At 35.6% G+C, this 72,089-nt stretch overlaps 1 long non-coding RNA gene across 1 annotated transcript; it reads right to left on the bottom strand.

The window, feature by feature from the left end:
- Window positions 1–8,732: 8,732 nt before the first annotated feature.
- LOC141580056 (uncharacterized) lies at window positions 8,733–40,859 on the bottom strand. Its single transcript, XR_012512050.1, has 5 exons — window positions 40,599–40,859; window positions 36,137–36,324; window positions 21,609–21,696; window positions 19,796–19,869; window positions 8,733–8,887 (listed from the first exon to the last, which is right to left on the bottom strand). It is a non-coding gene; the product is annotated as an uncharacterized LOC141580056 (long non-coding RNA).
- Window positions 40,860–72,089: the final 31,230 nt, after the last annotated feature.

The raw sequence follows: 72,089 nt of genomic DNA on the forward strand, positions 1-72,089 counted from the left end.
AGATCAATTCATCTTTGTTGTACACTCATATGGGTGATAACTGCTTTCTCATCTTGTCTTCAGTCAAGTACTACAGTCTTGTCCCAATCAAATTTATCCCCAAAGTGAAAATCAGAATGTTCCACCATGTTTTTTGGTTGTTTTTTGTTTGTTTGTTTGAGATGGAGTTTCCCTCTTGTTGCCCAGGCCGGAGTGCAGTGGCGCAATCTCTGCTCACTGCAACCTCCACCTTGCAGGTTGAAATGATCCTCCCACCTCAGCTTTCCAAGTAGCCTGGAATAGAGGTGTGTGCCACCATGCCCAGCTAATTTTTGAAGTTTTAGTAGAGACAGGGTTTCACCACGTTGGCCAAGCGGGTCTCGAACTCCTGACCTCAGGTGATCCACCTGCCTTGGTCTCCCAAAGTTCTAGGATGACAGACTTGAACCACTGTATCCGGCCAGAGTTCCCCTTTTAACTGTGACTCTGATTCCCCTTCCTAATATTATATAATGGCTCAACATTTCCTCCAGGGTAAATCTGATCCTTCCCTTTAGGGCATCACGAAGCCACCCGCAGCCTGTCTTCTGCTGACACCCCAAATTCATTTCTTACTATTCCACACTCACACCATACCCTCCAATTACTTGGTGGTTTCCAGGACACAGACCCTTTTAAAATACCCTCACAATTCTTTTTGGAGAGCTACATTTTATCAGACATATTAGGGCAAACTCACATCCCACATTAATAATAATTTATAAATAAGATTTGGTTGGCGTACCACAACTTTAAATAGAATAAAATTAAATTGATTCATTCAGTAAATACTTAAAAGGTGGCTACTACAGCAAAGGCCCTATTTTAGGTACAAAAATACCTAAAATATTTCTGTTTTTGTGGAGCCTACATTCAATTTTTAACTAGATTTTAATATCATTGGTTACTCATTTATTTCATTGTAAAATTCTCCCTTTTATATTTATATCCCATCATGCTCACAATAAAACCCAGAGACATTGCCATGGTTTTAATAAGATTTTGTATAATTTGGCCATTGGCTAACTTTCCTTATTCATTTTTTCCAAGTCTTCTTGTGCCCCTCTCTGCTGTAGTCACACTGGTTTCTTGCTATTTTGACAGGTGCCAAACTAGGTTTTTTTGTTTGTTTGTTTAGGTCAGCCAGCCTTTGTGGACCCTTGGCATTCTGCCTCCAGCACTCTTCTTTGGGTAAAACAGTCCTGCCATGGCACTGTAATCACTTCTGTCTCCGAACTTTTCACATATAGCTTTATCTACCTGCCACATTTTCCTACCCTAGTCCTTACTCCTTGAAGCCCAGATGAACCTGATGAACCTATTCACCTAATTACTATGTCTCTTTCCAGATAAAGGTCAGGCTCCTCTCTCTCCAGAAATCAATCTTTACCTAGCTAGCTCACCAGCTTAATTCTAGACTTAAATTCATTAAAAGCGTATCATATTGCTTCCTTGCTCAAAACTCCCCACTGTCATCCCATCATGCTCACAATAAAACCCAGAGACATTGCCATGGTTTTAATAAGATTTTTGTATAATTTGGCCATTGGCTAACTTTCCTTATTCATTTTTTCCCAGTCTTCTTGTGCCCCTCTCTGCTGTAGTCACACTGGTTTCTTGCTATTTTGACAGGTGCCAAATTTATGCTCCTGCCCCAGGACCTTTGCACTTGCTACTGCCTCTGCTTGGAATGCTTTTTTTTATATACTGGAATGGCTTACTTCCTTACTTCATTCTGATACCCGCTGAAAACTTGCCTCATTAAAAATCCTTCCCTAACCACCATCTCCAAAATAAGACTTTACTGCTACTCTCCTTTTTCCAGGCTTTAATTTTTTCATTGCACTTACCATTTTCTAACAGTATTATTAGATATTTAGTTGTTGGTTTTCTGTTTCACTCACAATAATATAAACTCTGTGAAATCTTGCCTGTTTTATTCACTGCCTGATCCCCAGAACTGAGAGTTTCTGACACATAGAAGGTGCTCAATGAATATATTTTTGATGAATGAGTGAATGACTAATACCACAATAAACTACAGTCTATGCAGGTATTACAATTAGGGAGATATGTGTTCCTCTATGCCCTTTCATGATGCATTAATGGCAATCTCTATTTATTTTCCTTTATTTTGTACTATCCTGTCAATTGCTAATACAAACTATGTCTTATTCTTCTCAATATTAGGATTCAGTGAGACTAGAGAAGGTTCAGTTAGTATTTTCTCCATGGGAAAATGCATTAAATAGTATTTACTGTGCAAGGTAATGGGCTAGGTTTTCAGAATTTAAATCATGGTTAGTTTCAGAATTTTTCATGGGATCTTTAAAATGTTTTGTAACTTGAGAAACATTTTTGTAAACATTTTGTAGCTAATTACCATAAAGGGTTGCATTGTATATGCATGGGTTATATTGATGGGGTTATGTTGATGGGAAATATATGTTTCCCAACTCAGTCATTACTCATACTTGAGACAATCTCAAAACAAGATTTATAGAAATTCAATGAACTAAAGAGAATAACAAATATAATGCTAGGTATTTTAAAACATCTAAAACACAAATATTGTCTCATTTTACTCAGAGTTAATTGAAAGGAAAGAGAAAGGCAAAGAACTATTCTGAATAAATCTTCATAAACAGTGCCATATACTTTTAGGGAATGTTTAATTAATTAATACATTTCTTCACTCATTCAAACATGTTTTTAAATGCTTTAGAAATGATAGATCAGGCAGAGTGTGGTGGTTCACACCTATAATCCTAGCACTTTGGGAGGCTGAGGCAGGCAAATCACTTGAAGTCAGGAGTTTGAGATAAGCCTGGTCCACGTGGTAAAACCCCATCTCTATTAACAATACAAAAATTAGCTGGGCGTGGTGGCAGGTGCTTGTAATCACAGCTACTCAGGAGGCTGAGGCAGGAGAATTGTTTTAACCTGGGAGTCAGAGGTTGCAGTGAGCCGAGATTGTGCCACTGCACTCCGGCCTGGGCAACAGAGCCAGAACCTTCTGCCACGATGCTAAGTCTTCTGAAGCCTCCTCAGCCATGGGGAACCGTGAGTCAACTAAACCTCTTTTCTTTATAAATTACCCAGTATCAAGTAGTTCTTTATAGAGGGGTGAAAATCGACTAATACATCCCCACCTCCCTTTTCTTAGAGTTTTTACTTGCAATTGTTAATACTTTGTCTCTTTGGATGTAAGTCTCCCAGCTCTGGCCAGTTTTACAACCCGGAATGTCTTTCTCAAGGACTTGGGAACCATCTCTTTGAAATGTAATGTTCAAGAAAAATAGCACCCTTCTCTCCCAGTCTTTCTTCGAGAAGCCTAACTTAGACAATAGCTAATTAGCAAATAGGAATGGCCTGATTGCATCAACCAGTGTCTTCTCTAATATCCTCCAGTACTTTTTCACTAGTTTAACCCAGTGTTTAAGTCTCCAGCCTTTGTTTCACCTGAGTTGAGTTCCGTCTCTCTCTTTTCTTGCAGCCCTGACCTCTACTCAATATTTTTACATAAAGTTTCTCTTGCCTGTTTAACTGTACTTGGTGCAATTTTTCTTTGAGAGTTCCTACCATGTGTCTTTGTTCTGCTGCTCTGTGAGGCAGTAGAAGAAACCGTTTTGTTTACTTCTTTGACTAAAGCATGTGCCAAACTTGAGTCATGTATAGACATCTTTTTAAAGAGAGGGAGGGAATAAGCTTCTTACAGACCTCCAAATCTACGGAAACATTTTTATTTAAATTGTATAGTGTGAAAGGGAACTTTTAGAACTGGTAATATTTTTAAAGATTATTATCAAAATAAAAATACAAATCTGAAACACTGCTGTGGAGAATTTTACCTTGAAAACGTGGTAACCATTAACATTGAATTTTGTTTTACCTTTCAATTTTAAAAGAACACTGATTCTAAGCACCAAGTAAATGGACAGAGAGAATCATTGATCCACAAGGAACCCTTTCCAGTAAAGAACTCTGACCTTTAATGTATAAAGCTATAATTTAGGATTTTATTTATTTTATTTACCTACTCCCTCGTGTTCATAATAAAAACCGTATGATTTTGCCCTCTAAGAGTGTGACTTCACTACTGATGCAAATTGCCAGTCAACCTCTGCTCCTCTTTTAAGCCTTGCCATGTACGAACTGACAGATGACAGTCTAGGATTACATGCTGCTTAAACAAATGATTGGCCCATATAACATTGGCTAAGGAGCTCATGGTTTTAAAGTGGGAACATTTACTGAAGTAACAGAAAAAAAAGAAAACCCTACTAATAAGTTGATTCTGCTTATGGTGAGTTTAAAAAAAAAGCCTGCATTTTAAAATAAAAGTGCCATACTTTGTCTTAGTAGCATTAACTTTTATCAATACTAGGCATTGTTTTTTGCTTATCTATGCACAATATATACATACTCTATTTGAAAGTTTACTAGGAAAAACTCTATGTCATAGGAATACTTAGAACAAATAAACAAAAGGAAATGTTTTATGGATGTTTACTTAGAGAGATGTCACTCATTTACAAAATAAATTATTCTGATAAGGTCCTGAATAAATCAATAGAGGCAGCCATTCAATATTTGTAAACCAATGCTTAGTAATTTATAAGTTTTAAAAATTCAAGTATAATCTACACTGTTTACAGAAATCTGGACATATGAAGGAAAAAAGAAAACTATGCAGAAGTATATACAGCAGCTAGGACTTTTTGTCAAAGAAGTTGTAGCAGCTGTGAGGGGGATGCAGGTAGGGCAGGAAGAGAATCTGACTGCTGGGAAGTAAACACACTAAAATATATACTTTGTTCAGGATTGTAAATGCCAAGAATGCACAGCTGGAGGAATTCTTGAGATGCAAACACTTGAAAGATTTGTGGTTTTAGACTGTTGATATTAAAAACAAATATGATAGACTGAAATAGTTAGTGGATATCTGCCCACCTACCCCCCTACCCCTGCCACTCCTATGCACTTTGGTCACACTTCCCTGACCCATGCATATAGTATGTGATCCGTAATTCTAGATTAACTAAAATATAAGAAGCTTCTGTCCTTAACTCCACTGGGAAATACACGTGCTAGCTTTTCTCCTCTAAAGAGAAAGGTAAAATCGGTGTCCTTTAAGACAGCAGTGGCTTTAATGAGGATGAGTCATATCACTTAGGGAGGCAAATCTATTTATTTTTATTACACAACACTTTTAACTGGGGCCATTTTAAAAAGGCCAAATGACAGGGGCCAAGATTAGATGCATCCTCAGTAGACAGCTGGCATGTTCCTGCCAGAATGAGGATTTAGAGGAGTGAGGCAGGTAGGAAATAGCCAACAATTTGGGGAAGGGGAAAGTGGAGAAGAATTAACTCCCTGAAGAAAGTAACAAATAAAAATTAAAAATAAAAACAGGTCACAGTAATTTAACTTCAGGACTGAAACATGTGACATGAGCTTTTGAATTAAGTTAGAAATTTCAGAATAAGAGACACTAGAAAAGTACCCAAACCATGGGGAATGATGCTGCTATTGTATCTGGGAAGGCTCAGATAAATAGTCCCTGTGTCTTTATCCAAACCAACCAGCTAAATTATGTGCTAATTCTTTAAAAGAACTTGCTTCCAGGAAAAAAAAGGCATATTTTCTCATTTAATAATCAATTATAGTAAAGAATTTAGTAACTAATCAACGAAGGTGCATATGGTGCAAAGAAACTTCCTTGCACTGCAGCAAAAAAAACACCTGGTGTTCCAAGACTCACCAAGTGATATTACATATTGGACACATGACATCACTGAGGCAAATTCATTGTTGACCATTTCCAAAAGTTATGATGCTATTTCTAGCTTCTAAAAATGACAGTTCTGTCTACATTTAGCCTTTTCAAGGGTGTCACGCTCCTGCATTTAAACCAAGCAATAATTTATTGCATAAGTATGCATTTGGGTTTAGGGATCTTTTAATGAACACATTTTGCTCTTTTTCTAGAAGCAGTATAAAAACTCTTGTCCAAGCCTAAAATAAGTAAATAGCTCTCCAGAAGTAAATGGTATACTTCTCTGTGATATGTGAATTCCAAAAAAGTTAATGGCTTTATGCACCAAGTAAACATGGGAAGGAATCAAGGGCATCTTCTTGATCTCATCTGTAGAAGCTACAGGGAAGCCAAAGCTGTATTTTATAGCCATGCACGTTAGAAAGAGATAGCACTCTTGCCAAGTGATCCTTAAGGATACAGGGGAAAGAAACTATATCTTGGTATTGTCAATAATTGATATATTGTCTGGAACTCAACAATTGTTTGTTGAATTGATAAGAAATGACTTTTAGTCTGGCATCTATGAATAATTCTGCACAGCATAAAACATTGCTCCAGATAGTAAAAGTTAACTACGAAGTCATATGAAAGAAACCTGTGTAGTTGTAAGATCTCAAGAATTTGGAGGCAGATTGGGGGAATAAAATTGTAGAAAACAACGTATTTTTTTCTGATTTAAACATTAAGAGACGAGGACTTTATAATATATTATCTTGCTATTTGATTATACTTCAATTCAGAAATAATTTAAAATAGTGGTTTCTTTGAAGATATATACCTTGGATGTTCTTTTATATATTTAAATGTGCATCTTTTTATATACTTTTTGAACAAATGATATGAATCTATACATTTAAAAAATTAAATAAAAACAGTGCTATTCATGCCTTACATATTGATTCTCTGCTATATGAATAGTATAAATTAAGGAACATATGAAAAGGCTAAGATGTTTGAGAATATACATCTATTTAATAAGTAAAGCAATTAGCATATAGCATAGAAGGGATTGATTTACATTTGAGGAGAGGTTTCCTAAAAAGGAACTCTTTAAAGGAATTTCAAGATTACTTTGTGTGGGGAAAGATGGTTCTCAAGTTGTCTCTCAATTAGCAAGAGAGAAAATTAAATGAAGTTTAATTATTGTACATTAAAAATTATTTTAGTTTCTTAGGGTCACTGCTGAGAGAAGAGTTGGCGTAACCCAGAGTAAACACATAGTAAGAAAGGATAAGTGAAGAGTATAAACAGAAGAACAAGAAGAGAGGATTAGGGAGAGTTTCTGTGAGGGAGAAGGGTAGGGGACATGGAGGAAAAGGGTGGCTCATCTTCAGCAAGATATGAATTTATTATGTAACTGAAATAAAAAAATATACCTAGTCTTTGTTGTCAGACTTTCAGAGTTTGGTGCAGACATCGCCTTTTTTTTTTAAATGCAATTAAAAATATTTTGATGTACACCATACAGTCAGGGAACTATATTTCTAATGCGTGTTGTTTCAACACTCAAAAACATTCAATCCTGGAAATTTTCAATCATATTCAAATGCAGAGATTAATATAACTAAGTTAGCATCAGACTTAAACAACAATTAACCCATAGGCAATTTTATTTTATAAGCAATGCCTCATCTCCTGCTGCCTGTCTACAATTTTGAAGTGAATGCCAACATCATACCATTTTGTAGATAGATATTTATGTCTCTCTTTAAAATATAAGGACTTAGAGGAAAACCAAAACCACAATACCACTGTCATATGTAAATTACACATAAATTTTACCACCTTTTGCTGGCAGGATTTTATTAAGTGATTTCACCAATGGAATAATATAAAATAGGAATGGCATGCATATGAAGTGAGACATGGAGAAAAATGGACAACTCAGGAAAGCTGAAATTTAAGGGGAAATATTTAAGCCCACAGAGAATTCTCATATTTATAAGGACACCAAAGTTTCTTCTCTTGAAGGATCTCAGCAAAAGAGTATTCCAGAGTGCTGGAGGCTTGAGGTTTGGGTAATCAAGATCACTGAGTTACATGTAATTGTGAGCCATATAGATGTTCATAGCACTTCTCCATGGACTAATTGTATCAATTCAGAGGTACATTTTGTTAAACCATACATTTAAATTGTACCTAAATGCCAATGTATTAAAAAGGAAGAGGCATTTGGTAACATAAAACCCCTTTTAAAAATATAATGAAAACACTGACTCTGTTACTTGATATGTAAGTTAGACTGTTCTTTGATCAGGATTAAGGAAGTTAACTCTGGTGTCAATCCCATGACTACTGATTTGGCTTTCTTTTGGATCTGAGCTAATTGAGTGATATATCTGCAATTAAGAAATTCTTCTGGCCGGGCGCGGTGGCTCAAGCCTGTAATCCCAGCACTTTGGGAGGCCGAGGCGGGTGGATCACAAGGTCGAGAGATCGAGACCATCCTGGTCAACATGGTGAAACCCCGTCTCTACTAAAAATACAAAAAATTAGCTGGGCATGGTGGCACGTGCCTGTAATCCCAGCTACTCAGGAGGCTGAGGCAGGAGAATTGCCTGAACCCAGGAGGTGGAGGTTGCAGTGAGCCGAGATCGCGCCATTGCACTCCAGCCTGGGTAACAAGAGCGAAACTCCGTCTCAAAAAAAAAAAAAAAAAAAAAAAAAAAGAAATTCTTCTGCCTAATTGGTCTGAAGTGTGTTTATTAATTAGAGTTTTCTCTATATTGACACAGACACAGACACACACATTATATATATATATATATATATATATATATATATATATATATATATTGCATAGTCACACTTGTAACCATACTGTTTATGGTGAAGAGAATACAAAAGAACCTGAGTTTCAAATTTTTATTTAAATAGTATAATTTTTCCTCGATGCCTCTGATAATCACACATCAAATTATGGTAACTCAAAATAGAATCTACTGGAACTTACCTTGAAAGATACATGAAGGGCTAGTTATGATCTCAACACATCCTGTATAGCAATCTCCCTCTTTCTTTGGTCCATTTACCAAAGGACGTTAACTCCTGAAAACAGATTTTGAAGGATTTCAACCGTGAATTGTTAATGCTCATTAAGCTCGAGGCTGTGCAGTGTAAAGAGAGTGGCTCCAATTTCTCCTTACTAGAGTCAAGTAGATTTCTCTCTCTGAATTTTGGGGTCTTTGTTGAATGAAGTTGGTAAGTTGACACTACTACCTTGAAGGATCTTTGTGAGTACAAAATAAGACTACCAGAGTAAACTTCCTATCACTTGCTGGCTACATAATAGTTGTTCAGTAAACATTATTTCTCTCCACCCTCCAAGCTTGTTTTGTGTCATAGATTCACAGGCAAATGAAGCAGAATGAATCATGTACTTGTCTAAAGATTCTAGGGAAGAACAGCTTTTCCTTAGGTAAAGTCAGTGTATGCCAATTGCTGTCCCAATAATGTGAACTGCATCTCCCAACCTTTTCCAGTTTATAAAAAAAAACTCCTTAGATTACCAAAATGAGCTGAGATATTTATTGGCTCTAATAAAGCATGAGTTTTCAAGTTAATTTACAAACTCAAGTGTTTCAGAGCACATTTTACATTTGTCAGTGAGATTAGAAACATCTCCACTAACCAGCAGAACTTCTTATATGGTTATCTGGCTGAATACTTAGATGCTGCTAGAAAACATAGGAGAAATTAATGAGGTAACAATAAAAATAACAATGAAGATTTCTCTTCTGAAGAGTGCAAAAATTGATGTTCCTTTCAAGCTTTCAGGAAGCTCTGGTTGATTCTGCATTATGATGTCTGCTTGTAATGAGATACAATAAAATGCCTATCATTCACTGTGTACTACAAAGCCATTCATGAGTTATGAGTGATGAAAATTGGATCTGAGTTGATCTGGAGATTGCCTGGACAATATATGTAAAGAAAAGACAAAATTTTGATGAAATAAATTAAGAAGTGAGCATGTATATTTAACTTTGGGTAATGTTTGTTTAGAGATAGTTATTAGCACATATTTTTAAATGATGGAGCTAATTACAAATGAATCCCTTCTCATTAAATTAGATTTTGAAGAACCTTTACTTAAAAACCTCTTGTTAGCAGTTAAACAGTGGTCTTCGTTTTATTCATTTCATTCATCACCATGGAATTAACCCCTCAAATTAGTCTGGATCAGTGTGGATTTACATTATAAACTACAAAAGTTTGTCCACAGGGATGACAGACATGGCAAAAGAAATTAACACTTCAAAACACTACCAATTTAGTGACCTACTTTTAGGGAAGATTAACCTATAGCGAGGATGTGAAACTAAATTAAATTCCAGTTAAATACAAATATTTTTCTTCACATACTGAGTCATCTGATTCAGACCCCACAGGGTGCAGTGTTACCTTGCTTGGTGAACTGCATAATTATTTATAGATTTTCTCAACATTAAGCTTACCCCTTATCTAACTTTACACAGGCAGTCTAGTTAGTGACTCTTAGAGAGATACCCTGCTGCATAATATGGTCCCACACGGTAGGTCAGGGCCCAGCTGCCCCCTTTTCCATTCTTTGTTGTTGGTTTGAAAATATCAGGACAATGACTGCATGCCACATTGGTTTTATAATTTCTAATCTAATGTCTCTACAGGGGACTCTAATTCTATATAATGTGTATAAAACAAAGAGATAAATGTTACTTATTATTGAGAATGGAGGTTCAAGGACCTATTGTGAAGCTTTGTACTTATTGATGGAATTCTAAAACTAGGTTATAAAAAAAAGTACTTTCTTGATGAAGCATTAATGATAAATAGCAAGCCTTTAGGAAGTTAAACTACTTAAAGCTTTCATTTGAAGCATTTAAGGATTGAACTAATAATGGAATGCAAATTGTATTTCTTATAGGGTACGATATTTGTTCTACAGTGAAACGGCATCAGTGCTTATTAGACGAAATCTTTAAGTTTGTAAAAGTAACAATTGATGTGTGTGTGTGCATTTTAAAGAGAATAATTTTAACTTATATGATGCATATGGTTGACTTAAGGCCAACTAGATATGTTTCTCTTGCTTAAGAATAGAGGAAGAGGCCAGGCATGGTGGCTCATGCCTATAATCCCAGCACTTTGGGAGGCTGAGGTGGGCAGATCATGAGATCAAGAGATCAGGACCATCCTGGTCAAAATGGTGAAACCCCGTCTCTACTAAAAATACAAAAATTAGCTGGGCATGATGGCACATTCCTGTAGTTCCAGCTACTCAGGAGGCTGAGGCAGGAGAATCATTTGAATCTGTGGGGTGGAAGTTGCAGTGAGCGGAGATCGTACCACTGCACTCCAGCCTGGCAACAGAGCAAGACTCTCTCTCAAAAGAATAGAGGAAGGGGTCAGGCATGGTAGCTCATGCTGGTAATCCTAGCACTTTAGGAGACTGAGATAGAAGGATCGCTTGAGTCTAGGAGTTCAAGACCAGCCTAGGCAGCAAAGAGAGAGTCCTGTCTCGACAAAGATTTAAAAAGAAAGATCAGCCAGGCATGGTAGCATGTGTCTGTAGACCAAGATATTTGAGAGGCTGAGGCAGAAGGATCATTTGAGCTCAAGAAGTCAAAGTTGTAATGAGCCATGATTGTACCACTGCACTCCAGCCTGGGGTGACAGAGCAAGGTGCCATCTAAACAAAAAAGAAAAGGAAAAGAAAAACTTCACAGAAATATACTGGTGGTAACAGGATTTTCTTACTACACAATGTAGAAATAAGTAGAAAAAGAGAAGGAGGTGATCATGGTGTCATCTAAGGTAAGGTCTTCTGGAGCTGGACAGAATGAGATAAAGTCCAGATTAAGTTGCCAGTTGCCTTTGTTACCCTTAAAATAGCCTTAAGAAAATTCCTTATACATAACTACTATGTATAAAAGTCTGAGGGACAGATACCAAAATGTCAGTGTATTAATTTGCAATTAGAACTGGGGCAATCATATGGACTTGAATAGTTTATTGTCTTGATTAGCATATTCTCTCTCCATAGTCAAGCTGCATGGGAAACTAAATCACAGTCAGGAAGATGTTATTTGAGAACAGAATCTGAATAGAAAGAGTTAAATGAATTAAATATACAATGGCCTCATTCAAAGGTGGCTTCCCACACCCTTCTCACAAAGTAAGAGGCTTGCTAGAGGGAGTGGAAATTAGTAAAGTCCATCAGCTATTGTCATCTCCATCCACCTCCACTGAAGGGATAGCTTGGAAACAGCTGACAGCTGAAGGCTGAGTCTTCATCCACCCTACAAAGTGTTTGAATGGGCTGCTAATAGGCACCTCTATGACTCTCCTTTCATGTCCATGCTGACCAATTGCCTTCCAGATACATAGTCCTTTTTAAGAGATGTGCGTGCATGGATGTGTGTAAGCATGTGTGTGTATAATTGGATTAAGTTAAATCCAAGTGTATGGTCTGCGAGCTGCCCTTTCTCTTTCCATTGACTGAACATCTCTTCTCTGATCCATTACTTGTTGCTTTTACAATTTATTTCACCGTAACAAACTCATTTTCTCTACATCAAAATTCTTTGAGGAACATTTCTGTGTAGCTTCATACTTATTAAGAAATGTCATTATATACTTTATTTCACTGAAAAAATAGATAAATGGCCTTGCCTTGACATAACAATTCTGACAACTAGTAAAACTGTTCTACCTCTTCAAGTCATGAAGTGTTTTTAGTAGAGCCAAATAAATTTCCATATGATGGTGCAATTATTTAATATAATAATATGAGGGTTTTGTGAATTTATTTATCTACTTAATATATGTAGCATCTGAGCACCACCCATATAAGTCCTATGTTAAGTATCATATGAGTTGACATATGACACGAAGGAATGTAAATTTGAGATATATTCCGAAGTTTAAGCTCCATATTAACTCCCCTTAGTCCGTGTCTTGGTTTGTTTTGGATTACAGCGTTATTATGAAAGCAAACAGATATGTGTCTCTCATCATACTTCACATGAGAAAATGATGTTTTAAGCAATAAAAATAAACTGTCCTATCTAATTTTCTTTTATAAACTATGCTCTTTGCTTTTGGCTGAAAGCATCCACTGGATAATACAGAGTAATGCTCTGCGAGTGAGGGCTTGGGCATAGTACTCTGAATTACCTTATGATGTTTGCTCTAAGAGGAATAGCTCTGCTTTCTAATTTCTATTAAAAATCAATTTAGTTTCTAAAAACGGTACTCTAATTTAAAAATTTCTCAAGACATTAGTCAACCCCTTTGCTAATAACTGATTCCTATGGGCAGTAGCAGCACTTTAGAAGCTACCTTTTTAAAGCCACAATGCTGGCTGGCAAAAGAGTGCTTTTCACCTCTAGTAGAATAGACAGATTCCTGGAGTGTGAGTCAACAGACCTAGGTTATAATCCAGAAAACTGTTTCAAACAAGTTATTTAATCCTTAGCTATTGGCCGCTGTTATGGGTAGAATTGTGCCCTCTCTACTAAATTCATAAGTTGAACTCTTAAGCCCAAGTACCTCAAAATATTATCTTATTTAGATATAGAGTTTTCTTTAAATTTTTTTTTGAGACAGGGTCTCACCCTGTCACCCAGGCTGGAAAGCAGTGGGACAATCTCAGCTCACTGCAACCTACACTTCCCAGGCTCAAGCAGTCCTTCTACCTCAGACTTCTGAATAGCTGGGATTACAGGCACACACCACCATGCCCAGCTAATTTTTATATTTTTTGTAAAGACAGGGTTTTGCCATGTGGTCCAGGCTGGTCTTGAACTACTGGACTCAAGCAATCCTCACAACTTGGCCTCCCAAAGTGCTGAGATTACTAATTTTTAAATAATACAGCATTGTTCTGTATAAGCTAGACATTCCAGAACTGCTTAGAAGAATTAAAAACTATCATTAAACAGAAGTCCTTGGTACTGCTCACCTATGGAAATGTCCACAAGTGAAGCTGCCTAACTGTAAATCAACCCCTGTCATTTGGCGAAACCACTGTTTTTTTCCCTCAAGGGAAAGCAGCCTCAAGGGTTTTGCTTTTATCTGCCACTTGTGGATCGCTGCCTACTTTTCTAGATAACCTTTATCACCACCATCAGCCAGAATACACCAAAACAAATTTTGTATGTATCATCCCAAACACGCCTTCCAAATGAATCAAGCCATTTTCCTGTGATCCAATAACCAATATTGACAGAAACTGGATTTCAATACATGAATATAATAACCAAAGTTTACTGAGGAGGAGACATAGCTTTTTTCACAGCCTCTCAAGTCCTTTATTTTAATATTTTGTGAAATAAAGGACGTGCATACAGGTTTTTAGGCAGTTCAATTAATATGTAATTATATTACATTGAAGAGATAATCAGCAACAAGGAAGGATTTAGGGAACAGGTCAAAGTGTGGGATACAGAAGATGAAAAGGGTGGAGGCTGTAAACAAAGAAGGGAAAAAAATGGCGAGGCTCATAATTCACACAGGTGCTACTTGCATTATTCTTGACTACTCAAATGAAAATTGAATCGGGGGAGGGAGTGTTATACTGAAGCAAAAACCTTCCAAACTTTAGCAGCTTAATTGGTGGCATTTTGAACATTCTAAAATGTTTTAAAATTACTGTTCCAAATTCTATGAAATAGAGCTATTTTAGTGCTTCTAGGCCCTATTATTTTAAGTTTTAACATTTTTTCCTGAACTAAGTGTGGAAGATTAAGGAAAGGTAATTTGGCTCCTGGGTCAGCCTTGGCATTCTTCACCCTGCCCAGATGTATATGATTATATTTTCTATTATGCAAGCCATGGGGACATATGGTATTTTCATCAAAAAGTGATGAAAGAAAACATCTTTAGGAAAGCTGAAAATACTGCTTAACTTAGGAAACAACCTCCTTAGAGTGGAAATATTTTTTCTGCTTGGCTATCCAGCAGTCTACGTGTAGTATGTGCGTGAAGAGTGTTGAGGGATTAAGTATAATTGGAGAACAGGCATACAAACAAACCAAAACTATGTAACTTACAAAATTGGGTCAATTTCTAGATTGTTCATTTTTTACACAAAAAAGAATTGAAGAAAAATAAAGAAACAAATGATATATGTTGAAATGGGTAATTTTACTTGTGTAAAACTTAGGCAATTGGTAAAGATACAGCCAAAAAGTAGAGCCACTAACTCATTCTCCAGTATTCCTGAATTTAACCCTTGAATAATTGGAAAATAGGCTGAAGCCTGCACAGCTGTTCTCCCATCTGCACTTTAATTGTACAAAAGTTAGGCTTAAATTCTCTCCTCTATCTAATGATTAGGAATATAAAATGATAGCAACTAGCAGGCCCCACAGTGAAGTTAGAGTTCAGCCTTGCCTACTGTATAAGTGCTTTGTGAGTTAAGTACCCAGCATGTAAATTTTGGTCATATGAGCAATTACTACATCCTCATAAATTGTTTGCTTGCCTTTTGAGAATTTTAGTGTATGCTGAATTAAACATCTGTACTCATACTCTTAAGAATTACAAAGCATAGAATTTTATTTAAAAATAAAAACGAATGAGTCAGGACAGCTTTAAGGATATTTTAACCACACATTCTTTTCTTTTTCAATCCCTCCATCAACAAGGAATATTTTTTCCTGAAAGTAAAGTGCAACTAGAAGTATCAATGCAGCATCCATTTAACAAAATTGTCTGGTACCAAAGTGATGATGACCTCATTTTCTAGGAAATAGTCTTCTTTGAGAACACATTTTAAGAGACTTTATACTAAAGCTGCTCTTCAAGGTAGAGTTAGTTCATGACATTAAATAGGAAATTTGTCTGGATATAAAAGCATTCAAGAAATCCAGACTTTTTCCTTTGAAATCAAGTGTTTTCCTAGGAAGGAGACAGTCATTTAAGTACAACAAGAATGTGGCTGAAGAACTATTTATCTTGGCAATTACAATTACACTCTTATGTTAGTTACGAGCATCAAGCACATTATCATTTGCATTTATTTATTAGAATCACTTAATTAAAAAATCTATTTTCAGCACTTTGACATGCAGGCACCATTTCCAAATAGAGTGTTGGGTCTTTCAAATGGAAATATTTTTTCTCATGTGCAGACCACTCTATTCCATTGCTCTTGAAATGATAAAGTAATTAGAAGTCCAGACGAATATAAATACTAGAATGTGCATTAAAGTAAGCACTTAATTCCAATGACGTGTACTCAAAAATAGTTTCTGTCTTTTCCAACAAATATTTTTTTTCTTAGCTAAGAAGCAAAATGCTAGAAAATAATTAACTGTAGCTAGAAAATATATAAATAATGTAGCAAGAAATGTAGGCAGGGTTGAAAACCTATTGGAAAACTGCAGATTTAAAGATAACCAATAATAATAAAATAATGATGATGATAATAGAGGAATAAGTAATTTTCAAAAGAAGAGTAAAGACAGGTCATGTATATATTTTTTTAAGATGAAGTCTCACTCTATTGCCCAGGCTAGAGTGCAGTGGCATAATCTTGGCTCACTGCAACCTCTGCCTCCTGGGTTCAAGCAATTCTCCTGCCTCAGCCTCCTCAGTAGCTGAGATTACAGGTGTGTGCCACTACACCAGGCTCATTTTTGTATTTTTAGTAGAGATGGAGTTACACCATATCGGCCAGGTTGGTCTTGAACTCCTGACCTCAAGTGATCTGCTGTCTCAACATCCTAAAGTGCTGGGATTACAGGAATGAGCCACAGTGCCTGGGCAAGGAATTTTAATAGTAATATAATTACACTGAAAAAAAAAAAAAAACAATTATCCTGTGTGTTCATCCTGTAATTGTCTTTACTGTATTAAATTTTAGTGATAGTTCAGTCTTTAGTGCTCTGCCATGTGCTTATGCTCTTACACTCTGAATTTAAATGTTTGAGTTAATTTTTTATTGATCGCAACCAATGCCTATAACCACATATAGGTCCTCTGCATTGGTAATTAATGCATAGAAAGGGTGCATCTGCTTTGATCTAAACATGATTTTGAAATTATTGGTTCATGATTATGGGTCACTTTTCTATTCAAATGTCTTTTTTTTTTTTATTAGTGATAAAGTTTTCAGTTCCAAAACTCTTGAAGAAAACTCAAGGCACAAAATACAAAACAATATAAAATATGGAAGTTTAGTAGAATCTACTCTTTATATGAAAGTGGTTTGCTTTAAAAAGAAAGGAATTTGAGAGAAACACTAAGAGAATAAATTACAAAGTATAGTGATTTTCTCAGCACAAAGTGAAATAGAAATTTAGTATTTTCTGGTAAATTCGATATATACAGGTGGAAATACTTGCAAATCTCACTCCTTAAAATGTGTACCCACTAGCTGGCTTTAGAATGTATTTGAAATTGTTCCTTTTATCTCACTTTAATCACTGGTTAAAATATTAGTCTAGAGAAAATTTCACAAGAAGGATTTTCAGAATATAAATACTTAACGGTACAGACACTTGATTTTTTTCTTCTTGAACGTTCTGCAAATCATGTAAATGGCAAAACAACAGTGGTGTGTGTGTATATGTATCTGTGTGTGCATATGTGTATATATATATATTATACATATATATAGTTTCCAAAACAAACAGATCATTAACAAATCTAAGTCTTTTAAAAATGCTTATTATATTATCTCTATAATCATTGTGAAATGCTGGCTTCTGCAACATCAGAACCCTGTTTTTCTTGTCACTGTTCTTAGTCACTGGGACCTCTTTTCTCAAATACAGTGGACACAGCTCAATCTTGTTTTCCTCTGACAGCCCTGCTCATTCTGTCTCCATCACCTTGGTAGCAACTTTCCCCTTCCTCCTCTGACCTGTTTGTGTCTTAGCAGTGAAAGCCTTGCCTATTTTTCTTTCACACAACTCAATCCTCTTTAATAATCTCATCACTTCTACTACCAGCTCTAAACTGATAACTACCAACTCATCTTCTATCCAGAGTAGAAGACAGCAAAGTGTTTCTGTTAAGGACCAGAGAGTAGATAGGTTAGTCTTGTCAGGGTATATTGTCTCAGTCACAGCTACTCACCCTTGCTATCATCGTGTGAAAGCAACCACAGACAATACAGAAAAGAACAAGCATGGCTGTGTTCCAAAAAAAATGTTTTTATGGACACTGAAACTTGAATTTTGTGCAACTTTCACATATGGTGATGTATGTTATGGGCTGAGTCATGTCTTGTCAAAATTCATATGTTGCTGTCCTAACTTTCAGCACCTTAGAATGTGACAGTATTTGGAAACAGTCTTTAATGAGATAATTAAATTAAAATGAGGTCATTATGGTAGGCCCTAATCCATTATAACTGGCATCCTTCATAAGAAGAGGAAGTTAGGAACCAGATGACTATAGAAGGACAATGTTATGAATTCAAAGGGAGCAAATGGCTACCAACACTCTCAGGACAGAGGTCTTGGAAGCAAGCAGTCCTACCCATACCTGAGCCTCCAGCCTCCAGAACTCTAAGAAAGTCAGTTCCTGTAGTTTAAGTCACTCAGTCAGTGATATTTTACTATACCATCCCTAGGAAATGAATGCAACATATTATTATTATTTTGTTGTTTTCAAGCCTTTAAATATGATAAAACTCTTCTAAGCTCACAGGCTATACAAAAACAGGCAATAGGCCAGATGGGGCCTGCTGGACCTCATTTGCTAACCTTGATCTAGGAAGCATTTCCAAGCTTCATTTTTTATAAAACAGACTATCCAACAGCTTTACTTCCACAGATTCCTCATATTTAAACTCTCCCAAGCAATTTTATCATAATTTGACTTTCTCCCCTCTTTGTGTTTTCTACCTTGTTTAGTAGAACCGCCACCTACTCAGTCACCCATACCTTACACCTGGTAATTATCCTACATTCTTCCCTTTCCTTCATTTCTCACATCTGATAAATTACCAACCCTAAATAGTTTTACCTCTGTTATAATATTTTCTATCCCTTAGTCTATTGTACCACTCTGCACATTGGTTTCAGATAACAGAGAAGCTATGAAAGGTTTCCAGCAGAGGAGTAATGTCAGTAGATGAAGATTTTAGAAAGTTGGTCTGGCAACAATGTGAAAAGTGGAGTAGAGGAAGTAAGACTAAAGATCAGGACAATTGCCAAAGTCTGAACATGATGCACATTGTTTCCCATGAGGTCTTACTTCATCAAATTCATTCCTCTCTGTACCTCTCTTTCAACAGCCATTCAAATGAAATACTTGCTATTATATTTACGGGAAGGGCCACAGGTTACCCACCTCTCTGCCGTTCTGCATGCTGCTGCCTTTGTAATGCTCTCCTAGGGAACTAGAATGATGGGAACTACCTTCATCTTCAATTCTTACTCAAAGCTTGGCAAAAGGTAGGCTCTTAATAAATACATTAGTTAATGAGCTGTGATCAAAAGATAATCAAAAGGGCTGTATGAGAGATGCTAATATACATATATTAGCACATACATATGTATGAGAAGCTAATATGAATGTATGTGTGTGTGTTTATGTATATATGTTTATACGCACACAATCTCTTTCTGGTCCAGCCAGCAGTCATATAACAGATGTGGCACTTCAGGAGCAGAGTTGAAGAACTGCTGGGTTGCACAGAGTTTGGGTCTACAATCCCCTCAGTTCAGGAAGCATCCAAAGGAGCTTCCATCCCCGTCCATTTCCTGCTCATTTCCTCCTCTGTAGCTTTGCTTACATTTCTCTTGATATTTAGACAGAGACAGTGTCTTCTGCTACTAATCATTCAAGCCTTACCCACCTTCAAGGCTCCACTCAGAATTATCTTTCCTCAGGGAGACTGTTTCTCCTATTTCAGGATTTGCTGACTATTCTCTTATCTCTTGTAACATTTAATATCCCACTCCTTAGCACTGACTTTTAAATTGAGTTCTAATCATAAGACTTGTGTTCCTTTACCTTGTAAAATTCTTTGAAAATGGTCAGCCCAGCATGTAGCCCAGGTCAAAACACCATGTAAGCAATTGAAGGACCTGGAACAAAAAGAGTTCATTTGAATTTCTTTTACAGCTCTGAGTTTACTCTGTATTTGCACATGAGTTTTAATGTTTTGGAGTCATTGAATTATTTAAAAATCTAGAATACAGCTCTTTCAGAAAAAAAAAGTCTGAATGTACACACACACACAAATACACACACCACCTACACACACAATTTTGCATGTAATTTTATGGATTCACTAACCCCAATTTACCAGACTGTAAGTACCCATGCATATAGAAAATGTGTTTTATTTTTCAAAACTTAGCACAGCACCTAGCTGCTCAATAAATCTTATCTGAAACAAACAAAACCAAACTCAAGTCTTTGCTGAACTATGTATTGTCTATTTGTATTCTATGCAATACTTAGCACAGTGTCTTGGACATATTAGTAATTTGATAAATATTTGTTGAACTGAATTTAATTCTGCTTTCTTTGTATCTCAGAGAAGCACCAATTATAGTGATACAGGCAGTGAGGCTAAATAAATATTTAAAATGACTCTTTCAATACTTTATCTTATGGTTTTAACTTTCTACAAACTTGAATCCACTAAATTAAGTATATTAGCATTAACAGGTGTATACTTTTAATCTGTTTTTATAAAGTGTTAAAGTTTTAAAACATTTGAGTTATAAGGAAACAAAGTAGAACTCATTCCTCCTTTTATAAATGTCACTACATTCTATTTTGGGAATAATGTGAATAAGGACCAGGTCTGAGAATTCTATAATAAAGCATTTCTACCAGTGAAGAAAAGGCACGAGGCACCTTTTTCTTCCACAATCAACCCAAATGTCGCACTACTTAAAACAGATTCTCTTCTGCTTGGGTAGCAGTCCTGTTCTTAGCAGTTTTTGGAATAATGAACAACCCTCTTATAATGACAGAAGTTTGAGGCTTAAAAATAAAATAAATAATTAAAAAGGAGAAGGGAGAGATGACTGATTGGAACGACACCAAATTTTTTATTTTCAATGGCATTTGTAGCTGCTGGAAGTGACACAATTGGTGTCAGTCTAGGAACTTAAGGTAACAAAACACAAATTGTAATTGACCAAATTAAAGTCAGAAGAATTGTAATTAGTTCATTAAATAAATAATGTGGAGAATTTCTGAATTTAGCAGTAAGTTACAAAACAACAAACCATCTATTCAAGAGAAAACATGGATAAAAAAGATAAAATGAAAATAAAAGCCTAACTTTCTCTTCAAAGCAAAGAAAGACAAGACAATGGAAAGAGACATTAAAAAAGGAAGATTCAATTAGCAAGGAAAGGGAAATGGAGAGAAATCCAAGTGGGATTCTCTGGCAAGGAAAAGAATGTGATGAGAGTTTAGATCGTAATCTATAAATAGCCTTTTATTTTATAAATCCTTCATGTGATGCATAGGCTCCATGGTGAGCCTCTCTCATCCTTAATACGCACGGTCTCATGGCACATACCTTTTAAGGCAATCTGCGATAGTAAGCACAAAGAACTAGGTCTGGAAAATGACTTGGGCTTCTCTCTTTCAAAAACCAAGAAGAAAATTGATGAGGAGAGAATCTGGGAACATTGTATAAATTGTCAGGAGGGCACTGGAGGGAGGGATCAGCCTTAGGAGACTAGGAAATAATTCAGAGAAATAGTATGCTCCGCTTCTTCTCACTTACCAATGTGAGGGATAATTTTAATTACCATCCTATAATGAACCTTCCTCCAAATAACACAGGCGACCACTTTACCTGTCATTCTTCTTCACAGACGTGTCAGGTCTTATGTTCTGTTTGTCTGCTCTCACTGCTTTGTTCTGATTTTCAACTCTGTAAGATGCTAGTGGTGGTGAAAGTGGGGTGGGGAGAGGAAAGCGGAGAGAGTGAGATGGCAGAATATTTCACAATTAATTCTTTGATATGTTTTGTTGTATTATCAGAATTCCTTTCCATAACATTTCCAAACACTTGAATCAAAGAAGCAGTCTTTGAAATCCTTTGTCAAATGTAATACTCTCTTCCAGTTTCTTTCTTTTCTTTTCTTTTCTTTTTAAAAAGCAGGGCAAATAATTGGCAAACGTAACCTTCATGATGTTTTTGGCATTTCTCTAGAATATTCTTTATTATTGTCCTTTGTAAATTTTAATTTTAGAAAATCATGTTATTTTAAAAGAAGAATTAAAATAGATCCCAAGACCTCTGAGATAGGGATGAGTTGTACACATTTGCATTCTTAACCATCTCTTCCCATCTGGCTGGGAAAACTACAGTGACTGAGGAAAAAGCACTCATCAATGGCTTAATGGACATAGTCTAAAGACCCCCCACTCTGGTTAGACTGGTTTCAAGACATTTAAAAACCTATGTCCTCTTTTTAATTTATTTTAGGAGGATAAATATCTCCTATATTCCTTCAGTCATTTATCTTGAGAATCACTGGCTTCTGCATATTTCTTCTAGTAAAAAATATTATATAGAGCTTTGTTTTTAGCATATTGTATTCAAAAAGTATGCTATATTGTAAGAATTTTAAAATATGTATCTATACTCTTCATTGACATTATTTTCTCATTCTCTTTGTGGTGTCACTAAGCTTTCCAAATTGTCCATGGCAATAAACTTAATGTGTTCCAACAGAAGAGGTTGTATTTAAGGAATATATTCCCTCTTCAGAATAAAACACATTTATTCTTAGAGACACTTTCTAGATTCAATACCCCTGCTTTCATTTTTTAAATTTATTTTGCTTATGACAAAAAATGTTGTTTTGTACATTTAATCTTTGGAATATTTGACATATTTTATATGTTTTTTATGGAGTATCCTATTCTGTTAATAACTTATTTTATTCATTGTACCAAACAGCTCCCACATCTATATCTATAGCCCAGAACCCACTCTTAAGCTTTAATACCATAGAACATATATAATATAACAAAAATATATTTTAGTAGTCCACTGTTGATAAATAGTTGTAATTTTACCATTGTAAACAATGCTGCAAAGACCTTCCTTGTGCAGGTAGCCCTACATAATTGCACACTTTGTGATAATCTCTTTAGGCCCCAAGTCCACAGGATGGATGAAAATGGATCACATAATACCTACATATGCATAAGGTTGTCTTGGAGCAAAGGAACCTTGAGGTTTTTGAACCCAGATCTTTCATAATGAGTGAGAACCATGTTCACTTTTTGCCTTGGAGAGTGACATTATTTTTATTATACTGGACACTAAGTGTGCCTGCTCTTTGTTCTGAAGAAAGATCCTACTATCTTCCAAGACTATAAGCAAATTTGCTTTTGGCTCCAGATGGAAAACATTATCTCCATCTTTCACAGGTGTTTTCTAGACAAGCCTAATTGAAAAGGTAGTTTGAAACATAGAACAGTCAATGTCTCACTTTTCAAGACAATCAGAAATGCAAGATTCATAGAAAGGTATCTCCAAATAATATCCACTCCTTGTTTTTAAACTCTCCTGGCTTCTGGTCAGTTTTTCCATGAGTACATGACTCCATCAGCCATTCCAGTTGATCTGACTAATAAAGGCTGAAACTAAAGTACTTTCAATTTGTCTTATATGGAATTTAATCAAAACTATTATCAATAGTACTCCAAATAGTACTACCTGCAGTACTGACTTCAGTCATCCTCAGATTCATACGCTCAACCTATGCATCACCAAACTGTCAACTATGAAAGGTCTGAGATTTTTCTTCACTTGGAAGTGAATAAGTTAGCCTGCCACAGCTTTATGAATGATTGCAGAATATATGAGATTCATTTGTCAGAGTAAAAAAAAACTTCCTTATTCATGGCAGAACAATCAGCATATTCTCTCCTGGGTCCCTGAGCCCTAGATTTCACAACCAAAGAGGGCCAGATAATAAATGCACATGCAGTGAGCTGTGGTCCAGGCAATGAAATTGGAGCTTGGGTAGCCAAATCTTTTATACTGGACAGTAAGTGTGCCTGATTATGCCCTGGAGGGAGACATTGTCTTTGCTTTACTGAATAGTAAGTAAATCTGCTTCTTTCTCTGGAGGAATGCACCATCCCTATCTTCTAAGGCTGTTTTCTAAACAAACATCTTTAAAAAGGGAATCTGCGCAGGTTGTGGGGGGCGGGTTGGGGGAAGGGAGGAAACCTCTGCTGGCAAGACATGCAGAAATGCAAAAGACCTGTGGAGATTTTCTCCGATCAATTTTTTGTCTACATATGCCACTATAGCCCATGACCCAGGTGCCTGATTCCAGGATTCAGAAGTTTGTATCTGCCTCATCTCACCATAGCAAACAAAATACTTAGATCATAAATATTTCCTTTCAGAATTCTTGTTATATTGGGACATATGCCTGTTCAATAATCAAGGCCTTCAAAGCAAATCATATTGCACTGCATGAATCCTTACTTCATTTTCTAGTTTTCCTAATTCCTCTGTTCACTTCCCCTCTGACCTTGCTTATGGAAAATGTTGCTTACTTGATAGAGTATATTTCTAAGAATGTAAATACCGTTTTAATAAATGAAATTGACCTTAATTTATTTTCCTATACATGCAGCTCAAGACGTGTAGAATGTGACTAGGGAGAAATTTCACTTTATCTGGACAGACGTGTAAAAACCTAGGACAATAGAGCTCACACTCAAAGATGGAGACAATGCTATTAAGATTATGAGCAAATGCAGATTTATACTCTGCATAGGATTTAGTATTTGCTATTTCCCCCCAAATCTGAAAACTGCATTATAGAATGAGGTTGAGGAGTAAAGAATCTGCCTCATATTTCATTCAGTCGATTCCGTTTTTACGGAGAGGATAGGATTTCAATTCAATAAGTCTAAAATATGTTATTTCAGCCCCTCACCTTAATAGCTTTAGTCAAGTTCGATGTAAGATATTTATACAAAGGGATGATGGAAAACCAGGATTTTGGTAAAAGATCAGAGTAAATGTTAGCCTATCTGTAGTAGATGTACTAATGGTTCAAATTAATTCATTCTACTGGGATGTACTTAAAGTGGGTCTAGCTTAGTCATAGGAAAACATAAGTCTGGAATATATATATACATATGCAGCAACACATGGTCTCAAAAATATTCTTTATTAAATAAAGAATTGAGGGCAAGTTTCTCCTCTTCACCCTAAAGGTATGTTGTACTATAATTTAGAGAATTAAAAAAAAATCCTGACTAGCTAATGGCAACCACGTGGCTTTCATCAATCTACTCACAAGTAGGTTTCCCAATTACAGACTGCAAAGGCTCTACAACAATCTTTGTTGCACTTTTCTTTTTAATGAACTGTTGCCATTTCTGAGATGCATATATGACTTTTAAAATACCTAAAGAACATTTCTTTAGTGGTGAGATATCTTACAATTTACTGACAGTAAGATGGAAGAAATTACATTTTTCACTGTATAATTTGCTTTCTTTTTCAGAAGGCAAGTAGTATAAAAGATGAGGCCTTAGACATGTCCTTTAAAGATACATAGACAGAAAGTCATACCATTTGCTTCTAATTTAATTGTTCTAGTGAGCAATAATTTTCCAGATTCCAGTTAAGAAAGGGAAAAATGATAAATTGAGTTCTCATGGACAAACCTATCTCAAGATCAAGATTCTCCTGCCTGTACATATTATAGAAATCACTGATTCATCACAGGCCTTCCCTGAATCTCATGGAGAAAACTATCCAAATTTATGCCTGACTTGCACAGGTGATCGCATCTGCCAGTCTTTTGAGACCTTTTATGTTCCCTCTGGCCTTAATTGTTCTCTATTTTCAGGGAGTCATTTGGCAAGAGAGCAGTTGTCAAGGCAAGCCAAGAACTAGAGTATTATCACATTGTTTGTGTGTGCTTCCTCACCTGGCTTTCTGCTAAGCTCTAATAACAAGGAAAGGTGGTACTGGCCTGTTAATAATTAATAGCACCCAGTGCAAATGAAGCACTTCTGTTATAGGGCTTCATCAGTAAGGTCATGGTACAATAGAGGTTGCAGGTTCTGTAAGCATGAGTGGTATTTGCATATGTCAGAACAGACCATGCATGCTAACAGCACAAACACTTCACATCTGCTTCTGTTTACTCCCATGCTAACACCCAAAGTGCAGAAGCCCTGTGTTAATTGCTCAGTTACATACTGACTGTTGATGTGTCCTCCACAGAGCTTTCCATAAGTGCACTGTTGCAGATAAACTGCTAATGACTTTGCTTATTCCAGCCTCCCTTTTAAAGGAACTCTACAACATACACACAGATTAATGATTCCTGTATTTAGCAGTGTGTCTTGTGACTAGGTTTGCATAGAAGCAGTATCAATTAAGTAGCAATTATCTGCAAAGTGGAAAAAAAGAGGAAAGATATAAATAAGTAAGGAGTGTGATGCTAAAATCTCTAACAACTAGAATTGAACTCTGAGGCAAGGGCACCGACTAGTGAACATTTTATTCCCATATTTTTTTTATACCTGACACCCATACAGCACCCACGAAAATCAGAACAAGAAAAAACATATAAGTTCTTAAGTGATTTTTAAAATACTTGTCAAGGTGACCACTGTTTTGAAAAAGTAAAGAAACAAAGGAAAAAGAGTTACACCTAAACACCATTAACAAGATAAATTACCAAAAAAAAAAAAGACTCTATAAATGTCTACCTTATGCGTAAAACCCACCTAACTAAAACATATCAGATTTCTTTTATGTCTTAGTAACAGAGCTCAACACAGAGTGCTAATTTATCCCTTTAGTCATGTCACACAATGGCCATTATCAGTACCTAATAAAACTTGTCTGGAAAACTCTGCATTATCTGGCTATGAAGAAAAAAAATCTGGTGGGGTTTGAGAATATGCAAAGTGTTCAAATCAGTTGGATAGGTAAGAAGTCTTTTTTTTTTTTTCTTTTTTCTTCTTCTTTTTTTTTTAATTGCATTTTAGGTTTTGGGGTACATGTGATGAACATGCAAGATTGTTGCATAGGTACACACATGGTACTGTGCTTTGCTGCCTTCCGTCCCCTCACCTGTATCTGTCATTTCTCCCCATGCTATCTCTTCCCACCTCCCCACCCCTCCGCCCCTCCCCCATTTCCCCCCAACAGACCCCAGTGTGTAGTGCTCCCCTCCCTGTGTCCATGTGTTCTCATTGTTCAACACCCGCCTATGAGCGAGAATATACGGTGTTTGATTTTCTGCTCTTGTGTCAGTTTGCTGAGAAAGATGGTTTCCAGGTTCATCCATGTCCCTACAAAGGACGTGAACTCATCGTTTTTGATGGCTGCATAATATTCCATGGTGTATATGTACCACATTTTCCCTATCCAGTCTATCATCGTTGGGCATTTGGGTTGGTTCCAGGTCTTTGCTATTGTAAACAGTGCTGCAATGAACATTCGTGTGCACGTGTCCTTGGTTTATAATCCTTTGGATATATACCCAGTAATGGGATTGCTGGATCAAATGGGATTTCTATTTCTAGGTCCTTGAGGAATCGCCACACTGTCTTCCACAATGGTTGAATTATTTTACATTCCCACCAACAGTGTAAAAGTGTTCCTATTTCTCCACATCCTCTCCAGCATCTGTTGTTTCCCGATTTTTAAATGATCGCCATTCTAACTGGTGTGAGATGGTATCTCAATGTGGTTTTGATTTGCATTTCTCTGATGACCAGTGATGATGAGCATTTTTTCATATGTTTGTTGGCCTCCTGTATGTCTTCTTTTGTAAAGTATCTGTTCATATCCTTTGCCCATTTTTGAATAGGCTTATTTGTTTTTTTCTTGTAGATCTGCTTTAGTTCTTTGTAAATTCTGGATATCAGCCCCTTGTCAGATGGGTAGACTGCAAAAATTTTTTCCCATTCTGTTGGTTGCTGATTCACTCTACTGACTGTTTCTTTTGCCGTGCAGAAGCTGTGGAGTTTGATTAGGTCCCATTTGTCTATTTTGGCTTTTGTTGCCATTGCTTTTGGCGTTTTGGTCATGAAGTCCTTGCCTACACCTATGTCTTGAATGGTTTTGCCTAGATTTTCTTCTAAGGTTTTTATGGTGTTAGGTCTGATGTTTAAGTCTTTAATCCATCTGGAGTTAATTTTGGTGTAAGGTGTCAGGAAGGGGTCCTGTTTCTGCTTTCTGCACATGGCTAGCCAGTTTTCCCAACACCATTTATTAAACAGGGAGTCCTTTCCCCATTGCTTGTTTTTGTCAGGTTTGTCGAAGATCAGATGGTTGTGGGTATGTTGTATTTCCTCTGAGGCCTCTGTTCTGTTCCATTGGTCTATATCTCTGTTTTGGTACCAGTACCATGCTGTTTTGATTACTGTAGCCTTGTAGTATAGTTTGAAGTCCGGTAGTGTGATGCCTCCTGCTTTGTTCTTTTTGCTTAGAATTGACTTGGCTATGCGGGCTCTCTTTTTGTTCCATATGAAGTTTAATGTGTTTTTTTCCAGTTCTGTGAAGAAGGTCATTGGTAGCTTGATGGGAATAGCGTTGAATCTGTAAATTACTTTGGGCAGTATGGGATTTTCACGATGTTGATTCTTCCTAACCGTGAACATGGAATGTTTCTCCATCTGTTTGTATCCTCTCTTATTTCGTTGAGCAATGGCTTGTAGTTCTCCTTGAAGAGGTCCTTTACGTTCCTTGTTAGTTGTATTCCTAGGTACTTTATTCTCTTTGTAGCAATTGTGAATGGCAGTTCGTTCTTGATTTGGCTCTCTTGAAGTCTATTACTGGTGTATAGGAATGCTTGTGATTTTTGCACGTTGATTTTGTATCCTGAGACGTTGCTGAAGTCGTTTATCAGTTTCAGGAGATTTTGGGCTGAGATGATGGGGTCTTCCAGATATACAATCATGTCATCTTCAAATAGAGACAATTTGATTTCCTCCTTTCCAATTTGGATACCCTTTATTTCTTTTTCTTGCCTGATTGCTCTGGCTAGAACTTCCAGTACTATATTGAATAGGAGTGGTGAGAGAGGGCATCCTTGTCTAGTGCCAGATTTCAAAGGGAATGCTTCCAGTTTTTGCCCATTCAGTATGATATTGGCTGTTGGTTTGTCGTAAATAGCTTTTATTGTTTTGAGATACGTTCCGTCAATACCTAGTTTATTGAGGGTTTTTAGCATAAAGGGTTTTTGAATTTTGTCAAAAGCCTTCTCTGCATCAATCGAGATAATCATGTGGTTTTTGTCTTTGGTTCTGTTTATGTGGTGAATTATGTTTATGGACTTGCGTATGTTGAACCAGCCTTGCATCCCCAGGATGAATCCTACTTGATCATGGTGGATGAGCTTTTTGATATGCTGTTGCAATCGGATTGCCAGGATTTTATTGAAGATTTTTGCATTTATGTTCATCATGGATATTGGCCTGAAATTTTCTTTTCTTGTTGAGTCTTTGCCGGGTTTTGGTATCAGCATGACGTTTGTCTCGTAAAATGATTTGGGAAGGATTCCCTCTTTTTGGATTGTCTGGAATAGTTTCAGAAGGAATGGTATCAGCTCCTCCTTGTATGTCTGGTAGAATTCAGCTGTGAACCCATCTGGACCTGGGCTTTTTTTGGGTAGTAGGCTCTTTATTGCTGCCTCGACTTCAGACCATGTTATTGGTCTATTCAGGGTTTCGGCTTCTTCCAGGTTTAGGCTTGGGAGGATGCAGGTGTCCAGGAATTTATCCATTTCTTCCAGGTTTACTAGTTTATGTGCATAGAGTTGCTTGTAATAATCTCTGATGATGGTTTGGATTTCTGTGGAATCTGTGGTGATATCCCCTTTATCATTTTTTATTGCATCAATTTGGTTATTCTCTCTTTTCTTTTTTATTAATCTGGCTAGTGGTCTGTCTATTTTGTTGATCTTTTAAAAAAAACAGCTCCTGGATTTATTGATTTTTTGAAGAGTTTTTTGTGTCTCTATTTCCTTCAGTTCTGCTCTGATCTTAGTTATTTCCTGTCTTCTGCTAGGTTTTGAGTTTTTTTGATCTTGCTCCTCTAGCTCTTTCAATTTTGATGATAGGGTGTCAATTTTAGATCTCTCCTTTCTTCTCATGTGGGCACTCATTGCTATATATTTTCCTCTAGAGACTGTTTTAAATGTGTCCCAGAGATTCTGGTATGTTGTGTCTTCGTTCTCATTGGTTTCGAAGAACATCTTTATTTCTGCCTTCATTTCATTGTTTATCCAGTCAACATTCAAGAGCAAGTTGTTCAGTTTCCATGAAGCTGTGCGGCTCTGAGTTAGTTTCTGCATTCTGAGTTCTAACTCGATTGCACTGTGGTCTGAGAGACTGTTTGTTATGATTTCTGTTCTTTTGCATTTGCTGAGGAGTGATTTATTGCCAATTATGTGGTCAATTTTAGAGTAGGTGTGATGTGGTGCTGAGAAGAATGTATATTCTGTGGATTTGGGGTGGAGAGTTCTGTAAATGTCTATTAGGTTTGCTTCTTCCAGGTCTGTATTCAGGTCCTGGATATCCTTGTTGATTTTCTGTCTGGTTGATCTGTCTAATATTGACAATGGGGTGTTAAAGTCTCCCACTATTATTGTGTGGGAGTCTAAGTCTCTTTGTAAGTCATTAAGAACTTGCCTTATGTATCTGGGTGCTCCTGTATTGGGTGCGTATATATTTAGGATCGTTGGCTCTTCTTGTTGCAGTGATCCTTTTACCATTATGTAATGTCCTTCTTTGTCTCTTTTGATCTTTGTTGCTTTAAAGTCTATTTTATCAGAGATGAGAATTGCAACTCCTGCCTTTTTTTTGCTCTCCATTTGCTTGGTAGATCTTCCTCCATCCCTTTATTTTGAGCCTTTGTGTATCCTTGCATGTAAGATGGGTTTCCTGGATACAGCACACTGATGGGTTTTGGCTTTTTATACAATTTGCCAGTCTGTGTCTTTTGATTGGGGCATTTAGTCCATTGACATTTAGGGATAGTATTGTTATGTGTGAATTTGATACTGTCATTTTGATGCTACCTGGCTGTTTTGTTGGTTAGTTGATGCAGATTCTTGATTGTGTTGATACTCTTTTACCATTTGGTGTGTTTTTGGAGTGGCTGGTACTGGTTGTTCCTTTATATGTGTAGAGCCTCTTTCAGGAGTTCTTGTAGAGCAGGTTTGGTGGTGATGAAATCTCTGAGTGCTTGCTTGTTCACAAAGGATTTTATTTTTCCTTCACTTATGAAGCTTAGTTTGGCTGGATAGGAGATTCTGGGTTGAAAGTTCTTTTCTTTAAGGATGTTGAATATTGGCCCCCAATCTCTTCTGGCTTGTAGGGTTTCTGCTGAGAGATCTGCTGTGAGTCTAATGGGCTTCCCTTTGTGGGTAACCCGACCTTTCTCTCTGGCTGCCCTTAGCATTTTCTCTTTCATTTCAACCCTGTTGAATCTGATGATTATGTGCCTTGGGGTTGCTCTTCTTGAGGAATATCTTTGTGGTGTTCTCTGTATTTCCTGGATTTGAATATTGGTCTGCCTTGCTAGGTTAGGGAAGTTTTCCTGGATAATATCCTGAAGAGTATTTTCCAGCTTGGATTCATTCTCTTCATCACATTCAGGTACACCTATCAGACGTAGATTAGGTCTTTTCACATAGTCCCACATTTCTTGAAGGTTTTGTTCATTCCTTTTTGCGCTTTTTTCTCTGTTCTTGCCTTCTCTTTTTATTTCATTGAGTTGATCTTCAACCTCTGATATCCTTTCTTCTGCTTGGTCAATTCGGCTGTTGAAGCTTGTGCATGCTTCACGAAGTTCTCGTGTTGCGTTTTTCAGCTCCATCAATTCACTTATACTCCTCTCTATGCTGTCCATTCTCGTCAGCAGTTCGTCCAATCTTTTTTCAAGGTTCCTATTTTCTTTGGGTTGGGTTAGAACATGTTCTTTTAGCTCATTGTAGTTTCTTACTACCCACCTTCTGAAGTCTGATTCTGTCATTTCATCACCCTCCTTCTCCATCCGGTCTGGTTCCCTTGTTGGTGAGGAGTTGTGATCCCTTTTAGGAGGAGAGGTGTTCTGGTTTCGGGAGTTTTCATCCTTTTTGCGCTGGTTTCTTCCCATTTTTGTGGGTTTATCCACCTGTTGTCTGTCTCTGTCCCAGGGAGTTGGAGCTTTATGAGTTTCCGTTGCGCTACTGCCTTTTTTGATTTTTCTTTCAGGTCGGACCCGCCCAGCTAGCAGCATGCCTAGCCTCTGCCTGCCCGCAGGGGCTTTGCTGAGCTGCTGTGGGCTCCGCCCAGCTGCCCTGAGCTCTTCCCTGCAGTCCTTTTTATATGGGCGTAGTTAGAACTGTCTCGGCAACGGTGGCCCCGCCTCTGTTATGGCGGACTCTCTCTGTTGTGGCAGGTTGCCTCGGCAACGGCGGGTTGCCTTGGCAACGGCAGCCTGCCTCCGTAGCGGTGGAGAGTCTCAGTAATGGCGGAAGCCCCTCCCCCACGGAGCCGGGCCATCCTGGTTCAGCTGTGATTGGTTTGAAGGGCTCAACCCAGAGGGTTTCCAATTACTGTTTTTGTTTTCGTTGTTGTTGGGGGTGGAGGGGTGGGACCAACCGAGCCTGATCACCTGGCTCCCTGACTCAGAGTCTTTTCTTTTAAATTGAACGACCCCGCGTTCCGGTCGCTTGTTGAAAAGGCGCCGGGATCTCCAGTGCTGCGACTCACGGAGTCGGCTCGAACTGCGGCGCCGCCTCCTGGTGGATTTTTTGCCTAGGAATCTCCTGGCCTGACTCGCTATTTCAGATGAATGGGCAACTCTGCCGTCTCAGGGCTTTGCTCGCCAGCTAAGAGGGCTCCCAGACCAGTGGCTTTTGTATGGAGAACCGCAGCAACAGGGCGTGGTCACAGCAGCCGCGCGGGAGGAATCAGCCCCACGGGGGCCAAAACAGCCGCACCGGCTGGGACTGCGACGCTGGCGACCCCTCTGCCTGGGTATCTCCTGGTCTGTGGGCAATAAGAGTTCATCTGGAAATGCGGCGTCCACTCACCCTCTGCACTTTCACTGGGAGCTGAAGTCCTGAGCTGTTCTTAGGCGGCCATCTTCCCAGCATTCTCCGGTAAGAAGTCTTATAACGTCTATTTTGTTTATTAATTTTAGCTTGTAATAGCCAGACAGATTGCTTAAGCTCAGGTCCCTCAGAAGATATTCAGAGAAGCAAAAATTGTGACAACTAAGCAGGGCAAATGGAAGAAAAGGACTGGGATCAGTTGACTTGAGTGCTTGTCAACCAATGCAGTTTAGATTTGGGTCTCTTCCATCAGCAACAACGGACTGGGCAAAATGTGTATTAGAGCAGATAGCCAAATGGTTTACATTTTCTCTGTTCTAGAGACCAGTGATTCCTTTGAGGGCTTTTTTCTCAGGGATGAATGGCCATGATAGGCCAATGTTTTCTACGTATTTAACTTATGGTAACCATATTTTACAAATCTTAAATGAAGATGTGTGGTTTGACAAATATATATTGAGAAAGACAATTCAAAATGCGAACTGTATTGGGTAGAATAGGATAAGCCTGCAGTCTGGGGCTCACCAGGCTCCCTTCTCCCCTCCTTTCTCCTTCTGCAGGTGTCAGATCTGCACTGCAGTCCAATCGCTCTTCCCACCTTCTCCTCCTGCCTTTCCCCTTTATCTCTCACAGATGTTCCCCCAATGTTTAGATTGAGCTTCATTTAGGTATATTACTTTCCTGCAACTGAAAAGTCCTTAAACAACTTTAGTTACTCATTCCCTCGTCTAAAAGTCTTTGAGCCAAGTGCGTTTGGGAATTCAGAATAAATTGCATCTGTCTTATATTACAAACTAACTCCATTTGGGTTATCACACAGTGACCATGCTGCAAAACCCAAACAGGTACACAAAATAGAATGAATAAAGACTACACATAACTTCAACTATGAATTGCTTTTTTTTTGGCCAAGAAATAAGTTTAGATCAGATTTGAAATGGCCTCTAAGTAAGTTACCAAAAACACTTTTTGTTTTTTGAAACTTTATAGATTTCACAACTGTGATTCAGGGGTGAATCTATTTATCTCTTGCACAGTTGTTAATAGCATTATTTTACTCTCAGAGACTCATAATTTATTCCTTCTTGTATTATTGATCTATTAGATCCTAATCCAGTGGTTTTCAATCAACAACATCAATAAGGATCTCCTGGGTAGCAATGTTCAACTCCCAATATTTATTCAGCACTTTAGTGTTAGGTCTAAGAGTCTGCATTTTTTGACAAGCTGGGCAACCCACATCCTCACCTGTGATTCTGACACACAAGATCTTAGGAGTTAACACTTTAAAAATACCTTCCTAAACTTCGAGTTCACTTTTCACTAGTAAACCACTAACATCCCTAGTTCTAGATTTAACCTCCTGGATTTTGAAGTTTTTCTTTTTTTTTTTCTTTTTCTTTTTTTTGAAAGTTAGAAACAGCTAACTAGCTTTTTGATTCTCTTGTTTTTACTTAGTGACTCTCTGTATTTTTCCAGTGAGCTCATACAGCCATTCATTTCCCAGTGTGATATTATCTTCACCAATAACTAGGGATGTTTATCTTGGAATGGCAGGAGTTCGCTTTTGAACTGAAATAGGCTGAATAGTTTCCACTTATCTTTGAGTACCTGTCTCACCAGAGTATCAACTTTGAGCTTGTTGTGTGAGGAGTCTCCCTGTTCTCATTGTAGTTGAAGGTATAGGTAGAAAAACTACAGATAAACTCTGATGGGTGAATGAGCCCACAACAGGTGTAGCAGACCTGATGTTACATAATGGATTTGTTAAGTGTACTCGACACTGCTTTTAACTTGGTTCTCTTGCAGGACCAACTTCCTTTAGAATAAGTAAAAAAGTTGTATTTCTAAAGTTTCCTTTCCATTTTGAATAATATGACTGATTTCTATTTTAAGCTGAGTGCTTCATGAAACCAGAGACTAATCAAGATTGTAAGGGAATATGCTAAGAGGAAAGGTGAAGGAAAAAGCCAATGTATGGAAAAGGACCCAGGTGTTTATTTGGCTAATATGCTTTCTGAAAACAAATGTTTGCTTCCCTCTAAGTAGGTATTTAAACATTTATGCTAAAAACAACTTAAATGGTCATGTATTAATAAGAGGAACACATACAAAAAAACTAAGTCCAAAATTATCCTTCAGAATTACATAAACACCATGATTTCCAGACTGGAATTGACCAAACTGAGGCATATGGCATTTTGCTAGTTTTTAACCAGAATTAGACATTATATATTGTTTCTCTAGAGAAACAATTTTAAGGAAAATGTTAGAAGAAACATAATTTTAATGCTAAAATAAATAGAGGCATTTTGGTATAGAACACAAGTTTGTATGTTTTCATTAGTAAAACACAAGCCTGTTAAGAAATACCATAAATAAAAATACCTCATTATTTTTTATTTACAATAAAAAGACCTCACATCCTATAGGGGTTTGTCTCTTCCTCAGTGATTCAGAGTAAGCTGGTGGGAAAGTTAGAAAACACTGCAGTTGATTGTGACATGTGTGGTTAGGTATTTCCTGTAAAGGGCCGAAGTGTGCCCACTTTGTTATTCTACTGCCTGCCCTTGAATTCTTCATCTCAACTTGCAACGTATGGAGTGAAAAGCTGTATGAGCATTGTGCGTTTTAGTTGTGCTACCAAGGATATGCAACAGGATTTTAAAGCTGAACTATTTCTGACTCCGTGTTTTGGCCAAGGCCCCAAAACAATATTTGCCAGTTATACCACATTCTAAAGTTAGACCACCTATGTAGGACTTGCAATGTAATAGAGGAAATAGAGAAGGAACCCACAATACCCCTTTCCTGTTGCAGGTAACAACCTATAGTAGGCCAACTAGGCTGAGGAGAAGCTCTAACTTTAGATTGAGTTTGATATTATATGGATAGGACATTTTAATTGCTGAAATGAGACTTTGTGACCAGATGCAATAAGGGAATTTTTTATTGCCTACGAGTAACCAAAAAGTCATGGGATTTCCTTTCAATTTCATCTGAGTAGTAGAGAAAACAATCATACCTTTGTAGGGTTTGAATAGTTGGTGGGGAAAAAATAATTTTTTTAAAATTTGTTTTTGTTTTGTTTTGTTTTACCATGTAACTGTCACTGGTACATGAATCAAGAAGAAAGGAGCTGTATAATGCATCCTTATAAATGTTTTTCCACTGTTTATTTTAAGGGCCTATGTTACTTTTGTTGATAGATCCTAAGATTGCACCAAAACATGATGCTTATTTTCCACGTCACAGCACATTCTTTACTTACCTCTGCTATGTGTCTTGAAATCTTTTCTTATTCAATGCTATTCCTGTTGTTCATTTTGTCCATATTTTACTTTTAAAAATGTATTGAGATAACATTGTGCATCATTTTTATAGGGTCTATAGTCTCATTGTGATGATGCTGAAATGACTTTCTGATTTCATAGAAAGAGTCTGCCATCTCCAGAAAGACTAAAAACAGAAAAGAAAAATACATCATAATGAAAAAGATAAATAAATTATGGCTGTAACTTTGTAAAAAAAAAAAAAAAAGTACAGGCCGGGCGCGGTGGCTCAAGCCTGTAATCCCAGCACTTTGGGAGGCCGAGGCGGGTGGATCACGAGGTCGAGAGATCGAGGCCATCCTGGTCAACATGGTGAAACCCCGTCTCTACTAAAAATACAAAAAATTAGCTGGGCATGCTGGCGCGTGCCTGTAATCCGAGCTACTCAGGAAGCTGAGGGAGGAGAATTGCCTGAACCCAGAGGGCGGAGGTTGCGGTGAGCCGAGATTGCGCCATTGCACTCCAGCCTGGGTAACAAGAGCGAAACTCCGTCTCAAAAAAAAAAAAAAAAAAAAAGGCTTGGATTACACATTCCTGACCTGCTTAGAAGTTTATCTAATCCATTTCTGTCTGTTTGAGTTTCTTGAAAACAGAAAGTAGCTGAAACTTGCTTTTCTATCTACGCTGACCAATTGTTTTCATTGGCCTTAAAATCGTTTGTATTTAATGTAATTATAGCCTACCAACCAACAAAAAGCCCAGGTCCGGATGGGTTCACAGCCGAACTCTACCAGACATACAAAGAGAAGCTGGTACCACTCCTTCTGAAACTATTACAAACAATACAAAAAGAGGGAGTTCTTCCCAAATCATTTTATGAAACCAAATCATCCTGATACCAAAACCTGGCAGAAACTCAACAAAAAAAGCTTCAGGCCAATATCCATGATGAACATAGCTGCAAAAATCTTCAATAAAATACTGGCAAACTGATTGCAACAGCACATCAAAAAGCTTATCCATCACAATGAAGTAGGTTTCATCCTGGGGATGCAAGGCTGGTTCTGCATACGCAAGTCTATAAACGTAATTCACCGCAGAAACAGAACCAAAGACAAAAACCACATGATTATCTCAACAGATGCAGAGAAGGCCTTTGACAAAATTCAACAGCCCTTTATGCTAAAAACTCTCAATAAACTATCAACAGAACGTATCTCAAAATAATATCTTACAATTTTTTAAATATTTTCTGGCTTTTTGTGCTTTTTAGATGATTACATTCCAGACATCATGTATAAAAGAACGGTAAAGACCAAGGTAAATAGTATTTATGTTTGGAAATAAGTTCATCCCTTTTTCAGGCTGTTAGTCTGGGCATGATTCAATAAATCAGTACTTTACCTAGATTTTGTTGCTATATTTACCTTTGTGTTCTACAGACTTCAAATTACTTCAGTGGTAGATTTCTACTCTCTTGTGTTTCTCTTGTGTTTAGTTTAGGGGCTGAGATGCGAGGAAGTTTTTCTCACTGTTCCTGCTTTCTATTCAGCTTTCATAGGTGTGGATAGGCCCTGCACACCTGTGCCATCTATTTACCTCTTTGCTTCTGATCCTCTCAAAGACATATTGTTGTTCAAGTGGCATGTATATGGCTCTATGGGGGAAAATAAGAGACAAGAAACGTGGCTCTCACTTGTCCTCTATTTTCAGTATTATGAAGTACCTGTGCAATGAAGTCTCTAGGGGGAAGCTTTTACAATCTTCAATTCCTCCTCCAGTGGCAGACTGTTTTCCCTTCAGCATAGCATAGACTTTAGAGGGCAAGCAGCTTTCCTTCCTTTCATTGATCTCAGCCCAACTTTGCCTTCTGTCGGTGGGAGAGTTGACATGCTTAAGTTTCCCGCCTCTTCCGAACAGCCTTAGACATCTCTTTTATACCAGTACAAGGCCCTATGCACATTTTTTTAAATTTCCTGCTTCTCTACTGGCCGCAGTTGGTTTATCCTAGGATTCGTGGAGGATAGTACCATGGCGGTCATGTTTTCTGTTATCTTTCCCCTCGGTGGCAGCTTATATTTTCCTGGAACAGGAAGCCAAGAAATTTTCCTGCCCCCTTGCCTCAGCAGACCACTGGTTCTTTCATTAGTGTGTGCTATTTCTACCTACATTTCTTTGGTCTGAACTTTGTCAGCTGGTCACATCAAATTCTAGTGAGGAGAGCTGGGAAATGTAGTCTTCCTATGTACACTGAAGGAAATTAAACAGCGTAATAAACACATAGTGTTGTCTCTGCTTTACCAAGGTAATTGAAAGAGACTAAATTGGGGATTACTCCTAGTTTTTATTCTCCTTGGCTTTGTAAGCATGACTTGATAATCTGGCCTTTATTTACATCTTCAGCTTTATTTTCTCCCACACTCTACATATATCCTGTGATTCAGAATAATTGTTTACATGTATTTGAAACACTGTGCTCTCTCTTGAGCATTCTTTCTGTGTATGCTCTCTTTTCCTCATTTGTTTCCCTTTTTACATCCTGTCTCCAGAGAATCATCTCCAGCCTTTTTTCCATGACCCTATACAATTCTATATTTTTCTATTCTAGTATTTATCAAAGCTGTGTTATAATTGGCTGTAAGTTATTTGAAGGTAGGACAGAAAGTGCAGAGACATGTGACGGGTAACATATTTCATTTTCCTTCAGGATATTATAGTTCTAGTGCTCTGAGGGAAATCTAGTTATCCAGCACTAACTACAGTATTTACTCAACTCTTTTCAGCTTTTCTATTATTCTCATGCCTTCCTTTGCATATTCTACTACTAATTAAATGATTAAAAATATTTTAAATCTTTATAAAGAAATCTTTCAATAAACATAATAGCTAATACTTATTATTCTAAGTATCTCACATGTATCAATTCATTTAATTTTCACAACAACCTTATGAAGTATTATTATTTTTCTATTTAAGAAATAAAAGAAGCAAAGAAAGGTTACATAACCATTTTACAAAGCTAGCAGGAGTTAGGCTTGGGATGTGGAGCCCGGCAATTTGACTTCATGGTCTGAGCTCTTTGGAACAGGTGTTCATCCTGTGTCCAATTAATAGTGGCAATTATAGTGACATTACTTAGTACCAAGAATGTGACTATATCAGTCAGAATCCAGATAGGAAAACAGAACTAGTTTATTATAGTTTATTTAACAGATAAATTTTAATTTAGAATATTAGTTAAACAGTACTGGAGGGCTGAGAATGATAAAGTGAAACACCGAGGTTACAAAGGCTATGCCCCTGCCATCCCACCCCTATTCTGCACAGGCTCACCTCTACATTTTGACGGAGAAGTTGGGAGGTGGCAAAAAGAATTGCCAGATTAATAGCCTAATGATGTTGTATTTGTAAGGATGTAGTCAGAAATTTGTTAACTAGGTAATCTATAGACTTTTGAGAACAGCATAGTGAGAAGAGTATTAGTAGTGGAGATTTAAAAGGAGGCTTGCACATATACATGTGAGTGGTGTTGGCAGCTGCTAAACAGTAACCTGAGTAACATTGGCAGGCTCTATTTGTGACATTTGGCAGAGTCATGAGGTTGTGTTATCAGCAACTGGCATGCAGTTAATAGTGGAATCTGTAAGGCTGTGTAGTGGACAGAGAGGGCCACACATTTCTGCAGACTTCCCAAAATGGTTGCCAAAGAGAATGTACGTTATCTGCAAACTCCATAATCCTGCTGCTGGGAGGCACCACCTTGGAGAGAGGGCAATTATAGTAAGGAAGGTAGTGACAGTGTAGCAACTAAACTTTATTAAAATTTCTTCTATAAACCTGGTACCTTGCTAGATGTTACACATACATTGTCTTATTTTATTTCATATAAACCAGTTGTAAAGTAGGTACTATTACCATTATGCCCACTTTACAGATTACAAAATTTGGGCTTAAAAAATTAAAGTGAGTTGTTCAAGATCACATAGATACAAATGGAAAACCCAGGTTTACTGTCTCAAAAGCCTGTGCTATGAGCTACCAGGTCTTATAAGGAAGCTCGAGCCAATCATGACTTTCTTTACCACAGTTTCTGTTCCCATTGTCCATCATTTCCTCCCAAGCTCATGCTAGCTGGAAATGGAGGGTTCTATGTAAAGGGTTGTAAGTAGAATGAGTCAGGCTTAATAAAATACAAATTCCTAAATATATTTGGAACTATAATGAGAAAGAGTGTTTATAACTTGCCTGAAAAGTGATCATACATATTTAGAACCCAGTCGATTATTAGATAAAATTATAACACATCATAATTGTTTGTGGGTTTATATGCAGATTTGTGTTGCACACAAGTTATGCAGTGCAAAACACTTGGAAAGAACAATACTTGTATCCTACAGAGAAAAAGAAGTGGACATAAGTTAGAAAATAGCTTTGGGCTGTTTCTTTTGACCTGATACTCACTTGTGACCATGCAGTGGCACTAAGCCTTCAAGTATACACTGATTTTGGTGTCTGATTGCACACTGTAGGTCTTCATTTATATATATGGCATTGAATATATCATTTCTTATCATCTGTCAAGGAGAAAAGGCAAAGTAAGAATTAAAGAGAGTCCTTAACACTTATAATATTTTTTTTACGGCCTTAGATCTATTCTGCCAAGGTGTTGCCATAGACTCTGAAGACTAGATGTGATAAAACAGGCCAAGAATTCTGAGTGGCAGTAGGGAACTTACTACTGATTATAGCATGTGGCACTTAGAGCTGAGAACCAACAAATCACTTTGGTCATCACCCAACAAAAGAGAAAAATATCTTTTTTAATTGGAAATCACATTCTTTCATCAGACTATTTAAGACTTATAGAAATGTTTCCCCTATTTGTTTTGGAAAGTTGGTATGGGATGGTAGAGAGAAGCATCAGAAATTGGTGCCCCCTACTGGCTTTACTTTTTTTCTTCTCTCCCCACTGTCTTTGTGAACCATTACTTAGGAAAAGAGTATGTGACTTTGGACAAATTACTCACCCTTCGTTTTAATTTTCTGGCCACTAAACTTGAGGTGGTTGAATTTTTACTTTATTTTTATAACTTTACCATTCTGTGATTTCCCCTCTTCATTTTCGCACATGCAAAGCTGAAGTTGACTTTAAAAAAAAAAAGCAGGAGAGGAGTAAAAACAGAAAATAGAGTACATATTGCAGTCTTCTAAATATTGCTTAACAGCAAAATATTTCCCTGTGCTAGAAGACTGCAATTATGTACTCTATTTTCTGTTTTTAAGCAATATTTGCTTAACAACAAAGTATTAATACCTAAAATAGTATAAACTATTTTATATAAAATATAAAATACAAGGATATTTGCTTCTAATTTGTTTTAGATATCCAATGGCTTCCCTTAACTGTCCCTTTTGTACAATACTCTTTTTTGTCTCTGAAATATTAATTTTATTTATTTAAAGTCCCATTTTGATTATCCTATTAACTTTGTTTCTTCAGGTATACCTGCAAATAGGTAGTTTTATCGTTCCCTCCTTCAGTGTTGTTGCTTCTTAAATATTTGTGATGCTTGATCATGAGTTCAGGTTTGGAACTGGTATTTCCTACTACATTAACCACTGCCAGCTTAAATTTGCTGTAGATTTTTGGCAGATGCACTGTATTTGGTTAAGAAGCTCTCATCTATTCTCAAGTTTCTAGGAATTTTATCACGAATTGGTTTAATCCATCTATTTTGTTTTTAATATTACTCACAATATTTCCATTTTTAAAAGTTCTGTTTAGTTCTTTTTCAATGTTCCTGTTCTTTCCTTTTTTTCTAGCTTAATATGTATTATCATTTCTCTTTCTTTACATATTTTTACAATCATTTTAAAATTTAGCACTCAGCAAGATACTTTGCAACTTTCTCTCATTCTTTGTTGAGACAAGGTCTCACTCTGTCATCTAGATTGGAGTGCAGTGGCGTGATCAGAGCTCACTGCAGCCTCTAATTCCTGGGCTCAAGCTATCCTGCCACCTTCGCCTCCTAAGTAGTTAGAACTATAGAAGTGTGCCACCATGACCGACTAATTTTTTAAAAGACAGTTTATATAGATAGGGGTCTCACTATGTGTTGCCGGGGCTGGTCTTGTACTCCTGGCCCCAAGCGATTCTCCCACCTCGGCCTCCCAAAATGTTGGGATTACAGGCATGAACTATACACCTGACGTACAGCTTTCTTTGGCTCTCATGACTCTGTTTTCAACTCCGCTTTATATCAGTGTGGCATCCTTCCAGGCTGTGAGGTGTTTCCTGGACACTCAGTCTCAACCACTGTTCATGAACTGGTTTTAGGGTACTTTCCTATTCCCATATGAGTGGTAACGATTCATTTCCCAGAGCTTCGTTACTGTGTCATGTCTGATACCCTAGTTCCCTGTCATGGCATCAGTTACATAGTTACAGTTTTGATTATTCTTATTTTTTGGAAAGATTTTTCTTTTCTTTTGTTTTTTTCTTTTTCCTTCTTTTTGAATGCTTGGCTATGATTTATGTATTTTTGTTTTATTTTTTCTAGTACTTCTACATATTTATGGTAAGAGGGGTTCTGGGTTCGGTCAGTTCCCCATGTTGCTGGAAAGCATAGTAAAATATTAGTGCTATAATAAATGTTTTTCTATATGCCCTTTATACGCTAGTTCAATTTGTTTTTCTGGGATGAACTTATACATGTGAATCTTCTGATAGAAAAGAATGTAATTTGGGATTATGATTAATTTTTTAAAATTGATATCCAGAAAGTTTATCAGTTTACACTGATACCAGTAGTGTCTGAGAATACATGTTTCAGAGACATGCTGAAACTTGAAGGTTGAAAAAAGTTTACCAAGTGAAGAAGGGGGAAAATGCATTCCAAGCAGAGGGAACAGTATGTAAAAATGCAGAGAAATATTCAAAAATGTATTTCATAAGTTACAAGAGATTCGCTAGGGGATAATGAAAAGATTATGGATATATGAATTATAAAATCCTTGCCTTATCACTTCCTTACCCACATCCTAGGAAGGTGGGCAAATTAACTAATTTTGTAGACCTGATTTTTGTTGCCTGTGAAATGATGGTAATCCACATTTTAGGCTTCTTGTGAGTATTAAATAAAATAATGTTAATAGAGTACCCAGTAGGTGATCATTCAATGGTAAGTTATATCTTATAATGTCAAGCCTAGAATACAAGGTCTAGAAGGGTTTATTTAGAACTAATAATTTTTTTCCTTTAAATGTTTGTTAGAATTCACTAATAATATTAAATCCGTTTGGCCAGGAGTTTTCTCTATGCAAAGATTTTTAACTAAAAATTAAAAACTAAAAATTAAGTTTCTTTTATAGATAAAGGTTTATATATTGCCTTCTGAATTAGCTTTAGTAGTTGTGTGTGTGTGAGTGTGTGTGCATTTTTTTTTTTTTAAGGAATTGGTTCATTTCAACAAAGTTGTCTAATTTACTGGCATAAAGTTATTCACAATAATTTATTTTTACCTTTCAAATATCTATAGATTCTACGATGATGTCATCTCTCTCATTCCTGATATTGGTAATTTGCGATTTCTCTCTTATTCCTGATCAGCTTGAATAAGTTTGTCAATTTTATTGCTATGCTCAGAGGGCCAGCTTTTGTTTGTACTGATTTCCTCTATAGTTTTTCTGTTTCATTCTTCATTTATTTCTGTTCTGATCTTTATTATTTATTTTTGTTTGCTTACTTTGGCTTTGATTTTATTTTCTCTTTGTAGCTTTTTTAAGCTAAAAGCTGAGGATATTGATTTGGGACATTTCTTCTTCACTAATTTATGTATTTAGCACGAGAAATTTGTTAGTGCTATCAAGCACTGCTTTAGCAGCCTCTCACAAATTTTGACCTGTTGTGTTTTTCATTGTTTAGTTAAAAATACTTTATATTTTTATTTTGTATTTCTTCTTTATCCAAAGAAGTTTCCATATCTTTGAAAATTTAAAGACATCTTTCTGCTAATAATTGTTCTCTGACCATTATAATGAGAGAACATATTTTGTATGACTTGAATCACTGAAAATTTATTGAAACATTTTTTATGGTTCATATTATGGTCTATCTTGGTAAGTGTTCTATGTGCAGTTAAAAAGAATGCATATTCCGTTGTTGTTGGGTGAAATGTTCTGCAAATCTCAGACAAAGGTCAAATTCACTGAGGATGTTTTTCAAGTCTTCTATATCCATTCTGATTTTTCTGTCCACTTGTTCCATTAATTATTTATCGGGAGTGTTTGTTTATATCTTTGTCCTGTGTCATGAATTTGTCTGTGTCTACTTGCAGTTCTATCAGTTGTTGTTTCTTTTTTGTTGTCCATAGCTTTAATAACTCTGTTATTAGATGCACACATATTTAGGAATGTTTTGTACTCTTAATGAATTGCCCCTTTATCATTATGAAATGTTTTTAAAAATTCTCATTATCATTCTTTGCTCCGAAATCTACTTTGCCTGATATTTATTTAGTCATTCTTAAAACATTAGCATGGTATAATATTTCTCATACTTTTCTTTTTAATCTGTTTGTGTCTTTAAAGTGTTTTTCTTGTCAGCAACATATCATTGGGCTTTACGTTTTTAGCCAATTTAACAGAATTTACCTTTGAATAGGGGTTGGCAGGTTATTGTCACTTTATCTGGTTGTCAGCATGATCAGGTTTAAGTCTATTATCTTGCCATTTGCTTTCTAATATCCCATCTATAGATTTTCCTCCTTTCCTCTTTTTCTGCCTTCCTTTAAGTAAGTATTTTTCACAATTATAATTTATTTATTTTGGTGGCCTTTATTTCTTTACTTTGATAATTGCATTAGAATTTACAGTAAACATTTTAAATAATCACAGTTTACCTTCAAGTGATATTATACCACTTCATGTTTAGTTTAGAAACTATAACTGTATACATCCATTTCTCTCCTGGTCCTGTGCTTTTGTTGCTTTACATTTTATTTTCACACGTGCTATAAACCTCTCAGTATTACTATTATTTCATTTAAGCAGTCAGTTATCTTTTAAAGAAACTTAAATAACAAGAGAAAAATCTATTTCAAACATTTCAGCCTTATATTTCCGTAAACGCACACAGGCACAAAATATAACCTAAATACTGCAGATAATTACAGGAGGGCTTGCCCATTCAGAGACCCCAGCTTTAATAAATAACATTGTCAAGTAGACAATGGGAGTTCAAAAATACTGAAACTGGAGGTATTGGTCTTAATATGATTTCATTTGCAATAATATTTGTGAGTCTTATGGATACTCCTAAGAACAGACCAATATAACCTGGTTGTCTCCTTGTCAATTATCTAATTTCTGAATTGGCTAAAGCCTTGATTTCTTACATCAGACCATTTAAACGAACGGTTAACTGCTCATCTCTTCCCTTCCCATCCCTAGTTTCATTATTTATATAATACCTTCTGTTTGAGGATGAGAATATAAAATTATTTGTGTAAATAATTGTTTTCCTACAAGTGGAATTATTATTTTACTTCTACTTGTATATTTTTATGAGCACTCTGTACACGTTTATTAATTTTTAAATTTCTGATTTGTGCTTTAAACACTATAATAGCAACTGAACAAACAAGTGATTGTTCAACAAATAAGCCTTGTGGCATCATTTATTATGTTTAACCAGACAAAGGTACACATAATTTTGTGTAATTTAAACAATTAATTTAAATTAAAAGAAAAACATTACAAAAATGCAACGATATAGTTGCGTGAGTTGCCCACTTTATGATAAAATTAGAGCCCAGATGCCCACTGTGCCAAAATGTTAATTTGGCACCATGACTAAATTAAAAAATTGCTGAAAAAGTTGAATGAAAAGTCACACTTACTCTTTGAACATTTATAAATTCTTTCCCATTCATATGTGTTAGAGTCATTTTAGTGAATCTTTATGAGTGAAGGAAGACAATGCAGGTGCTTTCCTTATGATATCCATGTGAGATGAGAAGAGCATTGCTATCTTTGACAAGGTACTTAGACAAGACAAGAAAATAAGGAGTTCCATGATTACAACGTTAATGGATGAATTTTATTTTCTTTCTTATTATTCTGTTGTGTCTGTCTTGCCTTTCTTGTCTGTATGCTCAACCAAACATATAATTTTAATTTTATCTTTTGGAAATTATGGTTTAATTTAGTATTTTCCATAGAACAATTATGAGTAGGAAAAATTTTTAAGTAATCAGTAATTACATTGTAGTTCAGATTTAAATATTTTCTACTTACCAGTGAACACAGGAGGAAAAGGAAACACAATATAAATGGCTGTGCCAGTACAAAATGTGTTGTGCCAAGTTTACATTATGGCATTAATTGAAATATTTTGCTAATATACAATTCTTGTCATTTTTTGCAATTCTACTTCATTATTTATATTGTTTAATTGTTTAGTGCCATCAACATATTTGGAAATAAAAGTGTGTTTATAATTTTTAAAATAATAAATAAAATAGCAGGGAAATGAATTATTAAAATGAAGGCTCCCAGCCATGTATAAACAGTTAAACAGCTATAGCTAGTTTTTCTGGGGGTGGGGGAGAGGCCATAACACTCACATACTTGTTAATTGCTTTTGAAAATCTTAATGCATTTGACTTAAATCAATACCAATATCTTCTATTCAGACTTCCTAATATGCATGTTTTTTATACCTTTGTAAGATGGACATTGGAAATAGTGTGAAGACATATAACATCATCTTTTCTACATACCCTGCAAAGTAGAATTTGGCATAAACCTGGCTCAACTTGTACTACATTCAAGTGAATTCATTACTGTCGGGGCCAGAAAAATATAAGAATATCAAAGATGTGATTCTTCTTTAACATTGATCCTCAAATTATGGCATGATAGCAAGACCCTGTTATGCTCTAATCTCCAACTGAATAGTCCACATATATAACAAAGCAGTGGTTGTATATTAATCCTAAACTATGTATTCTGTCTCATAGCAATATATAGATTTTTTTCCCCTCATTTCCTCCATATATTCAAATTACAGAATCTACCTTGTCCTGAGATTGACATCCTGACATGATGATGAAAATAATCAGGTTAAGGGAATTTGACATGCCACCAATCCTTTCTTAATTTATTTAGGATCCCAGTCTGTATCAGGAATTATGTCAGGCATTTGATATTTAAAGTTAAATAGAGTGAATTTTCTAATCTCAAATATCTTAATGTCTGTAAGAAGAACAGACATGCGAATAATATATGTCTGTCATATATTTCTAGCACCTAGTTCAGAACCTAGCATACTGAGGGCAATTTAATAGTAACAGTACCTCTACTGGTAATAATAATAATAATGTCTGACTCTGAAAGTTTATTATATACTAGGAACTTTTCTGAGGACTTTATTCATTTATTGCTCTTAAAAATGCCATCATGTAGATGCATAAGTTGTCCATTTTCTTTATGGCAAAACAAGTTCAGATGCTCATTGTGTCAAGGTGTTAATTTGGTACCATGGCCAGCTCTATCTGGTGCCACAGAGGAAAGCTTCACAGATGTGTTGAACTCTGACAAAAACAATACAAATTTACCAGGCCCCCCAAAAAAAAAAAAAAAAAAAAAGCAATGGGTAGGCAAAGGGAACAACCAGTGTAAGAGGCAGGAGAGATAAAAAGGATAGAACTTTGAGTATTTCAGTCAACTGGAACTTTAGGTAGAGAATGAAAATGAGTTTGCAGAAGCAGATAGGTGGTTGATCCAGGAAGGAAGATGTTAATTGCAATAGTAAGGGTTTGAATGTGACAAAGAGGAGGGATTAGTTATACGAGATATTTAAAAGATAAGGACCACAGAACTTACTGATAAAAGATATGAAGAAAAGGAAAAAGATTCCAAGGAATTCTAAGTTTCTAGCTTGGGTGAGTAAGTGAGTGAGTCATTCAAAAGGATGAGGAGGTTGAGTGGGAAGACTAAAATTTCAGTTTTGGGTCAAGTGATTGTGAGCTGTCTATCAGATATATAGGTGATATACCCAGTAAACACATATATATTTCTCAGAAGAGAAAGCTGAACAGGAAAAACAGAAATAGCACTAGTGTGTATGTTGTTTGCTAAATCCAGGAACAGAGATGAGAGGACCCTTAGGATTGCACAGAGTGAGAAGAGAATGGGTAGAGCGAGAAGAGGAAGGCAAAAGAAATCAGGTAGCAAAATAGAATGAGAAGGAAAGACAAGAATTATAGGAGAAAGCAAATAGAGACACAAGAGAAATTGGTGTTTTTGAAAGCAGGACATCTCTCTTCCCACGGAAGAGGCAGCAGAGATGGAGGTACCACACCTAAATTGTTCCTTAGTATGAACTCAGTATGAAAATACACAACCAGGTGAAAAAAGGTTAACATCTCAACTGAATATTTAAAAGTTATGTTTCTGTTTTATCCTGAAAATTGTTTTTTAATCTGTCTTATTAGTCTGAATTCATCAATGATATGAAATCTATAATCATTTGAATATTTCCATTCTCTTGGATAGCTTGTTAGATGTTAGGCATACATTTAAATAGGTAGAGTTTAATTTTTTTTATCTTATTTTACAATGAAGTGTCCTAAAGAGATAAACAGTAGTATATGCAGAGGCTACTGTACAAAGCGCAAGGTTTTGTCATATATATTTTTGAAAATACTTATTGAATAATTAATACATAGGTAAAACAGGGGTCTATTACTCAATCCTTTCCAGGTAGTATTGGTCACAATGGACTCATTTAATTTTAGAACATCTATTTTAAATGTTACCTTAACTTAGCCTCCGCAGAATTAAACTAATGCTTAAAGAATGGAGCATATCTAGGGCAAAATACTCCCAATCCCTACTTTAGAATGATGCAAATCAAGTATCTTATTTGAAAAGTTAAATCTCACAATTCCTTTAGGAAAACTTTTAAAACCTGGGAACAATAAAATGGTATTGTATATTTTCTCGAGTGACCAGAAAACCACAAGTATTTAAATTTAGATATCTGACAGGGAAGTGTTACATGTCTGTGGCAGGATTAATTTTTGCTCTGTCAGATCTGACCTGGTGCTATAGTTATTTTAAGCTCTGGAAATACAGAAGCGTTATGGTTGCCAAATACTAGGTGCCATCTAGTGGCCATTCAGAGTTAAGACAAATATTCACAATAATTCAAAAACTTCAGTTAAATCATGGTGAGTTACATTTATTGCTTTGTGAATTATACAATCCAGCTTTTCCAGATTTCAAATTCCCTAAATTTACATCGCTACAAAGGAAATATCCTTCCGGGCTATTGCTGTTAGTGTTAGAATATTGATTGGTTTAATTTTTTGACTTCAGGTCAAGAGATTTTCTTTCTTGATTTTAGTAGAAGGGATATTGCCCATATAATACCTTCTAATTAAAGTGAGTGTTGGAGAGATTTTATTGTTTCCCAAAAGGCTCAAATTTATGTTTTACTTTTCTTCTCTAAATTAGAGTTGTTTAAAATTTGAGGATGCCATTCCAAGGTAGACTAAGGGTCAAATAGAAGCATGTGAGTGATATTACTAATTCCAACAGTCAATCATTTTGAATGTGGAAAATTATTAGCTTTGGATTTGTGTAAAAGATAGATGTAAAGTTACATGAAAACCATTAACATTTTGGAATTCTTAATTAGGACAAATTTTGATCCAGTGAGAAATGTGGACAAAATCCAGGTTTGGTTCTTTCCATCTCCAAGAACTTGGTTGAAATAACAAATTGATAAATTATAGTATAATTGTCCTTGATAAGCATAATAATTTGTGATAGCATTATTTGATATTGATACTTATTCTAACAATGAAGAAATAGTAAATAAGATTATAACTCATTTTACCAAATCAAAGTGAAAACTGAAAAACATTAAACACTATTATTATCTTGCCATCTGGCATTTATATACATTTTTTATATAGTTTTGATGCAGCACATTCATTTTATTTTGGCAACAGTGAATCATTTATTTCTTTTGAGAAATCATATTCAATTTGGGAAACTGCACATTAGCTCTGTGGTAAAGAAAAGGTTTTATTAAAGTTCTGTAATTTGGACTGGAAAGACACCATTTCAGTGTCAGAATCCTATTGTGCCTATGGGAAATAAAATACTTAGAACGCATAAATATCATATGTTTAGTAGGGATTATATATAAGATGCCTGGGAAAAGGCAATTTTCAGTCAGTTAAAAAATAATTTATTTATTTACTTATTTATTGAGACAGAATCTCCCTCTGCCACCCAGAACGGAGTATAGTGGCACGATCTCAGTTCACTACAACCTCCACCTCCTTGGTTCAAGTGATTCTCATGTCTCAGCCTCTGGAGTAGCTGGGGTTATGGCTGTGTACCACCACACTTTGCTAATTTTTATATTTTTAGTAGAGATGGGATTTCACCATATTGGCCAGGCTGGTCTTGAACTCCTGGCCTCAAGTGATCTGCCTGCCTCCCAAAAGTGCTAGGATTACAGGCATGAGCCATCATGCCTTCCCAACAAATATTTATTGAATATACACCATTAGCAAGGAGCTAGGAATATGTCTGTGAACAAGATAGACAATGTTATCACCTTTAAGAGGATAGTGTCTTAGGGGTATTATTTATGAGAGATATATGATGGACAAGTAAAAACTAAACATTTCAGTTAGTAAAAAAATTAACTGATCGTGGATTAGAGAATGAGAGACTATTTAGATGCAAAATAGAAAAATAATTAAAAGGTCCTTAATAATTTACTTGATGATTTGAAAATATTGGAAACGACTTTTATAGGCACTTCTGTATGCACTTTATATTCAGACAGTAGTTTGATACAATATTCCTTCCTATCATAATGCATGCTGTTATAATGAGTTAACACCTGTCTGAGTTTTAAAAATTAAATACTAATGAAAGCAGAAACCCATCAACTATTACTCTATGCCTCACTGTATAAAGCTCTGAGGAGATGTGTGTAACCAGGTTATTGAAATATTTAACTCAGTAGGATATAACATAAAATTATTTTGTTTTATTTTTTTACCAATCACTGCCCCAATAAGGACTATGTTAAATCTTATTTTCCTGATGGTTAGCATATTTTCTACAAATTTTAAAGCAGATTTCCAAAGCTTTGCAGTCATTTACAGTTTTCATAGTCTATAATTTTAATACCAGATTCAGTAATTTTAATACAAGATGATTCGAGTTGAGTTATCTGCAGCAGCATCTATTTAATCAGTAGGAAGTGGGTGCATCCCTTGCCATGCTACATAAGGGGAGTGGCAGTTTTGATTGTTTGGAAGATGTGGGACAGAACAAGTGCTAAATTCAGAGAGGACAAGAGAGGCCTGATTTGAACACTAAAATTTCCAAAATGAAAGATGGAACAATGGTAGAGAGGTATTGTGATGGAGATTAGTATGTGTGACACATTAAACCATTGCTTAACTTATGATCAAAGTAGATTTTGACTCCCCTGCTTTCTTCAGCCTTAGTAATACTCAGCATAGCCCAGGGATCACAGCAGGGAGTAAATAGTGTGATTTTAATTTTAAGTTGCAGGCCCACTAATAGTTTCCCAGGTTCAAATACAAGATATCCAAGGAGGTGAAGGACTGGGAAAGGTTGGATAGAAAAGGGAGATTGCTGAATGCAGTTAAACAACCAATAAAGTGTCTCACTAACTTACTAGTAGCTGGTTATTTCAAACACAATTGGTCACTTTAGGTAGCATTCTGAACTTTTTAAAGTCATTTATAAAATACCTTATATTTGTTATAAAATACCATTTCCTTACTAAAAAAGTGATGAGTAAATAAAATCACTTTTTGAACTTAGACTTTTTTTGTTATGTCTATTTTATTTGTAAAACATGCATATTGAAACTATGCCTAGAAAGTTCTTTCAGTTTCTTACAGAAAGTAATTCTATAAATACAAGGTTCTATTATTATTTTGTAGTGGGTGTTAGACAATACAAAGCTTACATGACTCAGTTATATTTGCATAGCGTTTTTAATTTTTTTAGCACAATTGTCTCTATAATAGCATAAAATGCCATTGCGGAGATAATGCTCTATTGAATTGGAGCCCACAGAAATCTGTGTGAATATGCATTTAGAATCTCTGTATCACACCTTATTAATGACAGTATAAGTGTTAAATTTTATTGCTGTAAGAAATTTTAGCTCTATTTATATATTTTCATGTTTGTTTCTTTTATGATAGAAGCAAAGGGAGGGGAGATTAGGCATGGATGAGACTTTTAATGGAGGTTTTGGTGATAAAATATTTGAATTTCTATTTTCATCATTGAACACTACTTGGTCAAGTGAGGAAACACATGGGTCTCTCTCTTTCGAGACCTCTTTTCTCATTTGGGAATACAGAAAAAGAGCTCATATTAATGATATTTACAAATATGCTACAAAATATTCATTTTGTCTCTGTGATAGAAATCTTTCTAACATTGATTATATGCATTCCAATATTCATAAAATTAGATAAATACAGTAGCATTTGCTTGAGACAAAGCAATATGAAGTAAAACTTCCAGAGATATTTATGGGAAGGAGAAAAAATATGACAGGGATTAAAAAAGAAGTACAATAGACCTGTTTAAAGCAAATGAAGCAATATAAACTAATTTAGTGTAAGTAGCTGCTAGGAAAAGGATAGGTCACTGATTCGGAAGTGCTGGCAAGGGAAGAGCGTGGTTTCTTTAAGTAATATGGAAGAGGGGAAGGCAAGTGCTGGGTAGAGAAGGGTGTGGTCCCTGGCTAGGGCTCCACCCCCATGGACCTAGGTGAGGACAGGCACTTCCTGCCCAAATGTTGCATTTCCAGAGATCACCCTGGCCTGCCACACCCTCATCCACCCCAGACCCAAGCAAGACAGAGACAGAGGCAGCTGGAGGTGGAGAGAAGCACCAGTGGAGGAGCACACAGAGGCACCTGGACTTGGAGAGGAGCACATGGGTGGAGGAACAGAGAGGCGGCTGGAAATCAGAGGAACACACCAGCAGGCACTGGCAGGCTGACCAGCCACTAACTGGCAGAACGAGGCAGAGTTTCGCCAGGGCAGTCAGAGGAGAGCCCAGGTTGAGTATTCTGTCTCAAGGGGAAAACCATCTCCCTTCTGGCTCCCCCATCCGCTGAGAGCTGCTTCCACTCCGTTAAACCTTGCACTCATTCTCCAAGCCCAGGTGTGATGCGATTCTTCCAGTACAGCAAGGGAAGAACCCAGGATATGGAAAGCCCTCTGGCCTTGCGGCAAGGTAGAGGGTCTAATTGAGCTGATTAACACAAGTCTATAGATGGAAAAACTAAATGAGCAAAACTAAAAGAGCACCCTGTAACACATGCCCACTGGGGCTTCAGGAGCTGTAAGCATTCACCCCTAGACACAGCCGTGAGGTCAGAGCCCCACAGCCTGCCCGTCTGCATGCTGCCCTAGAGGTCTGAAGAAGTGAGCCACACCCCCATCACACACCCTGCGAGGGGGCAAGGGAACCGTTCCCATTTCAACGGGAAGTACCGGAGTAGTAGAGAAAGACAGGAGGTATTGAAGAAAGATTTTTTTCTTTTAAAAGTTTCTTTCCTTTTGTCCTTTGCCCTTGTATTTTTGGAGGACTAGATGAAAACTATTTGAAGGCTAGCATTAGGAAGGTTTAAGTTCATGGGTTCTTGCCTTACAGTTAAATTGGACCGTCTGCTTACATGTAATAGATTTGCTTCTTGTGTTTATCTATTTCCCTCAAACCCCACTGAAATGACAGTAAAGACAAAAGTAAAGTTTTAGGCCAAAAGAAAGAATAAAGTTTGGGGGAAGAGATGAAAAATGCATAAAACCTTTCAACAATTTTTTGAAAGAAGGAAATCAAAAGGAAGATTAGCCAACTAAAGGTGGAACTGAGGCAATTTAAGATACATATATAGGAAGAGAAGGGTAAGCAAGAAAAGCATCAGCAACTTGCTTCAAGAGTCTCTGAAAACTGGTGATTAGAAGCATCAGCTAATTGACAAAAGGTGGAAGATGAGATTGTTGGTCTTATTCAGAACAATTGAATCCCTGGGGCCTGAGAAGCTCACTACACTCCTCTCATTCTTAAAGGGCATACTCCGTCCTGATACGATGAATGATATCAGATCTTCGACAAGGGACATTCTCAAGACATTGCAGAACAACATGAAACTACTCCCATATAAATAGAGAATCCAAAAAGTGACAGACACATGACAGATCATAAATAGTAAGTGGCAGCCAGAATGCAGTTGGAATTATCTTAAAAATAACACAGAGAGTTGGAAAATAGTGAAGCAATACTTTCAAATTTCAGCCTGGCTTACAACCCCAGCCAAATTATCAATTAAGTATGAGACTAGAATAAGATGCTTCCCAGTGTACATAGACAAAAATGTATATCCCCAAAACATTTTTTTTTCTTAGCAACCTAATAAAGGTTATGTATTGGCAAAACATAAGAGTAAACATCATTTTGACCAAAATGAAACATACATTATAATTACTGATGAGTTTCTCTATTTGGGAGTTTTTTCAACCATAGATTCAATGACATATTACCTGTATACATTAAAGCTTTCTAGTTTATGGAGTACAACCACATAAAGCAAGTCAACAAATATCCAGAATTATGGGGCACTATGTTTAGTATTTTCATGTTATTGTAATTCCCTTCCTGTGGCTTCACGAAGTGGAGCTGGTCTGTTTTTAGCTAGAACTTTGCCTGCAAATGCAGTCACTTTAGGAGACTTCTGAATTGCCTTCTGGGAATTTTTTTTTCTATGCCTATTGTTACAGGAAGAAAACTAAGAAGCTAGTGTGAAAGGAAGAAAGTAATGTTTAAAGATATGTTACTCTTTAGACTTCCAAGATTTCCTCAAAGTCTACATTCTTGAAGATCTTATATACCTTTGATCTCATTAAGTATTTACTGAGCATATGCGGACAAAGTCCTCCACTAGGAAGTAGGCTTAAGATATGACCCTCCTGTCAGTCACTTTAAAGTCTAGTTCATTTAGTTTATTGTCAAGAAATACATTCCATTTCCTCCGGGCTATCCAATTTGTTGGGATATATTTGTTCATAATAGTCCCTTATGATCTTCTTTATTTCTGAGGCATCTGTTGTAATTTCTCTGTTTTCATTTTTGATTTTGAGTCTTTCCTCTTTAAAAAAAAAAATAATCCAGCTAGGGATTTGATAAATTCCTAGAAACATATAACCCACCACAACTGAATCAAGAAGAAATAGAAAGGCTGAATAGACCAATAAATTAAAAAAAAGAGAGATTGAAGTAGTAATTTAAAACCTCTCAACAAAGAAAAGCTCAGGACCAGATGGCTTCATGGCTAAATTCTACCAAACATCCAAAAAAGACTATCAATCCTTCTTAAACTCTTCCAATAAATAAAAAAAGGAAATAATTCCAAACTATTTTTTATAAGTCCAGCCTTACCCTGACACCAAAGGTAGACAAAAACACCACAAGAAAAGAAAACTTTATGTCAATATCTCTGAAGAACATAGAAGCAAAAATCCTCAATAAAATGCTAGAAAATAAAATTCAACAAGATTATAATAAAAGGATTATGCATTTTGACTGAGTTTTATCCTTGGGATAAACTGGGATTTATCCTTGGGATACAAGCGTGGTTTAACATAAGCAATCAGTCAATGTGAAACATCACATTAACAAAATGAAAGATTAAAATCACATGGTCATCTCAATAAATGCAGAAAAGTATTTGACAAAGCTCAACATTCTTTCAAAACAAAAACTCAGCAAATTCAGTGCAGAATAAAATGTACTAAAACAATAAAGGCCATGTATGATCATCAACAGGAAACACTTAAACATTTTCTTTGAAGGTTCAATATAAGGCAAAGATGCTCACGCTCATTACTTCTATTCAACATAGTGCTGGAAGTACTAGGAAGAGCAATGAGGTAAGAAAAAAAGGGAATTTAGATTGGAAAGAAAGAAGTTAGATTATCCCTATTTGCAGATGACATAATCTTACATGTGGAAAAATCTAAGTACTCCATAAAAACCTGTTAGAACTAATAAATAAATTTGCCAGAGTTGCCAGATACAAATCAACACACAAAAATCAGTTGCATTTCTTTATGCTGATAATGGCCTATCAGAAAAAGAAATTAAGAACACACGTATATTTATAATAGCATCAAAAAGAATGAAATACTTAGGAATAAATGTAACCAAGGAGATTAAAAATCTTTACACTGAAAACTACAGAACACTCATGAAAAAAATTGAAGAAGACACAAATAAATGAAAAGATATCATGGGTTCATGAACTGGAGAAACTACTATTGTTTAAATGCCCACACTACCCAAAGTGATCTATAGATTAAATGAAATTCCTATCAAAATTTCAATGATATTTTTCACAGAAATAAAAAAGAAATCTTAAAGTTAGTATGAAACTACAAAAGATGCCAAGCATCCAAAGCAATCTTGAGAAAGAAAAGCAAAGTTGGCAGCATCACACTTTCTGATTTCAAATTATATCTCAAACCTATCATTATCAAAACTGTAATCCTGGCATAAAAATAGTCACATAGGCCAGGTGCTCATGCCTATAATCCCAGCACTTTGGGAGGCCAAGGCGGGCAGATCACCTGAGGTCAGGAATTGGAGGCCAGCCTGACCAACATGGAGAAACCCCGTCTCTCTAAAAGCAAAAAAATTTAGCCAGACGCAGTGGTGTGTGCCTGTAATCCTAGCTACTCAGGAGGCAGAGGCAGGAGAATCTGTTGAACTCAAGAGGCGGAGGTTGCCATAAGCCAGGATAGCGCCATCGCACTCTAGCCTGGGTGAGAAGAGTGAAACTCCATCTCAAAAACAAACAACAACAACAAAAAAACCAGTAACGTAGACCAGTGGAACACAATAGAGAGCCGAGAAATATTTTCTACAAGGGCAACAAGAAAACACAATGGGCATAGTTTCTTCAATAAATGGTGTTTGGAAAACTGGATCTTCATATACAAATGAATGAAATTTGTTCTTTATCTTACATCAAATGCAAAAATTAATGGATCAAAGATCTGTTGGTAAGACCTGGAACTGTAAAGCTTATAGAAGAAAACAAACAGGAAAAAACTCAGCGAATAAAGTTTTTGGATATCTCACTAAAAGCTCAGGCAAACACAACCAAAAATAAACAAGTGCTACTACACCAAACTAAAAACCTTCTGCAAAGTAAAGGAAAGAATAAATAAAAGGTAACCAATTGTTTTGGAGAAAATATTTGTGAATTATAAATTTGATAAGCAGTTAATATCCACACTATACAAAAACTTCACAAAACTCGATAGCAAAAAAAAAAAAAAAAAAAATTTAAAGAAAATTCTCCTATTTAAAAATGGGCAAAGGACCTGACTAAACATTTCTTCAAAGAGACATAAAAATGAGCCACATATTTATGAAAAGGTTCTCAATATAACTACTTATAAAGAAAATGCAAATTAAAACTGCAATGAGATACTATTTCACCTGTTAGGATGGTTATTATAAAAAAGATAACAGATAAGTGTTTTACAAGGGTATGGAGAAAAAATAATCATTTTCTATTGTTGAGGGAATATAAACTGATGCAGCTATTATGAAAAACAATATGAAGTTTTCTTAAATAGAACTGCCATAAGACCGTAAATTCTTCTTCTGGGTATGAACCCAAAGGAAATGAAATCAGTACCATGTAGAGATATCTGTACTTCTAAGTACATTGCAACATTATTTGTAATAACCCAAATGGTGGTTGCCTATATAAATGATTACATACACCAATTATATATGTATAGGGTATATATAAATATAAATATAAATTTATTATGTGGGTGCGTATATCTATATCTATATCTATATCTCTTGCCATTCATGATAATATGGATGAATTTCTAGGGCATTAGGTTAAGTGAAATAAGTCAGACAAAGACAGATACTACATGATCTCAATTATATGTAAAATCTTAAAATAAAAGGTCAAATATATAGAAACGGCAGAACAGTGGTTACCGAGTCTGGGGCAGATTGGGGTGGGTAGATAATGGAGAGAAGTAGATCAAAGTATAGAAAGTGTTCTAGGATGAAGCCTCCAGAGCTGATGTATATTATGAGGACTATAGTTGATATTATATCAAATACTGGAAATGTGACAGAATATATCTATCCTATTATACGATGCTCATAGACCATAAACTTACAAATGTAAATTTTTCTCTGCTTCTTCGAGATATATGTAAAACTTTTTGAAACTTTCTTGACAGTTTTACAACCCAAGAATGTCTTTCTCAGGGGCCTTGGAGCCATCTTTCTGAAATGTAAACATGAAGGGAGATGGCACCCCTATCTCCAGTTTCTGTGGGAACTTGGAAGCCTAAATGGTAGCTACCCTGCTCTAAGTTCAAAACAACCTCCTGTCATAAAGACATGAGTCTGTTTCTCCCTTGTGTAAACCCAATTACTAGGTGAATGTAGGATAAACTATGCTGCAAGGATTCTTACCTGATGACTAGTTATCATTTGCCTTGAAAATGTATGAAATGGGTTGTATCTGAGGGTGCCTTTAAAAGAGGGTGCAATTTCTTTCTGTGTTTATGATCTCCTAGTAGATTGCCTTTGATGTGCATCGTATTCTGGTTTAATGCTTATTCAGTAATAAAACTGTTTTCTTTCTCATCTACCTTTGTGGTGAGATTTTTGGGTTAGGAAGATTTTGCTTTTAGTTATATTTCCTCAACAACATGTAAGTGTTTTCCAAATATGGCTGTTAAATATGAGTCACACACTCTCTCCAGAGATCGCTGAGTTAGAATTTCTCAGGGTCTAAGAATTTGTGTGTGTATGTGTATTTTAATGTTCCCTGGTAATTCTGATGGACAAGCAATGAGATCCCTGACTAATTTATTATTTGTGTTGACTTATATAAACATCTACAAATTTCAGGCATGTGAAATATTTGGTGCTCAACAAAAACATAAACTCCTAAATTGCAGAGGCTCTATCTTGTTTGAATTTTGACTTCTATCTAAGATCAGGTAATAAGGGTATTTGCCACATAGCAGTGACTCAACAAATCCTGTTTTGTTTGGCATTTTGACAATGCCTTGAGGAAAAATTTTATAATCTCTCTCAGAAACTTATTTCAATTTATCTCTCTTTTATCTATCTTTAGTTACTTATTCTGAATTCCTAGTATTTCTCTTAAAGTCTTATAATCTCTCCTTAGCATATTAATTAGCATACTACATCATAAATTTAATTTTCAAAATTGAAACTCTACTTGGAATTATTATTATTCGGGTCCATCTCATTTGTTCCTATTTAATTACCATAAGAAAACAAAGAAAAGCAAAACATTCAAACTATTTTCCTTAATTTTCTGGCAGTTGTAAAATGTGATAGTGCAATAAAATATTTTCAGTTATATGGTACCTTTTATAAAAATATTTACTCATTTACTAATATAATAGCGTAATTTATGAGATTCATAGGAATTACACTCATTGTATGGGTGGGCAAATTTATTTTGCACAGTAGCCTGTGTTGGGAATATAAATAGGAAAGAAGTAGTTTATTTAAATATTTAAACTAATTAAAAATTTTAAACTGCCAAATAACTATGTCAATATCCAAGTTTATTTCTAAGTTTTCCTGTCTCATCCTAATGCAAGCTTTATTATGACAAACTTTTCCAAACTAATGTATATATTTGTGCTTGGATTTCATATTAATGATATGTGTTTATTATTCTGCCCCAATTCTTTTTTAAACAATGAGCAATTGAATGTTATAGGAAGGATTGAAGTGTCACAACCATTTATTGATTGGAAATAGACCACATTATGTAATTTTTGTCAGTTTCTCTCAAAGATTTCCTGGTCGAACTCATCAAAATTACTCATTGTTAAAGTAGTGCCTCGGGGTTTAGTTCTTGGACTCTATTTTTTTTTCCAGTTATTTAAAACCTGGGTTCATTTGGAGGCAATGCTAATTATCAAATTTGTGCTGCTATCACGTGTTCGGGTGGTGTTTGTGTGTTTTATAAACCGTTTGCTTATGCAACTTCCAAAAGAATCTTCAAATACCATATTACCAAGTTGAATATTATCTAATTAACCAACAAGGCCTGACAGACTGGGAGGTTATCATGAAATAATCACAGCCCTCAGGTGCTGTGAGGCACTGGGTGCAGCTAAGTGTCTCTAATTCCCCAAGGGTGTGATTAGCGCATTATAACAATGCTCCCTTGAGTTGTTTTATTGCTTTTATAAAAAAGTCTTTATTGTGGAGAAAATGTTTATTTTTATGCAGGAGGAAGACAGTTGACAGTTTAGACTGTAGAGCGAATAGCAGTTACTTCTGCCTTGTGGTACAGGCCATGACAAAGATGCTCATTTGGAATGCTTCTCAGCCAAGCTGGGTGTTGTATGGATGAGTAAATTTATTTTTTGCAGTAGCTTGTGTTGGGAATATAAATAAGAAAGAAGTCATTTATTTAAATATTTAAACTAATTAAAAATTTTGAACTGCCAAATAACTATGTCAATATCCAAGTTTATTTCTAAAGTTTTCGGTCTCATTTAATGAGAGCTTTATCATAACAAAGTTTTTCAAACTAATGTATATGTTTGTGCCTGGGTTTATTATTAATGATATGTGTTGGGATATCAGCTCCATGTTGACTACCTCAGTACTTCTGCAAAAAGCCCAAATTTCATATAGGACAGTTGTAAACTGTGTTTTCAAGTTAATGGTGTGGGTTTTCTAAAATTAGAAAATGACCCATTTTGTAGAATAGCTGCATGTGAAAAACTGACCAATGACTCAATGCAAAAAAAAAAAAAAATACTTTGAATCATTTGGGTATTCAAATGAGTGGCTTCTGACCCCACAATTAAAGAGATCAGTTGATTTGGGAAATGCAAATGAATACCAGTGAAACTGTGAGATAGACACCAGAAAGCTTCACTTCCTTTTGATGCTTCTCTATTATCTCCCTACAAATCCAAAGCCACATCTACATATTAGAGTGAATTTCAAAATAGTCCATTGGACAGGTCCATAGGGCACCCAGTGACTTCCAGGGTTAAACAGAATAAAATTCGAACTCCTTCTGATGACTGGGAAAGCCTCACAAGAGCTGTTCCAGTGACTTATCAGACCTCATGCCTACCTCCTTTAAGATGCTCCAGTTCTGCCAGACTTCCTCCTCGTACTGGAAAAGGCCACACTTTTCTCAGGGACTTCATATGTGTTATTCTCTCTTACTAAAACATTCTTTCCTCAGGTCATCACCTTAAAGAGGTGGTGATTTCCTTTCCACTCTCCCTAAAATGAGCATTCCACACATACTCTACTCTGTTACTCTATTTTAGTTTCTTCATAGCACATATTAACTATTGAAATTATATCATTAATATGAGGCCTGTATTCACCAAGCAGAATGTAAATTCATGAAGGCAGAAACCATCTCTCTTGCTTCCACTAGAGCCTCAAATCTAATGACCAGTGCCTCACATGTAATTAACAGGCACAGGAATATTTATTTAATTATTTTATATCCAGTGTTACCATTGTTTACATTTAATTGCCTACTCATCATCTAGGCTCCTCCCTTCTTCCTAACAGAACTGAAATCTCACTTTTCAAGCCTCTGCCTCCAGCTAATCTGCATCAGGATAAGCTGGGCCAAGGCCAGCTTCAAACAATGGGTCCGTGTGGCAGGTGAGCAAGGAATAGACATGCAGGCCAATGGGAGCCAATGAGACTTGATGAGGGACTTGGCAGAGATTTCTGAGAAAGTTTTTCATCACTTTTCTAAAAGAGCTTCAAGGACAAATTTTTCTTTGTTTCCTTGAATGTTGTCATGAAACTCCCAAGGCCAATGAGTGAGAAGAAACTCCTTTATTTAATCAGGAGTGTTTACATCATTTAACAGATATTATTTCTTCACAGTAAAGATTGAAAAATTGGATTTTCATGAGAGTTTTAATTTATTATAGTGTTATCTTGTGCGGCTTCTAGTATAAAATGACTCTGGGACTCTTGAAAACAATTTTCAGAATTTCTTAGTCTCTGTTACATTCTACTTAGTCCACCAAATTGCCTTGACTTTTTATGATGTTTTCAATTACTTTTATTAGACTAAGGAAGGCTACTATGACTGTGGCTTGCATACCCAGAATTCTGTACCACAAAAATAATTTCTAATGGGTACCAAATTAGATTGAATTTTAACAGAAGGAGTTGGCCTCATGTAATGCAATCAGAAGGTCACATCTCCTCTGTTATTCTTCCCCCAATCTTATAACCCCAAGCTAATCATGAGAAAACCACAGACAAGCCCAAACTCAGGAAAATTCCACAGAATACAGCACCCTTACTCTTTGAAAGTATCAAGGTTATGAAAGATGAGGAAAGGCAGAGAAATTACCACAGATTAGAGGCGACTAAGGAGATATAATGACAGAATATGATGAGATAACTTGGAGTAGATCTGGGCACATAAAAAGGACATCAGTGAAAACATATGCAATATCTGAATAAAGCCTGTAGTTTAGTTAATGCGTTTATTATAGTGTATAGTCTGTAATTTAGGTAATGTTAATAATTGTTTTGAAAAATGTGCATGGTTATATGAGGTGGCAACAATAGGGGAAGCTGGATGAAGGAGTACTATCTTTGTTACGTTTCTGTAAATCTCATTATTTGAAAAGAAAAATTGAAATAGTTAAATATATATATACTTATATATATTTATATATATTTACCTATTTATATATATAATATATATATATATTTACCTATACATAAGTGTATGTGTGTGTGTGTATATATATATATATATATATATATATATATATATATATATATACATTATCCCAAAAGGAGAGGTTAAGACTGTCTTTACATGAAGGAGCAAAATGACTTCTATGACTTGACTCACACACAATGGTAGGTATTAAAGTAATCTCTGTTAGAATGGTTAAGATGACTCTTCTCTTGTATGATCCAAAGTAAGCAATGGTTGCTTAATATGTTGGGCTCAGACAATTTATTTGATGATCTGATTTATTGCCTAGGTTACTATAGAAATCATATAGACATGGTCAGAGTGTAAATATCACTAGTACAGGGTTCTAACAATTGATTTAAGTCCTAAACACACATATAATAGTATATGACTCAGTAAAGCAGGTTGCTCTGATAAATAAATTTAGAGAGTGCATTTTGTGTGCTGTTCCTATTTGTGCTTAATTTGAATGACAATTATTTAATTATTTTTTGTTGTTGTTCTTAGGGATCTAATCATACTACTTTCAATACTCCATAAAGTAGCTGTAAAATCAAATATATTTGTTCATGTAATTTACACAAGGGTAATGCCAAAATACGTAACTATCTTTTCTCTTCTTTCTACAAGTCACCATGGAACTGCATACTTGTGCTAAATTACATTAAATTCCTTTCACCCCCCTCCCCTACTGTATCCATATCTATGTTCTTTCTGTAAGAAATCATTTGGTAAGAGTAAAATATGAATAAAATCTCCATCTTTGATTTTGATTTTATTATTTGTTTTTTTATAATTATTTTCTTGTTCTAATACTCAAACATAAATGAAAATGCTGCCTAATCACTTAATAGCTAAAAAGCAAATAAAAGTACAATGCTGAACATTTATTATAAGGGAATAATGATTCAATTTCCAAATCCCATCAGGTTCTCATTTCTGAAATGCTGTCGCTGAGAGCTCTTTCTTGCATTGTTGTTAAGTGATCCTTTTTGCTTCGTGCTTAGTCACAATTTACATCTATTTCCCAAAAATGGCATAAAATAATATGCAAATGCCTTAATGCATTTCCAAGAAAAATATTTTCTTTTAATGACTCCTAATGAATCCCTGTTTTATGCAGGGTGTGAAAAGTTGCCATGATGTGTAAAACAATTAGGATGACAAAAAGCATGAGTTTTAAAAAGCCATTTTGCTTGTGTAGTGCATGTGAAAAATCCAGAATAAATCCTAAGGGAAAAATTAATTTTAATAACCTTTTCTTCTTGCTAAAAGTCTATGTAAATCAAAGGTGCAAAGTACTATGCATTAATAGATCAGGAATAATATGAGAGTTTGATCCTGCAGAAAAAAATTCTGTTTCGTCATCAACCTGTTACTCTATACTTGAACTAAGATGACAAATGTTTTTTTACTAAAGTAACTGTGTGTTTTGTCTCCTAGAAGCACTATATCAGGTGAAAAGCTAAAAAGGTGACCTCTTAAATAATCTTTCTTGATGTGAATTTATTTATTAGAAAACATTGTTTCTACTATAAGCCTAGTGATAGTTAAAATTAGTCCTGGAAATCCTACCTTCATTGATTAAGGGATGGTTACATTTTTAAAGGATTTTGATTTTAGGCCTTTAAATATAAATAAAATATCCCATGCAAACTCGACAACCTAATTCCAGATAAACTTTATTGATTAAAAAAGTTAAAAATATTTCAAAAGTGTAATTCATAAATTTTTTCAGGGAATGGTTACTCACAAATTCAAACATAGCCAAGAATAAACTTCCATATGATTTTAAATAGTTAAATGCCATGGAGATAGCACAGCATCTAATATGAAAGGGTCTGCATGAAGATTTCTAGAATATTTGTTTTTACTGGAAAAGTTATTTTTAATTTCTGACCCCTTTCTTCTTTATCTTTTCTTTTATACTTAAAATCCAAAAGTACCAAGTGGTGAATGCAATTTTCACAATGAATTGCTGAATGTGAAACATTTGAGGCAAAATAGAAGAGAGTGTTTCAATAATACCACAGTTATTATTGAAATCTGTGGAAGAGTGGGAGAATAGACTTGTCATTAAGAATTTATGCTTTAATGTGGGATTTAATACTTAGGTGATGGGTTGATAGGTGCAGCAAACTACCATAGCACACATTTATCTATGTAACAAACCTGCATGTCTTGTACATGTATCCTGGAACTTAAAATAAAATGAAAAAGAAAAGAATTTATGCTTTAGAATCAGACTTATTTGTATTATAATCCTGACTCAGCCATTATTAATCCTGAACTTTTGCTAAATAACTTATCCTCACTTTCATCAACTCTAGATATGGAATAATTGTAAATAGTCCCTACTTCGTGGAATCATTTTGTGATTGCATTACAAAATGGCAGTTAGTTAAAACTGTGCCTTTATAGTGGCTATGAAATGATTAAGTCTCAAGATCTTAAGAGGCTGGGTAAGAGGGATTTTTGTGTTGTTATGTAATGAGAAAAGCACCATAGCAGTCATGAAATGAAGAAATCTGATCTCTTGGGTCTCAAATAGAAAGTTCTCATCCTACCAAAAGTCATATCATGCAGCTCTTGCCAGCGTGCCAGGGCTTCAGAGTGAAGGCAGGATAGTGTTACTGTCAGCAGCAGGTATGGGTTGGAGTGTGTGGTGTTGGGGGAGGAAATGCCTGGAATGGGGCATGAAGGGCTACTGAAACTCTCCTATTCTTCTGCTTCTTAATTCTAACGATGGTTACATAAGCGTGCTCACATTGTGAAAATTCATTGATCTGCACACTTTTCTGTGTGTATGCTACACTTCAGTAAAAAGTTTATGGTTTGTGCTCTCCAACTATCTGTTCTCCTTGCATGCTTTGCTCTTCCATTCTTGTCACACATTATTTATCATCTATTTTGCCACTAGCACAAATGTTCTACATAATCTATATTGATTTTTTTGTTTGCTTGTTGTGTTCACTGTTGTAGTTCCAGCACTTAAAAATATCTCTGGCACATAGTAGGCACTTAAAACATATGTATAAATGAATGAATGAATGAATGAATAAGAAAAAAACACTGGCTACAGGTCGAATGATATTATAGAGAAAATGAGAAAGATATAAAGCAGATGTTGAGAGTAAGAGCATTGGTTTAACATTAATTCACAGAGAGTTAAGATATGTATTTACATAGCTACTTAATAATGTTTTGATCAAAATATTATTTAAAAAAATTTTAATGATGGACAAATCCATATACTGAATATAATTTAGTAAATGGAAAAACCTCCTTTTAAGGACAAGTTTTGGCAGTTGTGGGTAGCACACTTGCTTAAGATTAACCTTTGCTCCTGCAAACAGTTGCCCAAATGCACATGACACTTTTCTGATAGGTTTCACTTTCTAGCCAATTCAGTCACAGGGCAAGACCTAGATTGAAAAACCATTAGGATCAAGTGTTTTTAGGCCTCTTTAATATTGCTGAACACTCTTGCTTAATGAAAGTATTTAAACATTTTAATCACTTATCATCAAGGCTAAAATTTCCTAATTGTTTTTGTGTTTAAGTATTGAGAATTTTTATGCATGTGACCTGATAAAGCATGGATCTATGGGCAATAGCAAGAGAGGGAAAAGCATGAAGAAATGGGGATTAAATATGGGATGTGTCAAGATAATGAGGACATAAGATGGTCAAATATGAACAGAGAGGACACATAAGAAAATAAATATCCACGTAATAAACTGAACATGATGAATTTCTTTACTTTGGCTTGCACTCTTTGTTGAGAAATTATTTTATCAAAGAACTTCCTTAGTTATTAACATTAATAATTAAATGTTATATAATATTCAAGACAAATTTACTTAGAACATAAACTAAAATATTTTTATTAAATTGAAAAGATAAAGAACATCATCAAAATATAGTTACTATATTTTAAAATATTTTAAAATAACTAAAAGTAACATTTAGAAGTACCTTCTAGAAGGCATAGACTGTACTAATTGCCTGGATGCACTTATTGTTTTATAATTTTATAACTGTTATTTTGTACATCAGTGTTCAGCCTTACTGCAACACTATTTGGTAAATTTTATCATATCTATCTGAGAGATGGAAAGGGGATTCTTAGAGAGTTGATGACCACCCATGGTCACACAGACTGGAAGTGGCACAATTAAGATTTCAATCTGAGACAGACGGTCTGTAATCTTAATTTCTCTTATAATACTGTTTTGAAAGAGAAATCATATACATCAATTCAAAACAATATTCTAGATCTTCAGTGTGACCTGGCTCAAAACTTTTTCTTGTACTCAACAAACAAAAAAAGCACAAGAGCACTTTTAACTTTAGTGAAGAATTTGAAGATATGGAGAAAATTAAAAACAAATAATTATATATATACTCAGGCTAATAAATTAAAATTGCAATATAATACATTTTTGAAAAAAATATATCTTATATAAATTATCAAAATTGAATCAAGAGGACTTCTGATTTCCACGAATGCATCCAAGGAGCTTAAGTTTCAACACTGTCCTAACAACAGTAAAAGCTGAGCAGACTGAGAAATCAACACTCTTCTTGGATCTGTAAGTACACAGGGCAAACTACTGCCCCCAAGACTGGAGAGACAGACAGGCCAACATAGGGAGTCATGGCTTCCAGGAGCAGAGCCTCATGAGTGGAAACCAGCAGGAACCAGTGCTGGGGTAGGAAAATCTGAACTGGAATTGATAAATTGCTGGAGGCTCAGTGTGGAAAGTCAGAATTAAAAACTACGGGGGACCCAGTCATAGAAGAGTTCCTACAGTTTTGTGAGTTTTATCTCAATCAGGACATCAATCAGATTCTCATAGGAAAATATTGGAGAAACATCCCCTCATGCTTTAAGCAAGGAGATGTTTCTTTTCTGTTTTGAAACACACCAGAGCATTCTGTTGTCTTTTGTTCGTTTCTTTCTTTCTTTCTTTCTTTCCTTCCTTCCTTCTTTCTTTCTTTCATTTTCTTTCTTTCCTCTTTCCTTTCCTTTTTATTCTTTCTCTTTCTTTCTTTCCTATTTCCTTTCTTTTCATTTTCTTTCTTTCTTTCTTTCTTTCTTTCTTTCTTTCTTTCTTTCTTTCTTCTCTCTCTCTCTCTCTTTCTCTCTCTCTCTCTCTCTCTCTCTCTCTCTCTCTCTCTCTCTCTCTCTCTCTTTCTCTCTCTCTCTCTCCCTCTTTCTTTTTTCTGCCTACCCTCAGGAGAAACTAGTTAACCAGGGCCTAATCTACTGGGATATTATCAGATCCTAACTGATCTGGGAAAAGAAAATACCTAATATCAACCCATTGTATTCTGATTCACCTAAGAGCTTACAGAAAAATTGAGAAACACTTTTGGTTTTCACAGTCCAGAGGCACAGCCTCACTAAAGACTGAGACCTAATCACAGAACTATAGAACTTTCTCCCCCACCCCCTGCCCCACCTTACCTCCACATTACTAAAGACCTATGTATAGCAGTTCCTTTTATCTGGCACATTATGTACAACTAACATAAAAAAAAAAAAACAAGACATACTAAAAGACAAAAACACAGTTTTGTTGTTGTTGTTGTTGTTGTGAGACAGAGCAAGCATGAGAACCAAATGTGGCAGAAATGTTAAAATTGTCTAACCAGGAATTTAAAACAACTATGGTTAATATGCTAGGGCGCTAATGGGTAAAGTAGACAGCATGCAAAAACAGATGGGCAATGTAAGAAAGAGGAAGAAATTCTAAGAAAGCACCAAGAATAAATTCTAGAGATCAAAATCGTGTAACAGAAATGAAGAATGCCTTTGATGGACTTATTAGTAGTATGATTGCACAGAGTTGAGGACTCTCTGAACTTGGGGATATATCTATAACAACCTTCAAAACAGAAAATGCAAGAGAACACAGACAGAAAAAAGAACAGAATAGCCAAGGGCTTTACAGCAACTGCAAAAGATATAAGATACGCATAATGGGAATAAGGATAAGAAAAACAGGAACAGAAGAAATATTTGAAGTAATACTGACTGAAAAATTCTCCAGGTTAATGTCAGATATGAAACCACAGACACGAGGCTCAGAGAATACCAGGCAGAAAAAATGCCAAAAAGTTAATTTTTCTTATTTTTAATTGATCTGAAAAATAACAATTTTTTCAAAATAATAACAATGTATGTGCTTATGTATGCCTAGATATGTCTTATGTGTGTATATGTGTGTGCAAGCACACGTGCTGCTTATGTATGCCTATATATAAGTCAAATAGATGGACCACAAAGATACAAGGGATGGGAGGGAAGAATTAGAATGATTTTTTAATTAACAATACTCATACTACCTATTAAGATGTATAGTGTTATATTTAATGTAAATGTGCATTAGTTATAAATGTATTGCAAACTCTAGGGCAATCAACAATTATAACTGATATGATAAAAAAATAAAAATGGAATCACAAAATGCTCAATTGAAACCTCAGGAAGCAGAAAAAGAGCAGAGAACAAAAACAGAAACAAGGAACAAGGGAAGCAAATAGAAAACAGTAAAAAATATGATATATATTTATCCAAGTACATCAAGAATCACTTTGAACATCAATGTTCTAAATGTGCCAATAAAAAGACAGATTTTTCAGAGTGGATCAAAAAACAACCCAAATTTACGTGTATTAGTCCATTTTCATGGCTATAAAGAACTTCCCTGAGTGAGTAATTTATAAAGGAAGGAGGTTTAATTGACTCATAGTTCTGCATGGTTGAGGAGGCCTCAGGAATCTTACAATCATGGTGGAAGGGGAAGCAGGTAACTTTTTCACAAGGCAGCAGAAGAGAGATCTTGTGAAAGGGTAACTGTCAAACACATAAAACCATCAGATATCATGAGAACTCACTCACTATCAGAAAACAGCATGGGTAAACCACCCCCATGATCCAATTGTCCCCTTCCCTCAATACGTGGGAATTACAATTCGAGATGAGATGTGGGTAGGGACACAGAGCTAAACTGTATCAGTAAGTTATCTGTAAAATTGAATAAAAAATTCAAATAGTCAAGAGCTATGGAAAAAATATAAAGTATCAAAGAATGTACTGATATAAATATATTTTGAATTAAAATTTTGCTGCACTATATGATTAGTTTTAATTACGTTTGGATGACTTAGTAGACAAGTGTATCAGGAGTCATAGTCTTTGGCCTGTGAGAAAAATCTGACTCACTGCTTGTATTTATAAGTAACATTTTATTAAAACATAGTCATGCTCACTCATTTATGAATTTGCCCTGCAGCTTTTGTGCAACAATGATAGAATTGGATAGTTTCAACAGAGAGCATGTTGCCCATAAAGACTATATTTCCTATCTGTCTTTTTAGAGAAAAGCTTCTCTTGGCCTCTGAGCCATACTATTTACAAGTTATATTAAAACATGCAGCGTGATATATAATAAAATATGAATGACACTAATGTTTAGCAATTGGGGAATTTCAAATAATATGGTAAATATGAACAATGAAAATTGACATAGTTGTTAAAATGTTTCCATAAACTGTCTATATTATATATATATAAACCTAAGTGATAAAAAAGGATACAAAACTATATACCAGTTACTTTCAGTGATGGGATGAATTGCTTTAAGGCAAAAAGTTTTATTAGGGGAAACACGGCCAATGCATAATTTTAAACTGTTATCATACAGTAACATAGTTTCAAAACTTATAAAAAAAATTGAAATTGCAAAAAGAAAATCACTAGCATAATGGGAAAATTTAACATGTTTCTCTTTCCATAACCATTAACAGAATAAAATATAGTAATGATACAGATTTCAGCAACAAAATTAACAAGTACAATACAATAGACATACACAGAACCATGCATTCAACAATTAGAAAGGGCAATTTTTTTCTAAGCAAAAATGTTACACTTAAAAAATTTATCATATTATATGAAATAAATGAACTTCATTAAATTAATAATTGTAATAACAATAGCTAAAATAATAGTAAAATTTACTGAGCACTTCCTATATCCAGTCTATTGCTAAGAGTTTGCATTCAAGACCCTCACACTAATCTTATGTTATAGACACTAAAATTATCATTTTCTTTACATTATACAACTGGGGTAGAAAAATTAAGAAACTAACACAATATTAATTCTGATAGACAACCAAGTAATATATTTGATATTTGGACCTAATTTGAGTCTAGACTTTATGCTGTTTATCACCTATCACCTAAATGGTGTATCAGTGCAATAAATACAATTATAATGGTTGTTTAAAATCTACCTACATGAATTCAGCTTCTGAGAGAAAAAAGGAGATGTCCTTTTCTCTGTTTCTTGGGCTAAGTACAACTAAAGATCCTGGACATTACACATCAAACAAACAAGGAAAATACTTTTAAAGGTAGAGAAAAGAGGACAAGTCAGCTATAGACTTTGGGACCCATGTTGAACAAAGTGGTGAGTTCCTTATGTTTTATTTTTACTCTATATATCCAAGATTCAGAGCTGAAGAAGCAGATTTGGAATATCAGAAAAAGCAAAATACACTCTAGGCAAAAATATTGGTCAACACAATAGACTATCATTTTCCTCTTGGGTTTTATAAATTAATTGTTGAAGCAAAATTATAATAAAACCATATTTTGTGGTTCTAAATATATAGAGAGGAAATATATAATACAATTATAGCATAAAATAAAGTGGTTAAAGATAATGTAGAAGGAGGTAAGATTTATACACTTCACTCAGTCTGAAAAATTGAGGACACCAGTAGTCTGTGATTACATATAACTTATCTTTATGGATCTCTCTATCTATCTTCCAATACCTACAATAACCACTAAAAGTCCTATACAAAGATATACACCCCAAAACACTATAAATGAATATGAATGAAATCTAATAAAATGTGTAAGCAATCCACAGGAAGGCAGAAAAAACAAAACAGAAAAAAACAAAATAAACCCAAACAGAAACAGCAAACAATGCATTCATTAAAAAAGGAAAAAAGTTTCAAATGAATACATGGAGT

Source organism: Saimiri boliviensis, chromosome 10, assembly GCF_048565385.1.
Source record: "Saimiri boliviensis isolate mSaiBol1 chromosome 10, mSaiBol1.pri, whole genome shotgun sequence".
NCBI classification, from domain to species: domain Eukaryota; kingdom Metazoa; phylum Chordata; class Mammalia; order Primates; family Cebidae; genus Saimiri; species Saimiri boliviensis.